At 30.6% G+C, this 71,077-nt stretch overlaps 7 protein-coding genes across 9 annotated transcripts; 5 read left to right on the top strand and 2 right to left on the bottom strand.

Moving 5' to 3' along the window:
* The first annotated feature begins 5,080 nt into the window (after positions 1–5,080).
* LOC137827134 (auxin transporter-like protein 1) lies at positions 5,081–10,091 on the top strand. Its single transcript, XM_068633353.1, has 9 exons — positions 5,081–5,960; positions 6,126–6,331; positions 6,437–6,622; positions 6,717–6,829; positions 7,044–7,227; positions 7,330–7,427; positions 8,237–8,444; positions 8,677–8,934; positions 9,566–10,091. The coding sequence occupies exons 2-9, from the start codon at positions 6,161–6,163 to the stop codon at positions 9,785–9,787; spliced, it is 1,440 nt and encodes a 479-aa protein (XP_068489454.1). The 5' UTR covers positions 5,081–5,960; positions 6,126–6,160; the 3' UTR covers positions 9,788–10,091.
* A 13,529-nt stretch (positions 10,092–23,620) lies between these two features.
* Positions 23,621–25,697, top strand: LOC137824361 (uncharacterized). The gene is made up of 5 exons (XM_068629990.1): positions 23,621–24,002; positions 24,183–24,284; positions 24,390–24,494; positions 24,602–24,749; positions 25,141–25,697. Exons 1-5 carry the CDS (start codon positions 23,973–23,975, stop codon positions 25,515–25,517), a joined length of 762 nt encoding a protein of 253 aa, XP_068486091.1. The 5' UTR covers positions 23,621–23,972; the 3' UTR covers positions 25,518–25,697.
* A 705-nt stretch (positions 25,698–26,402) lies between these two features.
* LOC137823397 (probable zinc metalloprotease EGY2, chloroplastic) lies at positions 26,403–32,689 on the top strand. The gene is made up of 13 exons (XM_068628511.1): positions 26,403–26,718; positions 26,817–26,880; positions 27,830–27,961; positions 28,460–28,510; positions 28,953–29,003; positions 29,096–29,206; positions 29,290–29,364; positions 29,463–29,568; positions 29,660–29,753; positions 30,659–30,812; positions 31,566–31,773; positions 31,978–32,138; positions 32,292–32,689. Exons 1-13 carry the CDS (start codon positions 26,555–26,557, stop codon positions 32,538–32,540), a joined length of 1,620 nt encoding a protein of 539 aa, XP_068484612.1. The 5' UTR covers positions 26,403–26,554; the 3' UTR covers positions 32,541–32,689.
* Positions 32,690–35,910: 3,221 nt separating this feature from the next.
* On the top strand, positions 35,911–39,328 carry LOC137826143 (probable LRR receptor-like serine/threonine-protein kinase At3g47570). The gene is made up of 2 exons (XM_068632009.1): positions 35,911–38,633; positions 38,834–39,328. The coding sequence occupies exons 1-2, from the start codon at positions 35,945–35,947 to the stop codon at positions 39,187–39,189; spliced, it is 3,045 nt and encodes a 1,014-aa protein (XP_068488110.1). The 5' UTR covers positions 35,911–35,944; the 3' UTR covers positions 39,190–39,328.
* A 7,257-nt stretch (positions 39,329–46,585) lies between these two features.
* On the top strand, positions 46,586–50,259 carry LOC137826145 (probable LRR receptor-like serine/threonine-protein kinase At3g47570). The gene is made up of 2 exons (XM_068632010.1): positions 46,586–49,317; positions 49,788–50,259. The coding sequence occupies exons 1-2, from the start codon at positions 46,629–46,631 to the stop codon at positions 50,126–50,128; spliced, it is 3,030 nt and encodes a 1,009-aa protein (XP_068488111.1). The 5' UTR covers positions 46,586–46,628; the 3' UTR covers positions 50,129–50,259.
* Positions 50,260–54,268: 4,009 nt separating this feature from the next.
* Positions 54,269–59,736, bottom strand: LOC137826142 (uncharacterized serine-rich protein C215.13-like). Its single transcript, XM_068632008.1, has 5 exons — positions 58,945–59,736; positions 58,674–58,791; positions 57,329–57,443; positions 55,098–56,279; positions 54,269–54,822 (listed from the first exon to the last, which is right to left on the bottom strand). The coding sequence occupies exons 1-5, from the start codon at positions 59,150–59,152 to the stop codon at positions 54,562–54,564; spliced, it is 1,884 nt and encodes a 627-aa protein (XP_068488109.1). The 5' UTR covers positions 59,153–59,736; the 3' UTR covers positions 54,269–54,561.
* A 522-nt stretch (positions 59,737–60,258) lies between these two features.
* LOC137826141 (protein yippee-like) lies at positions 60,259–63,040 on the bottom strand. Of its 3 annotated transcripts, none has more exons than XM_068632004.1 (6): positions 62,907–63,040; positions 62,587–62,802; positions 61,403–61,446; positions 60,767–60,875; positions 60,629–60,684; positions 60,259–60,544 (listed from the first exon to the last, which is right to left on the bottom strand). In XM_068632004.1, exons 2-6 carry the CDS (start codon positions 62,680–62,682, stop codon positions 60,463–60,465), a joined length of 387 nt encoding a protein of 128 aa, XP_068488105.1. In that variant the 5' UTR covers positions 62,683–62,802; positions 62,907–63,040; the 3' UTR covers positions 60,259–60,462. The 3 variants fall into 3 exon arrangements, with proteins under 3 accessions (XP_068488105.1, XP_068488107.1, XP_068488108.1); XM_068632006.1 differs by having other exon boundaries at positions 62,587–62,741; XM_068632007.1 differs by having other exon boundaries at positions 62,587–62,705.
* Between the last annotated feature and the right edge of the window lie 8,037 nt (positions 63,041–71,077).

Genomic DNA, 71,077 nt, shown 5'->3' with positions numbered 1-71,077 from the left:
GATACCAACATTTATATAATTCAAACTATCAGTAAATCTTGAATATTCTATCTATAAAACTTCGTAACTTTATGCTTATTCTATGAATGCACAAAATAACATTATCTTTTCAATAATTATTATCTTATACATAACATATTATTAATATTTATCTCACTTCTAAAACAACACATATGTTCTTAACACCTCACACTATACACTTTAAATGAATAAACATAACAATAATTATTGTCAAATTCCAACTAAATATTTATTCATCTCATGTACTAGCCCTTTTTCATAATTTTATTATCTTTTATTTTCTTATATATATATATATATAAACACATTTAATTGTGTAAATATTTTTTAGATATTTAATTAAATAATTAATGTTTAAATAAAAAAAATATTATCTTTGTATGTTAAATTATTTTTATATCATTAATAATTAGAACTTAATTTATAAATATTAATTATTTAAGTTACAATACTAATATTATTATATGTGTGTTAAATAATACACTACACAAAGTTAACTTTTAAATTTTGTTTATTTTTATTTTAAAAATTATATCCGGTTAATCTGTCCGTTCGTCAATCTATTCTATCTGTTTCAAGTTTGTTGGGTTGACGGATCGATTCTCTTTGTAACTCCTATTATGAATTGTTATTTGTTTTCATATGTTAATGATTGTGAGTTATACATTAATTTTATATTTTTTTAAAACATTTTAAAAATTATTTTAGAAAAAAATATTCTATTGTACTAAAACACAATCAATTATCTTGTGATACACCATATGTCATAACACAAAGTTAAAAAATAATTTATAAATATTAATTATTTAAGTTACAATACCAATACTATTATATATGTGTTAAATAATACGCTACACAAAGTTAACTTTTAAATTTTGTTTATTTTTATTTAAAAAATTATATCCGGTTAATCTGCCCGTTCGTCAATCTATTCTATCTGTTTCAAGTTTGTTGGGTTGACTGATCGATTCTCTTTGTAACTCCTATTATGAATTGTTATTTGTTTTCATATGTTAATGATTGTGAGTTATATATTAATTTTATATATTTTTAAAACATTTTAAAAATTATTTTAGAAAAAAATATTCTATTGTACTAAAACACAATCAATTATCTTGTGATACACCATATGTCATAACACAAAGTTAAAAAATAATTTATAAATATTAATTATTTAAGTTACAATACCAATACTATTATATATGTGTTAAATAATACGCTACACAAAGTTAACTTTTAAATTTTGTTTATTTTTATTTAAAAAATTATATCCGGTTAATCTGCCCGTTCGTCAATCTATTCTATCTGTTTCAAGTTTGTTGGGTTGACGGATCGATTCTCTTTGTAACTCCTATTATGAATTGTTATTTGTTTTCATATGTTAATGATTGTGAGTTATACATTAATTTTATATATTTTTAAAACATTTTAAAAATTATTTTAGAAAAAAATATTCTATTGTACTAAAACACAATCAATTATCTTGTGATACACCATATGTCATAACACAAAGTTAAAAAATAATTTATAAATATTAATTATTTATGTTACAATACCAATACTACTATATATGTGTTAAATAATACGCTACACAAAGTTAACTTTTAAATTTTGTTTATTTTTATTTAAAAAATTATATCCGGTCAATCTGCCCGTTCGTCAATCTATTCTATCTGTTTCAAGTTTGTTGGGTTGACGGATCGATTCTCTTTGTAACTCCTATTATGAATTGTTATTTGTTTTCATATGTTAATGATTGTGAGTTATACATTAATTTTATATTTTTTTAAAACATTTTAAAAATTATTTTAGAAAAAAATATTCTATTGTACTAAAACACAATCAATTATCTTGTGATACACCATATGTCATAACACAAAGTTAAATAATAATTTATAAATATTAATTATTTTAGTTACAATACTAATACTATTATATATGTGTTAAATAATACGCTACACAAAGTTAACTTTTAAATTTTGTTTATTTTGATTTAAAAAATTATATTCGGTCAATCTCTCCGTTCGTCAATCTATTCTATCTGTTTCAACTTTGTTGGGTTGACGGATCGATTCTCTTTGTAACTCCTATTATGAATTGTTATTTGTTTTCATATGTTAATGATTGTGAGTTATACATTAATTTTATATTTTTTTAAAACATTTTAAAAATTATTTTAGAAAAAAATATTCTATTGTACTAAAACACAATCAATTATCTTGTGATACACCATATGTCATAACACAAAGTTAAAAAATAATTTATAAATATTAATTATTTAAGTTACAATACCAATACTATTATATATGTGTTAAATAATACGCTACACAAAGTTAACTTTTAAATTTTGTTTATTTTTATTTAAAAAATTATATCCGGTTAATCTGCCCGTTCGTCAATCTATTCTATCTGTTTCAAGTTTGTTGGGTTGACTGATCGATTCTCTTTGTAACTCCTATTATGAATTGTTATTTGTTTTCATATGTTAATGATTGTGAGTTATATATTAATTTTATATATTTTTAAAACATTTTAAAAATTATTTTAGAATAAAATATTCTATTGTACTAAAACACAATCAATTATCTTGTGATACACCATATGTCATAACAGTACTAGAAAATTATTAGATAAAGATTAATTTTAGAAATAAAAAAGAATTAGTCACTATATTAACTAATTAGATATTATTTTAGATACTAAAATATTTATTTGTATCTAATATATTTTTTTATTAATAAATAGTTTATAAGTTGATATATAATTAATTATCAAAATTTTAGTTATCAACTTTAAAATTTATTAGTTATTAGTTAAAACTGAAATTTGATTGTTCATTGTGAAACAAGAAATTAAATAGAAAAATACTAAAAATTTATTGAAAAAAGAATAGAACATACATAGCATAAAAAAACAAAATTCCTTTAGGAACTTAAAGTAAAAATAATAAAAATAAAACATTACAAGAAAATCATGAAATAGAAATCAATCTTAAAAACAAAAAATAATTAGTTGCTATAGTGACTAAATTATAGAACATTTTAGGAACTAAATAAATTTTTAGTTTCTAAATTAGTTTCTATTATTGTTACATGGTTTCTAAATTGGTATATAATTAACAACAAAAGTTTTTGTTACCAAATTTATAATCTATATAATTAGTAGTTAAAACCTTTGTTACTAATTAGATATCAATCTATAAACTATCTAACAATAATATAAACTAATTTAGAAATCAATTTTTTTTAGTTTTTAAAATATTGTAATTAATTATTTTGGTATCTAAAAATTGGTTTTTATTTAATGTTTTTATTGTAGGGAAAACTTGTGTTGTAATCTTATGGTTGATTTTGAGTTCCTCAAGTAATAATGTCAGTAATTTTGACTTTGAAATTGATTCAAACTATAATTAATTACTTATACATTTAATAAATTAACATAATAAAGTCAAGAGACTAATTGTTTTTAAACGATAGATTAAAAAAAATGCTTGAAATTAGACTAGCTCAACAACAAAAGGAGAATAACAATTTAAAAACTAATCATAATGCTTTAACAATTATCTATAGAAGCTCCCTCTAATTGTGCATCTGACATCTTAATTTAATTCTCCGAATTATGAAATTTTCCATATATCAAAACAAAATTAAATTTACCCATTAAATTTAACATGTTGATGTTACTTAGATGATATGCCATCTTATTTACATTAATAAAGTTGTTAAATTATTAATGTTGATGGTATGGTAAGTTGTCATATAAATATATAGTGTAATCAGATATTAAAGTAAAAAAGAGTAATATATTTATAAAAAAGTAACATATACATTTTGCAACTAAAAACAAAAAAAGTAATATATTTGAAGAGGTCAAAATAAAAAAAGCATTTATAAAGATTAAAAGTAAAACAAAACACTTATAGATTAAGAAAGAAGTAACATATTTAAAGATTTGTTAAAAAGCCACATATTAAAAATAATATTAAATTATTTTTCTATAACGAATATCGAACAAACTAATGACAAATAATTTAAAATTATAATAGTGAGTCAAATTCACTATATCACTCTGTCTAACATAAATAAATACATAAATTAAGACAACTTATTTTTTTATTTAAAAAAAGCACATATTAATATATACATTTAAATTAAATATTATTATATTGATATTGATGGATATAAAGTGGTGATGGTTCATATCACTTAATAAAATTATATATAATTCAAATCAAGACGATGCTAGATTAATTTATCTTATTTTGTTTAAAAGAAAAAACTGACCATTAATATATTGTACTAATTGAGTTATCTGAAGTTATAAAAAAAATGTGCTAAAAGCTTTAAAAACAGAAACAACAAATATTTTTATATTCATTCTGAACTAGTAAACATTTTTTTAATTAGGAACTCAGTTTGATTGTGTGGGTTGTCATCTTCATGAAAGTGTGGCACTTTGTTGAATAAATAAATAAATAATAAATAAAGCTTCTCTACACAGACATGGTATACTACATTCAGTAACACAAAGTGTTATATATGGTGTTTCAATTTTGAATTAATAATTACAAAATAAAACAGTTAATTAAATTAGTCGTGTTTACATGAGGACAATAATGAAAATGATATTCATTTAATATGTTCATTATGATAATATTAATTTTGCTTTTATTAAATACATTAATGAAAAACGAAGTTTTTCATCGTTACTATATATTGAGTATTTTGACCGTTAGTGTTTTATGATTAAGAGAAAAACGTATTAGTGTTTATAATTTTTTTAATTTTTAAGAAAGTAATCAATTATTTATCTTTTTAATCCATGGTTATTCATCTGTTTTATATCAGTACATTAATCTTTTTTACAGGGAATTATTTTATATTTTCTCTTCTCTAAAAAAAAGTATCATTTTAGTTTTTTGTAAATTATACAACGGCAAAAAAACAAAAATCTTAAACAGCCAACAACATTATTAACATGTTTTCTGAAAAACTATCGACATGATTCGTTTTAAAAATAGCCAAATAAATATATATATTTTTCTCAGGACAGTGTATTTGTTTTCATTTTCCGCAAACACATTTATTCAAATACACGAAAAATATGAAGTAAAAGAAAATGATTTGTAATTTTTGTTTTTACCATGAGAGACAGTGATCCTCGTACAGAAACATGAGGCACCAACCAATCTTAATAGAGTGGAGACAGAAAGATACAGAGAAGAGAGAGAGATGAAGTAGAGACTATAAGAGAAGCGAAACCAACGTCTATGTATGTGATTGTGAAGAATAAACGAAAGAGTTATCATAGCAGTTCTTCCTTTCCTTTCCCTTCCCATTGCTCTCTTTTCATTTTTTTATTGTTTCTTTTAATCGAGTTCCAAGCAAGCACGCCTCCATCTTCCAAGTTTACTCTCTCAGGTGTACTTCCTTTTTGTCAGATCTCGATCCTCCAAACTCAACCCTCTTCATCACCAACCACTCATTCTTCCTCACTTGTTTCTTACCATCCCAACACAACCTTTACCCTTCTTGTCTCCATTTCTTGCTTGCTGGGTTAGTAATAGTATCTTCTGCATTGAAAATTGCCACCTTCTGCCAATTCCTTGTTCAGAACCCGCATTTAAGAGGTTGACTGACTCACCACCTTAACGCCACCAGGTAGTGCACAAACCCATATTTAAGGCCTGCCACTCTTGTAATTGGAGCCTTTTGTACAGAGTTTAAAGAGTTCAAAAATCAAAATCCTCTCAAATTATCAGCAAAACACCAACACCAACCCAATCAACACCTGTTACCGTCTCCTCTTTTCAACTAAAAAAAGTAAACTTCCCTGCCACTCACACACACACACTCATCTATATTACCAAAAACCCTCTGTTTCCTCTGTTTCCGTGCTATAAGAGAATACTCTCACCTTTCAACATTGACCAATATTAGGTGAGTATTGTTCTTTTCTTTTTCTTTTTCTATATGGTTTAGTTTCTTTCTATGGAGCAAAATCTCACTTTGTTTTCCATTGTCAATTTGTCTGACTTTCTTCCCTGGGTTTGGTAAATGTCTAGCTAACTCAGTGTTTGATTCACTGTATGTGATTGTTTTCAGGACTTTCTTTGTATTATTATAATAATCTTGGAACAATGTTACCCCAGAAGCAAGGTGAAGAAACCATGATGTCAAGCCTCAATGAAACTGTTGAGCGTGAAGAGAGAGAGGATGAGAAGGTGGGTGGTTCACATTCCAGTCTGAGAAGCTTTCTGTGGCATGGTGGATCTGTTTATGATGCATGGTTCAGCTGTGCTTCAAATCAGGTAACATAAAATATGAGTCCAAAGAGTGTCACTCTCTCATCATTGAAACTTGGACTCCTGCAAGAGAATCTGGCTTGATTATGTTTTTGGTTTTGTGCTTTGCAGGTTGCGCAGGTTCTGCTAACACTGCCATACTCTTTCGCTCAGCTGGGAATGCTTTCTGGCATCATATTCCAAGTCTTCTACGGAATAATGGGAAGTTGGACTGCTTATTTGATTAGCATTCTGTACATCGAGTACAGGAGCAGAAAAGAGAAAGAGAATGTCAGCTTCAAAAACCATGTCATTCAGGTTAGACCAAAAACTAAAATGAAAACAAACAAAAAAACTCACTACTTTTTTTTTTACTGTGGAAAACTTTGGCCTAATTTCATTTTTTTTGCAGTGGTTTGAAGTGCTGGAAGGTTTACTAGGTCCATACTGGAAAGCCATTGGCTTGGCCTTTAATTGCACTTTTCTCCTCTTTGGATCTGTCATCCAGCTTATAGCTTGTGCAAGGTATGAATTTCCTTTAGTAAAAGTAAACCAAAAAAACGGCCACAATTGTGGTGACAGAAAACTCAAAAAGCTTTGAAGTTGTAGCCAAAATAACAATGGAACTGATTTTGAAAACCTTGGTTATGGTCTTGATTTGATTAGATAATTGAAACTTTTGTGATTTTTTAAGAGGGTGTTTTGTGATTTGGGGTATGGTATATGAATATGTATGCAGTAACATATACTACATAAATGACCACTTGGACAAGAGGACCTGGACTTACATATTCGGAGCATGCTGCGCGACAACAGTGTTTGTACCTTCATTTCACAACTACAGGATTTGGTCTTTCCTTGGTCTTGGCATGACCACGTACACAGCCTGGTACTTAACCATAGCAGCCATCGTTCATGGCCAGGTAGGCAATACCAAGTACAACGGTGTTGATTTCTTCAGTGGGGCCTCTCTTATTAGAAGTCGTTTGATCATAATAACGGTCTCTTCCTCTTTAATATTGCAGGTTGAAAATGTGACTCACACGGGCCCCAAAAAAATGGTTTTGTATTTCACGGGAGCCACCAACATTCTCTACACTTTCGGCGGGCACGCCGTCACAGTGTAAGACCCCATGTTTTTTAATATTTTGCTTGCTGAGTTAGACAAAACAATGATGGTAGTTTTCTTTATTGTCTTAAGACAATGAAACATCAAGGAGAGTAGAAGTTTATTGCACGACCACTTTCTTCAATTGCAGCTTTTGCCTCCATTCTAATGGGGCCTTAGAAAATAAGACAAAACAGTAAATCTGGCACTTTTGAGCAACCATTAAACTCGTGTCTTGGTCTCCACTTCCAACTCCCTCTCAACTTTATCCATTCAATTCATCTATCCATCCTTACATTTTGCCATTCCTACAACTCCAATACCCAAGTACAATGAATAACCCCAGTAGTGACATTTTACCAAATCACATGTACCATGTAGAAGGACTGGACAATTATTTTACCAGCATTCAAAATATGCAATACAATAATCATGTATGTTTTTGTGTTATTATGCATATTGAATTTTATTCTTTTTCCATCATTCAAGATGAATTTCGAACAATGGAGCCATGAAAACAAGTGATCAGTACGGAAATGCACAGTTCTTTATATGTTTTTTATTTAAATATGCTCTCATGTACAACTTGTTTCCTTTTCTAATATAATTTCAATATTTTTGGGGTAGAAAACAATTCTGGTAAGGCATTTGGACATATCCCAGGACTGACAAACCGAATTTGATTTTGGACTTGGAGCATATTTTTAGAAATGGAAGGAATTTATTTGATATTGAGATGAGAGGATCTGGGTGATTTGGTTGGATGGATTTAAGTTGGTGTTGTTGCATTATGCACTAACGTGTGGACCCTATGACTATTACAGGGAAATCATGCATGCAATGTGGAAACCTCAAAAGTTCAAATATATCTATCTTTATGCGACTCTTTTTGTATTCACACTCACCCTACCATCTGCCATTGCCGTTTACTGGGCCTTTGGTGACCAACTCCTGGACCACTCCAATGCCTTCTCTCTTCTCCCCCGCTCTGGTTGGCGTGACACAGGTGTCATCTTAATGCTGATTCACCAGGTCCATGCACAATTTTTCCCTTCCCTCAAAATATCCAATGTTTAATTTAAAGACTTATGTTATTCATGCAAAAATTTATGTAACAATATTGGTTGTGTCTACAAACAACTTTTTTTTTTATAAAATTAAGATAAAAATACTTGTTCAATGTAAACAGCAGGAGAGAGAGTGAACAGAAGTAAAAGAAGTTTTATAAACTGATGAGTGTTTATTTATTACATGTGGATGGCAGTTTATCACTTTTGGATTTGCTTGCACACCATTGTATTTTGTGTGGGAGAAAGTGATAGGAATGCATGACACAAAGAGCATATGTTTGAGGGCACTTGCAAGGTTGCCTGTGGTGATACCAATATGGTTTTTGGCTATTATTTTCCCTTTCTTTGGCCCTATTAACTCTGCTGTGGGAGCTCTTTTGGTTACCTTCACCGTCTATATCATCCCTGCTTCTGCCCATATGCTCACTTACAGGTCTGCTTCTGCAAGACAGGTAAATAGTTCAATCTATTCATCTCATCTTTGTTTTCTACCTAATCCCTGTCTCTTCAAACTGGTTTTACTCAGCATATATTAAATTTCTATAAGTACACTCTCTGCACAACTTATACCTAACCTTTGTACCTAACTTATATAACAGTACGAAATATTTAATTAGCCATTCTGTTTTTCTTCCATATTGAAAGGCTAAACCTTTTTAAAGAAAGCTTAAAACATTGTATAATATAGTGTTTGAAGAGGATATGATTTCAGCTCCATGATTGAACTTGGAAGAAGAGACTTCCCAAGTCACTGGAAGTATTAACTCCACTTATTCTATTAATTATTCGAATTGAAAATTTATTAGACACTATGGGCTTGGTTCCATTTCTTTGTCATTAAGTTATATGCTAGAGTCATACTATACTACCAGCTGATACTATGCTAACCATTGTCCACATTTCAGCAACTTATTACAGTCAACTAACAGTAAGACTACTTTTTTGTCTTATTATAATGCTAGGAAACTCATTGAGAGTAGATTAATCATGACAAACTTGTATAACTATTAGTTTCGGGAAATTATGTCTGTGAAATCAAACACCAAGATACCATTGAACAATCTATTTGTGCTATGTTTTCAGAATGCTGCTGAGAAATTGCCCTTCTTCGTCCCAAGCTGGACGTTAATGTATGTGATCAATGCATTTGTGGTGGTGTGGGTTCTAGTGGTGGGATTTGGATTTGGAGGGTGGGCTAGCATGACAAACTTCATCAAACAGGTTGACACATTTGGACTCTTCGCCAAGTGCTACCAGTGTCCCCCGCACAAAACAGCAGCTTCCAACCAAACACTGCATCACTGAAAACTATATATGTTCTTTTGCATGATACATAGAGGGACACATCAGCATCTTCCCCCTTGTGTATTTTCCCTATATCTTGGTTTAATCTCCATATATATTATGCTAATGCTGATGTTTCCCTTGTGTAGCAAGGCAACACTGTTATATTTCTTGGTTTTTGAATCATTTTGGTTAATCGTAATCATGAACTATATTTAGCTTATCTAGGTACTTCTGTTTGGAAATTGGATTATAGCAACCTCAACTAAGCTTGCATGTTTCCAACTATATCTTCGGTTTCCAATATAATAATTTTTTCCTCCCATTTTTTTCATGTATGTTTAATTAATGATGGTCTTGTTCGCTTAAAGCCGTTATCATTATGGTTTTTCTTGGGGAGTTAAGTTGAGTTCCATGCGTGTTTGACTAGTCAAATTTGGAATTTGACGAGCAGAAAAGAAGGGAATCGTGAGGTGTATGTATGACTTGGAAAGTTTTATATTTCTGGTGGGCAATAATTGAGGGTTTTATAAAGGCTTATTTGAGTTTGGTGTTTGTACCTTTCACCTTTAGCTATATTCCTCGCATCTCAGCCATTGCTCATCTCCACCCCTCAAGTTCAACATTTTTTTTTAAAGTCTCAAGAGTCTTGTTTAGAAATATAGAATCTTCAATTGAGGAGGAACAGTAAAATTCTCCTCCAATTCTGTGGCAATGACATGAATTTGTTTCCATTGTTTTCATATTATTGGATAGAACTATCAAATGTCCTCACACTCATCAAATGCTATATATAACACTGTGCAGTTAAAATAAAAGTATAAATTTCATATGAACTAAATAAAAATATACTTTAAAATAAATATCCCAAAGTTAGATTTTTTCAATATATAACATATAATTGGAGTTATAACTTTCGTGTACAATGCAAATTTGTTAGAAAAATAATATTTTGATACTTCTTAAAAAAATTACAATTCACTTTAATAATATAATAATATAAATATATATAAATATATATAAATATATATATATATATATATATATTAAAATTTTAAATTAAAAAATAAAATAAATATTATTAAAATATTATTCTTTTGAATTATAAAATGAGTGACTTTTATTTGATGTATCACCACTCGAAACTTGTTTGATTGTAAAAGAAAATATCTCAACTTATCCATTTTCTGTAAACTTTCATTTAACAACTTCATATATTAATAAAAAATAAAATAAAATTATTTAATTAAAACATAAATTAAATTATTGAATAAAATATTAATAAAAGTGATGGTAAGATGAAAATATAAAGTTCTATATATGTATAATATCATGTCTTTTTTGTGAGAGTTTTGGAGAGTGTATTGGAGTGATGGGACAATGCAAAGAGTTATGTGAGTGTCTTGGAGTGGCTTAAACATGCAACTAAAAGTGCCCAAATCAATGTTTAAAACCTGATCCAAATAATCATTATAATAATTAAATAATACAGGAAATAGCTTAAAAAACACAGTTTTTGTAATATTAAAAACCAAAACCAAAATAACACAACGTATTTTAGTATTTTAGGTTATAATTTGTAAAAAAAGTTAAATTAGTATTGCATTAGATTATTTGTAATGATTGTGTTCAAACTGATTTAAACCAATTTTGTTTATTCTATTACTTACTAGTTTTTTCCATATTGATGATATAATTATACCAACATCTAAGTTTTTCTTTTTTAAAAAAAATTAAAAAAATTCAAATAAACTTAACTTTTTGTATGATTTAAAATTAGTTTATTGAAGTTGAAAATAAAATATTAGATAAGTTGTGAGAGAGCTTTTACAAGTTTACATATAAACTAATTTTATTTTATTAAAAAACTAACTTTAATTTTGTTTATAAGTTATTTTTTTGAAAAAATTAAGAAAAACTCATCCAATTATATTCTTGATTAATGATTTATTTGAACAGCAATCCAAAACAACCCAAAACGTAGGCAGCAGCACTTTCATGGGAGTCAATTTACTTAGATAATAATACTTATTTTCTGCACTTTTTTCATTATTTTGCCTTTTGTTTCGTTATTTGTTGTAAACAAAATATATATTCAATTAAGTTTTATGATAAAAAATAATTAAGATGAGAACGAAATCTAAAAGAAGCTATTTTTGAATAATTAATATTTTATAGTAATTGTTGTATGTGTTATCCTTATCAACGTATCTTCGTTTATAAAATAAAAATAACAATTTTCTGCATAAAAGAAAATTATACATATTACATTAGAATACATTTCATGCAAAGAGTGTGTTGGTGCTGTGGAAATATATGAAAATAGAAAGTATGATTTTTTGTGAAGTGTGATTTAAAATTAAACTAAAACGCAGCAAATCAATAATATAGTCAATAACTCCTAAAGCCAAAATGGAAAATTAAATAAATGTGAACAAGATGTGGGGAGAGACGAAAATGCACTATATATCATTGGACCCAATTTCAATTCAAAGGAGGAAAATGTTTTTAATGTATTATTTTTTATATTACAGATTTTTTTGGGCTTTTGATTTTTGTTTTCGGATTTTTATATCCAGAACACAAAAAAATCTTCTAGATATATTTTTTCGAAATGTATTATTTTCTATTTTGGATTTTTATTTTTGGAATAAAGATTATTTTTAGAATTTTTTAAATTATATTGGGTGCAGGTTAAAAATTGTTGGGTGTAGGAAGAATTTTTCAAACAAAAACTAAAGTAAAATAAATAAAGCCTAGACAGATGTGGGCTCACGAAGATTGGACCAAGTCTCACTAATGTATACTTGAAAGAAATATTATTAATAGTTATAAACAATCTATACATAATACAAATGGAGAGAACTCTCAGGATAAGTTTAAACACGTGTCCTCTCTAGAAAATTTTGAAAAAAAAACCAAAAAGATTTAATACCAAAAGTAGTAAAACTTCAACCAATCAACACAAGACACCTCCTGGGCAAACCAAAATGTGACACGTGCCACGTTTTAAAACTCACTTTCCCGTTTGGTTTCCCATTCTTCCTCATTTTGCTTTCTTTTTGTTCTCTTTCTTTAACACTCTTTTTCTCTTTCATCCTATTTTTCTCTAAAACCCTAAACTCCTCTTCATCTTTTGCCCCCTTCTCTCCTTTTTTTCTTTACTCTTTTCACCATTTCGGCAACTATAAAGTTGCTCTATTGGAAAGTAGTTTTGCCTAAAAACACCATTACCCATCTTCAGAAATGGCGCCTTCTTTTGAAATTTGAAATGGTAATGGCGATTTCTTTTTCACTATATATTGGGTTGTATCCAACGCTTTTTCTTTTCTGTTTCATTTTCTTCTCTTCATTCTCCATGGACCAGATAATGCTTTCTATATTTTTGTTAGTCTCATTATCACGTATATGTTCTGTTTTTAGGGTTTTGTGATTAAAAGATATTTCCTTTTTACGATTAATTTTTATTTTGCTGCAAATCCACCATATATTCATTCACCGATTGAAGGTTTTTTTTCCTTTTTTGCATTCTAGGATTTTCGATGGTTTAATCGTTAATGGCGTTGTTGTTTTTTCAGTATGTGGTTTTATGGTTGAAAACCTCAAGATTAACAAAGCACGTAAAAGGTAATGTTTTTGACCTCCTCTTTGGGTTTTTTGTTGCGTCCTCTTCTGATTCCATGGTTCATCAAAGGATATCTCCTTTTTACGGTTATTCAGTCACTGATTGAAGATTTGTCCTTTTTTCGATGTTAGGGTTTTCGAGGGTTTAATCTTAAAAGGTACTCAGTTTTTACCTCCTCTTTCAATGCTATTTTCATTTTTATTTTGTCCTCTTTCATATTGATGTTCATAAACATTTATTGGTAAACTCTAATATTTATGCCAAGACATTTTTTGTTTATTTGTTTCTAGGTTTCTCGGTTCAAAATTTCTACATTTGTTTCCTGCCATTCTGATTGCATTGTTAATTTAATTTATATTGATGTTCATTCTGATTTTCTTCTCTTTCATATTGATGTTGATATTGATTATGGTAAGAATGTTATATGCTTATGGGATGTGAATTTCTTTTTGCCTTCTCGATGCATTTAACTACTTTCACAGTCTTTGTTATCTGTTTCTTATTATTTTTTGAGTTTTGTTTATATGAAGGTTTCTTAGATAGGAGTTTTTCTTAGACATCTACAACATCGGCAGTTCTTCTTCTGTTTCACATTTCCCAGATATACACTGCCTTCAACATATTAATTTATTTTTTCAATGCTGTTTTTTAAAATATTTCTTGCAATAAGTAATCATTATGCGAACATTAAAGTAAAGAGATTCTGATAAATTTAATTTTTTTATATATTATTTAATACTAACACCGTTTGTATTCTTTCTTCTTTGTCAAGTAATCATTATCATATAGTATTATTATTATTAATTATATTCTGGATGCTTATCTTTTCTTTATAGTAATTTTTAATATATACTGTGCCCGTTTTGGTTTTCCCATATATTGTGACAGTACTGTGCTTTATACACTACTTTCAAGATCATAATATTTTCTTTCCAGATTTACTGCAGCAAGTAATCATGATATGTTATATTATATTATATATTGTAGCCTTTTTGTATTCTTTAAACCCTGATTAAAGCCATTCATTTATTATTCAGAGTCTTATTTTCTTTCCCACTTTCTTACTTTTGTTGTTCTATTATTCACTGCCATGGCGTCCACTGCTGAAGAAATTGTTAAACTTGACACACGAGGTCTTTTTTGTTCAATGAACATCCGCAGTGAAGTATGTATTTTTTGTCGGTATTTTCTTAACTTTTTACTTTTATACATTTTCTACAGTTGCTTAATTTATTTCTTTTTTTCAAAATTTCTAGCTTGGGTATGTTGATCGTGCATTTGCTATTGAGTTTCAAAAAGAACTTGGTGAAGAGTGGACCCTTGCAGATAGCGCAGGGAATGTACATATAGTATAATATAACCAAGATTTGTTATCGCCAGAAATCATGACAGGGTGGTGGACTTTGGTTGATTTTTATGGGTTTGAAGGGGATCACACTATCTTATTCCGTTATGTAGGCCAAAACGCTTTCCATATAACCGTTTATATGGAAGATGTCCCTGAAATTTATTTCAATAGTTATTTGGAAGAAGTTGAAGGGAGGAAACCGTTGACCATTGGTCCATTTCACCATTTTTCCATTAATTTGACTCTGGTAGACTTAAATGCAAGTTCTCTGGTGAGTTTATCATTGATTTTTTTTTTTCAAATGACTGCTATATAGTATTCTTTTTGTTTACTTACTATTTTGATTTTATTGAAGGGTATACTTCCTGGATTTTCTGAATATCTTCGCCAAGGTAGATTCAAAACAATTACGCTGCATGGACTATTGAAGGATGTTGAATGCAAGGTTTTAAAAGGAAGGTTTCCTTATAGAACCATCAAAATTGGTAACGGCTGGAAGAATTTTTGTCGTCGTCATTCTTTTCGTTCAGGCCAGAAAATTATCTCTGAATGCGATAGCAGGAACCCATCTTCTCATATCAGGGTTTTGCTGTTGATGACAAGTTTTGAGGACAATTTTTTATGTTAACAAGTCTTTTAAGTTTTTTGTTATGCTTTTAGGCTAAACCTTTCCAGTCGTTGTTTTTAAACGAAGACAAATATTTAATTTTATTTGTTAGTTGTTAAGTATTTAATAATTATTACTTAATTTTTGTTAATTTACTTTATTTTTCGTTGTATTCGTTCACTACAGGATGCATGTCTTAGATTGTTCATTCATTATCCCAAATTAATTATTTAACAAAGTTGAAAATAACAATATTCCATTTTTTAAATTAATGAAAATATTAAACTTGAAAATGAATTCAAATACAAAAGATATTTTTGTACTTTATTTAAAAAAATACAAATTGAAAAATGTTGAAAAGCATGAAATATTAATTTATCAATTTTGAAAATCGCAATATTCCATTTTTTTAATATTTAAAATAATGAAAAATGGAGTATAATAATATAATATTAATAATATATGAATAATATCAAATAATATCAACATAAAGAATATTAAACTTAAAAATGAATTCAAATTGAAAATTGTTTAATAGTATTAAATAATTAAATAATTATTTAACAAAGTTAAAAATAGCAATATTCCATTTTTTAAATTAATGAAAATATTAAACTTGAAAATCAATTCAAATAAAAAAACTAATATAATAATATTAATAATATATGAATAATATCAAATAATATCAACATAAAGAATATTAAACTTGAAAATGAATTCAAATAGAAAATATTGTAAAATAAGACAAATTGAAAATTGTTTAATAGTATTAAATAATTATTTAACAAAGTTAAAAATATCAATATTCCATTTTAATAATTAATGAAAATATTAAACTTGAAAATGAATTCAAATACAAAAATTAATATAATAATATTAATAATATATGAATAATATCAACATAAAGAATATTAAACTTGAAAATGAATTCAAATAGAAAATATTGTAAAATAAGACAAATTGAATATTGTTTAATAGTATTAAATAATTAAATAATTATTTAACAAAGTTAAAAATAGGAATATTCCATTTTTTAAATTAATGAAAATATTAAACTTGAAAAAATGAATTCAAATACAAAAAACTAATATAATAATATTAATAATATATGAATAATATCAAATAATATTAACATAAAGAATATTAATTGTAATGCTATTTAAACAAATGAAGGATTAAGTCTATAAAGTTAATGTCAAATCAAATTTGTCTAAAAGTCTATCAACAATCAAGTTTGTCCATCAACAATCAAGTTTGAGGAGGGAGGGATTGTTTTTGCTGTTTCTTTCCATGGTTTTGAGTGTGGGGGAGTGTTTCTTTCCATGGTTTTGAGTGTGGGGAGTGGATGAGGGAGAGGGTGTAGGGTTTTTTTTTCTTTCTTCTCAAAGGACCTATTTTTTTCATTTTTAAATTATTTTACACAGGTTCTATTATACTTTACACAGGTTCTATAATAAATTATTTTATAATAAATTCTTTAATAATATTTAAAAAATATTAATGAAATTTAAAGAATTGATTTTTATTGCAACTAATACAAGGATTTTCTTAAAAGATGCAATTACCTAAACTTACCGCCTCTCTTCCATTTTGTGTTATTTGTTCATTACATTTGCTCTGCCCCATCACATTTGCTCTGCCCCAGCCACCGCTACTTTGATAGGTTTTCCTTTTTTTTTCATGTTTGTGAATCTGAATCCACGGTATATGAACCCCAAGGTAAGATTTTTTCGTTCTTTTGTATGCATGGGAAATCAATACTGTATCATGAAATGAAATTGGTAAGAACTTCGTCCTTTCCTAAACCCCACGTTACCTTTTGTTGGAATTTTTACTCTGAATGTTTTGCTTAGCATAGTGATTTTTTCCCAAACTATGTTAAACCTTTTCATAAGGTTCCCTTTTTTTCCATGTTTGTGAAACTGATTGCACGTTATATGAACCCCCAGGTACGATTTTTTCGTTTTTTTGTTCGATTATGTATAGATTTATGACATTTTACCTTCTTCATGAAACTTACATTCTCAATCTTCGTAGTATCAATTTTGTAAGCTTTCAATCTGTGTTTTATAGATAGGTTTTCAAAGCAAGGGTTCCTTTTTTTTGTAAACCAGAAAAGGTCTTTTGCAAATATGCAAAGAAAAGCATGTGAAGTTTCTATTTTTGGAACATCTTTCTGTAAATGGACCAATTTTTGAACTTTGGTTTTCATCTGTTTTACATATTGCATGTACGTCAGTTTGTATAACGTCATTTTTTATAGATAGATGTCTGTGAAAGTCTCTTCGTAGCATTTTTCTCTTTCTAAAGTCAAACAACATTTTCATTAATGTTAATGCTTAAATTAGAATGATGTTCTTTTGAGTGGAAAAGCGATTTTGTTTCCAAGACCTAAAAGTTAAGAATTTTATCACAATGTTAACTTTATCGTATGTATTAGACCATTTTATGGTTTGATTATTTCAAAAATCTTTTCCTTTTCATGAAACATTGTATAAATCAATAATCATTCATTCTTTTTCTTACTATTCGTACTCATTTTGAAATCTATATTTTACTTATTTTTTACTTTTTCAAAATAATTAAGCACCAATCCTTCTGTATAAATAGATGCGTGGTATGTTATTTGAAATCTCATTTAGCACCAGCATTTGCAGTCTGCATTTTCCTTTTTCTTAAAAGGAATATCTTACAATGTCTTTGTTAAGACAAAATACAAATTCAATCAAAGATATCAATCCAAAGAATGAAAATTGGATTCTGATAGCAAAAGTGATTCGATTGTGGTTTGTGTCGGACTTCAAGAAAAGCAAGTTTCCATTCTCAATGGAAATGGTGATTCAAGATAAAGAGGTGATTTGTTTTATCATTTCCTTTCTTATTGGTTTGATCTAAATATTAATATCAATTATTCTAATCATGTTTAATCTTGATTCTTTTTTTCCAAGGTGATAGAATTCATGTTTCTGTTAGAAAAACACTAATTTATAAATTTCAAAATCATATTTTTGAGGATAAGGTTTATTCTTTCAATTTCTTTAGTGTGACAACTAATTCAGGATCTTATAGAACAACCCGTCACAAGTACAAGATTAATTTCCAGTTTGGAACGAAGGTAACCTGTGTAGGAAATGAACTGGTATCATGTGCAATACCTCAGTACACCCCAATGTCTGTGATAAGAGCCCCTGGTTTTGATACTGATTATTTAGTTGGTAAGTTTACTTATAATGGTTTTGGTTCAACATATTTGTTTCCATATGTGCTTACATAATTTTCTTCTTCCAGATGTTATTGGTTTACTGACTGGTGTAGGCACAGAGAAGGAGATTAATAGAACAGGCTCATCAACTAAGTTAAATGTGATTTCCATTGAAGCGGATGGGTAAGCTAAAATTTTGTAGTTCAACCATTCGAAAATTTGTTTTAAACAATTCAAATTTTTTTTACAACAGCTTGCACATGGAGTGTACATTATTTGGCAATTACGTTGATGAGCTGAACGCATTTTTGTCATCTGGAGAGTTGCAAAATGTGGTCATCAGTGTGCAGTTTGCTAAAGTCAAGATTTTCCAGGGTATGTTTACTCATGCAACTGTAACTTATTTTTTTATTATTCTACTTAAATTTATGTACTTATAACCTAATGTATTTTATTTTGATTGTAGACAAGGTTTGTCTACAAAACTGCTTGGATTGTACAAAATTAAAATATAACTTACAGTCTAAAGAAGCAAACGAACTTAAGAAAAGGTTACTTCAATACGTACTTTTGTCACTCATTACTTGAAAATTATGACACATTCTAACTACAAATTTAACATTTGTAGGATGATGGAAAATACAGATTCTCCTACTCAAGGACTCGGTCAGTTGTGTGATTCTGCAAAACAAAATGTTGATGATGAATTTATCCACTTCATTCCAAGAAAAACTATTCAAGGCCTGAAAGATTGCAAGGATGTATAATTATATTTTTTTAGCAAAATTTAATTAAATCAATTATGTATGCTTAACTGCATAACCTGTTCTTGTTTTCAGGAAAGCACTTTTGTTGTTTTAGCTACTATAAAACATATTGTAGCTAATGATGAATGGTGGTACACGGCTTGCTTATGCAATAAAGCCGTTTATCCGGATTCAAAGATTTTTTTTTGTGAAAAATGTAATAAACATGTTATGAAAGTGCAACCAAGGTATTCTTTGTAAACGCCATAATTTGCTTTTCATTACTTTCCAGATTAGTAAAATCTATTATATTATATTTCTTAACGTTTTTTTTATATTTTATATTTCAGGTATAAGCTGAAGGTGCGAGTAATGGATGAAACAAACTTCACCACTTTTGTTCTTTTTGACAGAGATGCAACCAACTACACTGATCAATAAATCTTGTGCGGAATTATTTGAAAGTAATGACAAGGTAATTTTCCAATAATGCTTATGTTATGTCTATTGATGAATATATGAAAATGTTATTGTATAAATTAATATAATAATATTTCTCTTCTTTTTAATTTCTGGAACTTTGACTCTGGTGTACTACCCAAAGAATTTGGTCTTTTGATAGACAAAGTTGTGTTGTTTAAAGTTGGTTGTGTTAAAGATCAATCTAACAGGTTTGATCAATCATTCCGTGTCAAAAAAATTTGAACTGATGACAATATTATCCAAATATTTTCTAATGGTGGTTCTGAAAGTGTGGTATGTATTTTTATTTTATTTTATATATTTTGTGTTGCATTTTATTTCTAAATTAATTATTTATATCTTTAACTTTAATTTTTATGTTGTAAAGGAACTTCAATCTCAGAAGAAAAGACTATGCAGTATTAAAGATGTCGAACAAGACGATTCCTTTGTAGAAGTTCCTCAAGTATTTTATATTTAAATAATTAGTTTAAAAATAGAAATCTTACTAATATTTGTACTTCATGTTGCAGGATTTGTTTAAAAAATTTGCCAATGAAGTTGTTGAATTGCATTATGAAACTGTTGACTTAGCGAGTGACAGTCAGTTAAGTGCTGAAGTCGTTCCTCCTGGACTTAAAAGAGATTTTGCTTCACCACCACACACAGTCGATGATGATGTTCCATTAAGGGTATTAAGGAAAAATATCAAGATCGAAAAGGAAGTTTTATGAATGATGATTTTTGATGTATTTCTATCACTGTTGGACATTTCTATGACTGTTTTTAATTTCTATTCAGAATATTTTATGATGTATCAGTACATTTTGAGTCTGTTTATTTAATATTGTTGATTTCATTATTCGACGTTATCCTTCTATTGCGTAATTACGTTACGTTATAGTTAAAAAATGTTAAACAATTTTTGTGTAATTACTATAATGGCTTATTTTTTGGAAGAATGTTGGGCACAAAACTTACAGGTTTGTGAATTATTTTATAAATTTATAATTATTCCAGATATTACTTATCAACTTCTATATCTGATATGTTCTTCTATTTTTTTTTTAAGCTTATTGCAATAATTTTTTGCTTTCAAAGGATGTATTATTACAGGTATGTATATTTTTTAACACCCTTTTATATATATATATATATATATATATATTTTAATAGTTTTATTGGGAGAAGTCATATCATTTTAGGTTTTTTAAACCATATAATATATTTCTCATTCTACTCACCTAAATTTGTTTAAACTAACTTATTTTTAATTAATAAGGTGCATTAAATAGCTGTAAGAATTGTGGTCTTTCATTATCCCTTATACACTCTTTACAATCTTTCTAGGTATTTCTCTTAGATATGGCAGCAATTTATTATTTCAATATAATATATAATATAATAATATATAATATATAATATATATAATATATAATATATGCAGGTAATCTTTTTATCTTCTATTCATGATTGAGTTTTTTTTTTTCCTTTCTAAATAATCAATTTTTTATTATTATTTAGTATTATTATTCATTATTAATTATTTATTCCTCTCTTTATTATTGAATATATTGTTTCAACTGAAACGTCATGTTGTTTGAGACAATAGATATAAAAGGGTCACGATTGGTTATAAATACGTAAGACACTTGGCTTTTGTTCACTCAGAATCCTACTCTTTTGTTCTTTCTACGTTCCTATCTTACTATTCCCTACTTCCTTCATTGTTCACTATCTATTATTCACTTCGATGGATTTTAGTGCTGAAAAAATTATGAAACTTGATACACGAAGTCTTTTTTCATCAATGTACATCCGCAGAAAAGTAAAAAATTTATTTCTTTTCTTCAATACCTACTTTTTTTATCAATGCATTTTATTGACTTTTATCAAATCTCCTCGCACTCATCAAATGTTATATATAACACTGTGCAGTTAAAATATAAATATAAATTTCATATAACTAAATAAAAATATACTTTAAAATAAATATCCCAAAGTTAGATTTTTTCAATATATTACATATAATTGGAGTTATAACTTTCGTGTACCACAATGCAAATTTGTTAGAAAAATAATATTTTGATACTTCTTAAAAAAAATTACAATTCACTTTAATAATATAATAATATATATATATTTATATATATTAAAATTTTAAATTAAAAAATAAAATAAATATTATTAAAATATTATTCTTTTGAATTATAAAATGAGTGATTTTTATTTGATGTATCACCACTCAAAACTTCCTCACGCGCGAGAGTTTTGGAGAGTGTATTGGAGTGATGGGACAATGCAAAGAGTTATGTGGGTGTCTTGGAGTGGCTTAAACATGCAACTAAAAGTGCCCAAATCAATATTTAAAACCTGATCCAAATAGTCATTATAATAATTAAATAATACAGGAAATAACATAAAAAAAACACGATTTTTGTAATATTAAAAACCAAAACCAAAATAACAAAACGTATTTTAGGTTAATTTAAAAAAAAGTTAAATTAGTATTGTGTTAGATGATTTGTAATGATTCTGTTCAAACTAATTTTTAACCAATTTTTTTTATTCTATTACTTACTAGTTTTTTTCATATTGATGATATAATTATACGAATATCTAAGTTTTTATTTAAAAAAAAAATAAAAAATTCAAATAAACTTAACTTTTTGTATGGTTTAAAATTAGTTTATTTAAGTTGAAAATAAAATATTAGATAAGTTGTGAGAGAGCTTTTACAAGTTTACATATAAACTAATTTTATTTTATACAAAAACTAAATTTGATTTTGTTTATAAGTTCCTTTTTTTGAAAAAATTAAGAAAAACTCATCAAATTATATTCTTAATTAATGATTTATTTGAACAGCAATCCAAAAAGTAGGCAGCACTTCCATGGGAGTCAATTTACTTAGATAACAATACTTTATTTCTGCACTTTTTTTTTCATTATTTTGCCTTTTGTTTTGTTATTTGTTGTAAACAAAATATATATTCAATTAAGTTTTATGATAAAAAATAATTAAGATGAGAACGAAATCTAAAAGAAACTATTTTTGAATAATTAATATTTTATAGTAATTGCTGTAAGTGTTATCCTTATCAACGTATCTTCGTTTATAAAATAAAAATAACAATTTTCTGCATAAAAGAAAATTATACATATTACATTAGAATACATTTCATGCAAAGAGTGTGTTGGTGCTGTGGAAATATATGAAAATAGAAAGTATGATTTTTCGTAAAGTGTGATTTAAAATTAAACTAAAATGCAACAAATCAATAATATAGTTAATAACTCCTAAAGCCAAAATGAAAAATTAAATAAATGTGAACAAGATGTGGGGAGAGAACTAAAACAAAAACTAAGTAGAATAAATAAAGCCCACACAGATGTGGGCTCACCAAGATTGGGCAAGTCTTGCTAATGTATACCTGAAAGAAATATTATTAATTGTTATAAACAATATAATATATAAAAGATTTATTAATTGAAATTTTAGCATTTATATATCATGATAATATTTCATAACCATTTGTTTATCAAAATATATTTATTTATTTTTCAAATTAATTATTTTTTTAGTTAAATTTAATTGAGTGCTAATGGATTGGTTGTCAAACTCTCTCAATAATATAACGTAAGTTTGGTTCAGGCAAAGGAACAGAAGAGAAAATTATGAGGAAAAAGGTTTTAGAAACACTACACTTAACATAACAAAATAAAATAATAACAAATAATTAATAATATAACTTTAAATTACATATTATAAAAATATTTTTTATTTTACACTTTCCATTTTTAATTTATTTTTCATTCTTTTTTTTTTTCTATTAAATCAACTTCTTCTACCACTCATATTCTGTCTTATTTTTTTCTCTCCCTCTTTCAATCCTCTGTTTATTTTCTCACAACCAATCGAAGTAAAAATGTAGTAAATGAAAGATGTTGGTTTGTTCACCTTTCTGAGTACTGTGCATATATAAGCTGTAATATTACAGTCTCATGAAACCTTTTGTTATGTAGAAGTGTGTCTCGTTGGTGGGTCGGGAGCAAGAAGAAAGTGAAGTTCGCAGAGAATACCGAACCAGTTACACATTTCAAATTCTAAGTGTTTTTCGCTTCCATTTTATCCACCGTGTTCCTTTCCCCACCAACTCAACCTCAAGGAAAGAAAGGGCTTTTTTTTTTTCCTGCGCTGAAAGGAGGCTTGGAAATGGCGTCAAGAGCACGACAACCCAGAAAGGTCCTTCATTTCATGCTTTCTAGTTCATTTTCCCCTATGTCTCATCCTCCTTATTTTTTTTCCTAATATTTCTGTATTTCTTTCGTGATATGTTTATCAAGTTTTGTTTTTTTCTTTTTCTATTGTTTAAATGTGTTTGCCAGTGTTCCCTCTCTTAATGGTATTTTCTTTTGTCTGCAGAGGATGACGGGTTTCACGCGCAAGGATGCTGCCCTGGACGCAATGCGCCAATTTGGATTTGGGATAAAACTAGTTCGAGAAACGGTTGACGAGCTTCTCGATGTTGGTTTTCTCTTCTCTTAAGATTCAAAGGAAAAAAGTGCTAAATGCTTCGTTTTTATAGTTATGGTTTTCTTTTAAGCTGTGGGGTTGGATGGGTTTCTTCAGGTGTATGGTGGACCTCAAGGATGGCCCTTTATTGAAGAGACCTCTTACAAGCTCTTAATCGAGACCTTGCTTAGCAAACAAGAAGATTCTGCAGGAAAAGATAAGGTAAGAAATTTAGCATCTACTGAATGTACAGTTAAATGAATTTTGCGAAAAATTTCTCGTCAATGTTACTTATTTTTTTAGTGAAAGTGATTGTACTTTATTTGTAGGATGGTGTTAATAATGTGACACCATCTGCTGGGATTTCTGATATTGGCTCTTCTGGTTCTGGAATGGTGTCTGAGGACACTGTAATGCATACTAGAGATGGTTTGGACTTATCTACTCAAGCCAGATATCAAGGCAATGCATTACCTGGTAATTTTATTACATCCTCTCAATTACACCCATTTGAAATATGTTAGCATAACTCTTCACTGCCATCAACAGTTTTAGCTTCCTGAACTTTCAATTCCTACATCAGGTTGGTAATTGGTATTATGGTATATCCCTTTGGATGACATCCATAAGTATTTTTCTTCACTAGACTTATTATCTGGTATTTATAATTTATTAAACTGAACTAAATGAGATACAAGTTGAAGTTTCTTCTGTAATTCAAAACAAAAGTTCTAAATTCAAACACAGAACAGTTTTGCTGCTTAACTGCATCACATTTGAAAAAAATGTCTAATTTCCGAGTAAGGGTAAAGAAAAACTTACTCTGACTTTTCTTCTGGTTATGCTAAATCTGCCAATTTGTCTCTAGATGTTGGGGATGTGGCCTTGCAAGCTGCTGGAGAAGGACCTGAACAAGGCATGAACGAGTCAAAAAATGAGCAAAAGCCTGCATATAATGGCAAAAGAATCAATGATAGCACCATTGTCAACAAAGTTAAGAGCACTTCTGACAAGGCTCCTATGATTCAATCTTCAAAAGCATTTAATCATCTTCCAAGTCACAGGCGTGAAGGTTACTATGGATGGATTGGTAATGGTAGTGACGAGGATAAGGAATATGTCCAGTTTCCAATTCCACAATTATCTGAACAAATTGAAAAGATGATTGGGCAGTATGAAGCTCCTGAAAGTAGCAGTAGTAGAAGGCGCCAGAGTAGATGGGATGAAAAGCCAGAATGCATGTAAATGAATCTCTTGGCCATTGTAAGTAAGCTAGGGTCATAAGTATCAACTTGTATTATTCATGAGACATTGAAGATGTCTCAATTGATTTATTTTTGTTACATTGTCTAATATTAACTTCAGTTCCTAAACAAAAGTGCAACTAAATAGTTCTCTCACTAATAGTTAAAATTTTCCGTGTTCTGTTCTGGGCAAATGAAGTTGAAATCTAAACTATGCAGTAGGACTTTAATCTAAATTATATTAAGAAAAATTCAACACAGTAGTCAATACATAGATGATTTTTAAGTATATTGACAAAAGTTTAATTTCTATGTTTTGTCAAAAGATGTAAAAGCAACTTTAGTGATCTATATGTTTTTATCGTTTAGTTTTATGATTATCTTCTAAAAAAACAATTATATTAATCTTAACAAGTTTTGAAGTTTTAAGGAAGATTACAATATTAAATATCTTGATTTATAAATAATAAATTATCATTCAAATCTCCAGAACAATATAGTTATTGTTAAATTTATACAAAATTTATTAGTTTTTTTTCCTATTTATATGAAATGAAAGTATATCAATTTGTTGAGATAGTATTTTTGTTGTGCTTCCCTGTTTTTTTTTTTTTTTATCGTAGTTGTTGTTCTTTTTAATAAAACATGGCTATTACAATAATTATATATATCTTTAGGATTGTATACGATAATAGGACAAAAAATTCTCAGGACAAACGCGTGCCCTGTCTATATTCCACATTGTAAATTCAAATAAAAAATAAATTGAATAAGAAAAACAAAAGGATTCTATCTAGTCGTTTAATCCGCTTAGGTGTCAAACGCTGATTGGCTTTCGGAACTTCGCCCGCTTCGTATTTGTCCCAGAAACTGCAGAAAATATCATGGCGCAGGTATTTAAGAAAAAATATAGCGGATAATTGGTTCCTCTTTGTTGCCACTGCTTCATCTTCTCCACCGATTTCTTCAATCTTCATTCGTTTCAATGGCGCTAGGGTTTCATCTCAATTAGAGGCACTGCTCGCTCCAAACGGAACCATGAGTCTCTCGCTAGCAGCTCCTTCAGCTTTTCGCGGGAATCTCCTCCTTCCTCTGTCGCGCTGTACCTCTTGCTTCGAATTTGATCTCCGTTTTCACCACTCCCGCGGCTTTCCTCATTCGCGTCGTCGGTTTACTTCGTTCAAGTTGTTTCGGAACCCGAGGTAGGTACGAGTTTTTTTTCTTTGTTGCGGGAATCGTTCCGTTTTCCGATTGTTACTGACTTGGCTTCAAATGCTGTTGCGGTTTTCAACTGGAATAGATCCAGCCGGAGGAGAGGGATAGCTTGTAGTGTTACTGAGCCACAGAACGGCAACGACGAGAAGGTTCTTTCCGTGTGCTACCTGTTTCTGCTTTTTTTAACTCCTTTTGTTGCTGAATTTATCTTCAGGAATCAGCATGTTCGTTTTAGCTCACATTAAGCTTCAGAAATTGAAGTGTGATATCATGAAGACTTTTGACTTGAATTCAATTTAACTTTCCATTATTGATATTTCTTGCATGGTTCTCTTTTTGGGGTCTGCTAAGGAATGATAATAAGACAATGCTTAAGTAGTATTTAATACTTTTAATATAGTGTCTGTGTTTTGTATATAATAAATATTTTTCGTTAAATATTTTATTTTAAATTTATTAGTCAATGTGCTGATGACACTCGTGAACATTTACTTGTCTTTATCAACTTAGCCAAAGGCTATAGGCTTACCGCATTTCAGCACAATTTGATGAGAGTCGGAACTCCCTAATGATATGTGATTGTGAAGGAGAAGTATGAGGATGAGTTATACTGCCCTTACGTTCCATTAATGGTCTATAATTTCAATTTATGAAAATACCAAGAGACGGATAAAATTGAAATACAGAATGAATAACTTTTGGTCCAAGAGCCAAGGAACTAGGTTTTCTTCAGCTATGGTAATCTGTTGAGTCTCGTAAATGAAAAAAAAAAATGTGTAAGGGATCTTTGCTTTACTTTAATGGGTCACATGGATAGATTCAGACAAAAATTTAATTCAAATGAACAAATTTCTTTCCTTAAGAACAACTCATGTTGAAATAGAGATAAAGGGGGTCAAAAAGGCAAAAATTGTCAATTGCAATATGGACCTTTCAGCAAATTTAAATTCAACATAATTTAATGGGTTATGTTTTTGTTATTTGGATAAAAATAAATATGATTTTTTTCCTTATATTGTTTGCACTTAAACACAATGTAGACATTTCTTTCCTCTTCATACTTTTACCTTGACAATATGCAATTTTTAATTGACCTAGGAGAACGAAGCATATAAAAATGGAGAAACACTACCTTCGGAAGATTCCTCTGAGCAAAGTATCTCTCCACCTGTAGATGGAGAACAACTAAATGAATTTAGTGATGCAAATAAGGATCAGAATGATGTGCAGGTGATGTTTAGCTTAGTTAACTTCCATTATAAGTTTGATCAGATACAGATATGTTGCCAAAGTTCGTTCAGTATACTCACACACGCACACCCTTTTCGTTGTTCATTATCTTCTTGTTGAAGACTGCTATAAAGGCTGTTACTCACGAACATAATGTTCTGAAGAATTTGTCGTACGCAATTGATTTCGTTTCTTATTTACTTACAATGTGTACTTTTTTTTAAAGCTATGATAAAATGTTTTTGATAAGTCGGCGTCTCTGCAATTTGTCAGAACTAAATCCTTAAAATGGGACCTAGTTTTTTACAGTCTGATTGTATCAATTTTGTATGCTGCTATAATCTCCTTAATAAATATTATAACTATTCCTTCATGGACTCAATTTTAGTTTGAGTACACAAAATGAGAAAAGATGAAAAAAAAAATTGTCATTTGAAGTTAGGAACATTATATGATAGTTTTCTTATCTCTCATTCTCTGGGCTTATGGTTAAAACAGAATGTGGATAGCGATGAAGTTGCCAGTGGATCACCTCTGCCAGGTGTGAAGGTGATTACTTTGTATTAAGTATTTCCTCCTTCAGAAGAGGCATTCTCCTTTTTTAATTTTTCCTTGTTTCTGTTCTTTATGTTTTCTAACAGCCTCAGCCTCTGAAGAATTTGTCGTACGCAATTGATTTCGTTTCTTATTTACTTATAATGTGTACGTTTTTTTAAAGCTATGATAAAATGTTTTTGATAAGTCGGCGTCTCTGCAATTTGTCAGAACTAAATCCTTAAAATGGGACCTAGTTTTTTACAGTCTGATTGTATCAATTTTGTATGCTGCTATAATCTCCTTAATAAATATTATAACTATTCCTTCATGGACTCAATTTTAGTTTGAGTACACAAAATGAGAAAAGATGAAAAAAAAAAATTGTCATTTGAAGTTAGGAACATTATATGATAGTTTTCTTATCTCTCATTCTCTGGGCTTATGGTTAAAACAGAATGTGGATAGCGATGAAGTTGCCAGTGGATCACCTCTGCCAGGTGTGAAGGTGATTACTTTGTATTAAGTATTTCCTCCTTCAGAAGAGGCATTCTCCTTTTTCAATTTTTCCTTGTTTCTGTTCTTTATGTTTTCTAACAGCCTCAGAAACTGGATGAAGCAATACAAATTCCCAAGGAAGCAATCGAAATTCTTAGGAACCAAGTTTTTGGCTTCGATACTTTTTTTGTAACAAGCCAAGATCCTTACGAGGTGTGAGCCTATCTTTCCTATATATGTATTTTTCCGTTTGTGAAGAGGTCTTGTATGAAGATTGGGTCCTTCTTTTCTGCCAGGGTGGAGTGTTGTTCAAAGGAAACTTGCGAGGGCAAGCTGCTAAAAGTTATGATAAAATCTCTAAGAGATTGAAAGTATGTAATATTTTCTGTTTCTTTGCTTAAGTGGTTTTGTGAGCGATTCCAGTTTAAATCAGTGTCTGAACTATATTTATGCATGATTATTATTGTAGGATAAATTTGGAGATGAGTACAAGCTTTTCCTTTTAGTAAATCCAGAGGATGATAAGCCAGTGGCTGTTGTAGTTCCAAGAACAACCTTACAACCAGAGACAACTGGTACTTGTCTTAGCTCTTGCAACATTGTGGATCAAAAATTCTTTTTTGTAAAGCTCATGATTTGTACTTCTGGTGTTACTTATAATGGCAGCTGTACCTGAGTGGTTTGCTGCTGGAGCTTTTGGACTGGTTACGGTTTTTACCTTACTTATTCGCAATGTTCCTGCTTTGCAATCCGATTTATTGTGAGCTGTTTCCTTATGCCTTAAATTGTCACTTCATACGCTGTTATCTCTTAGGCAAGAGTGTAGTGTCACACCGAACTGTTTCATGTGCTTTGTTTGCTATACTGATACAGTTCTGTATACTCCTTCGCTTGAGTAATAAGTTCAGGGAAGTATCACAAATACATTGTTTAGGTAAACAAATTTTTATCTTCCAGGCTGTATGATTCTTAAATAGGATGGTCTCATAAAATAAATTAATTATTGATGAATTGTTGTCTGCCTTTCATAGGAATAAATCTTTATTTCTTGTTGTCATTTCCCTGATTGATTGATTGTTTCATATTATAGATGCTTCAATTTCGTATGCACATATAACCATAAAGTGAATTTTAGATGTCATTTGGTTTAATAGAAGTTTTTTTTTCCTACTTTTAATTACAAAAAAAAAGTGGCATTTCCCACATCGTTTCTCGTTTTAAAATACTTTAACTAGTGATGAATTATTGTCCAGCTTTCATAGGAATAATTCATTAGTCTTGTTGTCATTATCCTGTTTGACTAGTTGTGTCATATCATAGATGCTTCAATTTGGTATGCATTTATAATTATTAAATGAAATTTAGAAATAGCTTGGTTTAGTTAAGGTGAAAATAAGTTTAATTTCTTGTAATTAAAAGTGAAAATATAAAAAAGGAAAACAGAAGTTTTTTTCGAACCAAATGGCAGTGTAAGTATTGTCCATATATTATAGGTTCTAATTACTGCAAAAGTTTAGATTGGTGTGCACAGGCTTAGCACTTGATTTCCATTTAAAGATTTATATTCTTAAATGTCTATGAATAACTATTCTACATATAAGAAATTTTTTGTTAGTTTACTTCACATTTTGATGTTTCACCAAATTACTAATTTTAATGTTCCAGATCCGCTTTTGACAATCTGAACTTGTTAAAGGATGGCCTATCTGGAGCCCTTGTTACCGCACTTATTCTGGGGGTACATGAACTTGGTCACTTTTTAGCTGCCAAAGACTGTGGAGTTAAACTTGGGGTCCCGTATTTTGTTCCTAGCTGGCAGGTTATAAGATAAAATTCTTTATCTTCTATCATTTTTTTGGTAAAAAGATATTTCTTCAATTTAATGACAATAATCGAGGGTATCATGTTTTTCATCTGGTATGTATTAGTAAGACCTTTTGGTACATTTTACAAAGTAGGAAAATAATCACTGACAGACGCAAAGTTGACTATGCTCATGGCAAACTTCCTCCCTTGATTAGAACCTCAGCTGTGATGCCACTATTGGTAATCACAACCGGAAAATAATCTCTTCTAGAAGAAGCACACCTTCTCATGCAATTTTTTTGAAAACAATTACAAATCCTTTTGTGAATTTCAAACCCTCTCATGATACATAACCATCCAAGTCCCCCATACACCTAAGAAATTTATTGAGTTGTGATGACAACTCTCAAATCAACTCTGTATTTTATTAGCAGTTTCTTATTTTTTCCTTCTTCATGTTATTCATGTAGGACTTTGATAAATACCTACTAACATTATCGGTGTCTGAAAATGGCGGCATTCATCTTAATTCTCCTAGATTGGTTAATATTGTGGAACTTTGGGGATGGAGTTATGTCTTTTCTTTGTATGTTTATTGCTAACTAATCTAATATGGTATAATTTGGTGTCAATATTCAAAACGGACAATTTGCTGATATGTACAATTAGATATTGGCAAATGGCCAAATTTTCTCTCGTTGATATGTAGAGTTTCTAGCATCTTAACAAAAGAAACAGAAATTCTGATGCGTAATTTGGTCGGCAGATAGGCTCCTTTGGTGCCATTACGAGGATAAGAAACATAGTACCCAATCGCGAAGATCTGCTCAAGGTTGCAGCTGCTGGACCAATAGCTGGCTATTGCTTGGGTCTTTTGCTTCTTCTTCTAGGTTTTGTCTTGCCTCCCAGTGATGGTATTGGTGTTGTTGTTGATGCTTCTGTGTTTCACGAGTCGTTTCTTGCCGGCGGTATTGGTAAGCTACTCACTCTAGTAAGCATAAAGAAATTTAGATAGAACTGTGTCTGCATTCCTTTTTGGGTTTATCAAAATAATTTCAAAGGAGCATTTATTTGCTATTGTTACTACTACAGAAGAGCAACAAATTAAATCCCGTGGCTGCCCGATGTACTTGATACTTTTATCAAGATGTGATAACAAAGTTTATTTACTTTTCTAGCAAAGCTGCTTCTTGGTAACGTTCTCAAGGAAGGAACTGCAATTTCTATCAACCCTCTTGTGATTTGGGCCTGGGCAGGACTCCTTATCAATGCCATCAACAGCATTCCTGCCGGAGAGCTTGATGGAGGGCGAATTTCTTTTGCCCTATGGGGAAGAAAGGTACAAGATTCAGTAATATTTTTGAACAAGGAAAACTCTTACAAGCAAAGCTTGATTTGTCAGTATCATGATAATATTTGACTAGTTTACATCACATAATTGCTTCCTTTGTTTCCTTTACATGAAGATACTGACTTTCAGTCTATTCCATAGGCTTCATTACGCATCACAGGAGTTTCAATTGCGTTGCTGGGACTCTCGTCACTGCTTAATGATGTTGCTTTCTACTGGGTAGTTCTCATATTCTTCTTGCAAAGAGGTCCAATTGCTCCACTCTCTGAGGAAATAACTGATCCTGGTGAGAAATATGTTGCCATTGGAATAATAGTTTTGCTATTAGGCTTGTTGGTATGCCTCCCATACCCTTTCCCATTTACCGACGAAACCCTCACAAGTTTCTAGACATAATGGCCTCATAAACTCTGGCAGTGTCGCTTTAAACTGCTAGAAAATTTTAAAACTGAGTAGAAGGTAGGATTTTTGGTGAATTATACTTTCAACGTTGGCTCATGCCGGGTGAATAATCAAACGTCAATTTTTTAGGCTGCAAACATCCTAGTTTAGTTATTCATGATTCATTAACAATGAACATTTTTTTTTAATTTTAAATTCCAGTTTCTCACAGCGTACAATGGATGGAAAATGGAAAAAATACTTTAAATTTTGAAAGCAAGATATTTATCATGTTATTTTTAAAGTTCAAGGATTACCCGCGTTTTACATTTTGTTTGGCAAAAGTTATATAAGTTAGTTTAAGGTTGAAAAGGTTAACTCTGTTTCGGATGTAGTTTTCTAGTTGAAAAAGGGAAAGTGGTTAAAAATGAGGTATTACATTTATCTATTTAAATAATAGATAAATGTTTTTATAAATCTTAATTTATTTTTTAGATAAAAACATTCTTGAGCAATTACAAGCTTAGTTTTTAAATTAATCTTAAAGTTTTATAATTTTTATTTATACTTAAAATTGTTGTAATTATTTTTTTGGTTTCATTTTTTTTATATTTCTCAATCTTATATTTTAAAGTATTTCAATTAAATTTAAAACGAAAATAACATGATAGACATTATAGATAAGCACAGTAATTTAAATACGTATTGCTTAAATGGTACTCTGACTGTATATTAATATCATAAATGTAGTGTTAAATAATAAATAAATACGTAAACAATGAATAGTTAAAATAAACTGTATAATACAAAAAATATGTAGACCAGATAACAAAAGCTAAACTTGAATAATAGAATTCCTCCTTGGGTAAAAATAGTAAAAATAATAAATATTTTAAGGATAGAAAATGATAATTCTGAAACTATAAGTTAAAATGTTATTTAAAGTAGCATCTTACAAAATACTACATAAAATGACAGTTATTTTTCTTCTAAAATAACACTCATAATTTCTTCTAAAATATATTTTACTCTAAAATTTAAGAAAAAATCATTTTTTATCAACTCTTATTGATATATCAGCTAATTACGTTTTGTTTATTAAAAGAAAGTTGGTATACTGTGTAATAATTTTATTAAACCTCTATTTTATCTTTAAAAAATTAAAATAATATGAAATAGGACGAATATTACGTTGTTGAAAACTAGGGCACGTATAAAGGGCACACGTGTAACTAAAGTAAATAAATTAAATATGAATTAAAATGTAAAGTTGTAAACTAAAATCGTAAAAGTTATCTCACTGGATTGATTGATCTTGAACCTAAAACTCTAATTATTTAAGGATATATGTTCCTCTACAAACAATAAACTTGCAAAATTATATTGATTGTACAACAAAATTAAACTTACAATTTAAAGTTAACTTAATAGTTAACTTTATCAAATATTTCTAAATCAATAATTTAATAAAATAACTATAAGTAAAAATCAGATTTTAGTTATTTACCTTTTAACAACTCCGTAATTACTTTTTGTGAAACATACCTTCAAAAGTTTCAAAATTTTGTTTAGTTTGCAAATAATTTTTTATTTAAGTCATAAAAAATTACAAAGCTTGTTCCATTTTATTTTTTTACTTTAAAATATTTGTATAAGAGATAGGTAAAAACATATTTTAATTGTTTTATGTATTATTATTTTTAGTTTAATTTAGATACACGGTTAATATATCAACAAAAATAACTATCTTAAACTTGAAATTCAAAATAATTATTATAAATTAAATATCTTATATTTTCTTGACATATTTTAAGTCTAAACATTGATATTGTAGATAGAGATAAAATGAAGGGTTTTATATTAGTTCTACTATACTTTTTTTAATCGTCACAGCATCTTTTTATGATTAAAAAATTTCATATGCAAAATAATAATTTCATATTATATAAATTTTTTATTCTACTCTATTATAATGATAAAATTAAAATTTGAAAAGAGTTCAATATCTCATACACAATAATTAAATATAATCACGAATAAGGTTGAACTTGTGAAAGAAGTTTGGGTGGACTTGTGTGCGTAAGCAGCAGACAGAAATTAAAGTTTGGGTGGACTTGTCTCAGTCACCTTTCGGAGAAAAACTGTGAAACTTTCCATACAATTAGCTTTTAATTGCCACCAACCAATGTTTTATAATGTCAAATTTGCCACTTCATTCCTATCTTTTAAAACAGTAATAAAATTAGCTTTTAATTCCATTTTCTTCATTATTTAATAATGCCTTTTTTTAAAAAAAAAACAGATTTTTTATTTAGTTTATATTCGTAATTTTTATTTTATTTTTCATTTTAATATCTAAAATTAAAAAATACAATTTTAATAAATTTTCCAGTCTTAAATATATATATATATATATATATATAATTAGTTAAATTATTCCTTTATAGAATAAATTGTATAAATGCGATAGGTCTAAGCTTTAATTAGATCAAAATAAATCTAAACAAAATTGGTAATTGAAATAAACATCAAAATTTAAAAACTTAGTAGTAAAAAACCAAAATTACTTATTAAAATAAAAATAAAATTAATATTTAACCATTTAAACATACAAATTACTCACCCAAATATATTTTGGGAATGGGGGCAAATAAGAAATCGGGACTTTAATCATTTCAACTCTAGTTCTTTTACCACTTCTTGAAACAAAACCAACGTGTATTTTTTTCATTTTGATTTGTTTTTTTAGGACGAAATATAAACCTAGTTATAGAATAAATTCATTGATATTATACATCCTCTCACATACATCAAAAAATTGAATCGTAATGTTTTTTTTTTTCATTATGAACACTATCTAAGCTTCATCGAACGCTATATATACATTTTTATTTTTGAAAGTTGTTTAAAATAATAATAATAATATTTTTTATGTATGTATATTCTGTTTTGCAGTTTTTGTGTATAGACAACTGTACATATATTAGTGGATTCTCATATCAAATTATGTTAGGCCAGGTGTCCTTTTTTTTGTTGTACAATTTTTATTCCAAACATTCTTCTATTTCTTCATACATTTCTCTCTACTTTTAAAGAAACATAATTTTGATGAAATCATATTGCTAATTAGAAGTTTCATTTAATTATTTTTCAATAAGCATAACGATCTCTAATTAGCTCACATCAATTTAATTTACTTGATAAACAAAGTCTGATATGTTTCATTTTAAAAACAAAATGAAATTATGAAAAATTAATAAATATATTTTTTTAAATAATCAAGTCAATGCAGTGGAGAAAAGTTTAGTCAACAATTAAGTTATGTAATAAATGACTTAAGGTCTATGCAAAAAATAAAATAAAAAAGTCTATAAAAGATACACATTTCATGTTTGCACACTCCATGCAAGACAATGGCTCTAACTGTAATAATGATTCTTCTGAGTGTTGTTTCACAAACCTTGGTGAACATGGCACCAGCTACGGTTGCTCTTGTTTTGAGTTCAGAGAATGATAAGGTGGCTTTACTTGCTTTGAAGAAGAAGCTTACCAATGGAGTGCCTAATTCTCTTCCATCATGGAATCACTCTTTGCATTTCTGTGAGTGGCAGGGTGTTACATGCGGACATCGCCACATGAGAGTCTCTGTCTTGCACTTGGAAAATCAGAACTGGAATGGTACTCTTGGACCATCCTTGGGAAATCTAACCTTCCTCAGAGGCCTCATTCTTTCCAAGATCAACTTGCATGGTGAAATTCCAACACAAATTGGTCGACTAAAGAGGTTGCAGGTTCTTGACTTGAGCCACAACAATCTAAATGGTCAGATTCCTATACACCTTACCAACTGCTCTAAACTTGAGGTGATTAACTTGTTGTACAACAAACTCTCTGGAAAAGTTCCCTCCTGGTTTGGACTTGGATCCATGACACGGCTTAATATGTTGCTTCTTGGTGCCAATGATCTAGTTGGTACTATTCCACCTTCCTTGGGGAATCTTTCATCCCTCCAAAATATCACGCTTGCAAGAAATCATTTGGTGGGAAGTATACCACATGTGTTGGGTCGGTTATCAAATTTGAAAGAGCTGTATCTTGGTTTAAATTATTTGTCAGGAGTAGTGCCTGATTCTCTTTATAATCTTTCCAATATTCAAGTCCTTGTTCTCGGGGAAAACCAGTTATCTGGTACTTTTCCATCAAAAATGCAACTTGCTTTTCCAAACCTTCGAGCATTCTTCGTTGCAGTGAACCAGTTCAGTGGAACTTTCCCGTCTTCAATATCCAACATCACCGGATTGCAAGCGTTTGATATTTCCTCAAATAGTTTTAGTGGGCCAATTCCTTCCACTTTTGGAAGCCTAAATAAACTTCAGTTGGTGGACATTAGTCGCAATAGTTTTGGAAGTGGCAGAGCTCGTGATTTGGATTTCCTTTCCTCTTTAACCAATTGTACTCAATTGAAGATACTTCTTTTGGATTGGAATGAATTTGGTGGTGTGTTGCCAGATCTCATCGGCAATTTTTCTACCCACCTCACTTCGCTTAGTATGGGGTTGAATCAAATATCTGGAATGATACCTGAAGGAATTGGACAGCTAATCGGTTTAACTGACTTCATCATGGAAGATAATTATCTAGAGGGAACTATTCCAGATTCAATTGGAAGGCTTAAAAATCTAGTAAGATTGGTTCTGCAAGAAAACAAATTTTCTGGTAATATTCCTACTGCCATTGGTAATCTTACTATGTTGTCTGAACTTTATCTGCACACAAATAGATTTGTTGGAGGCATTCCCTTAAGCCTCAAATACTGCACTCGAATGCAGTCATTTGGTGTTTCCACCAACAACTTGAGTGGGAATATCCCTACTCAAACATTTGGCAATCTAGAAGACTTGATAAATCTTGACTTATCCAACAACTCTTTCACTGGTTCCATTCCTTTAGAGTTTGGAAACTTGAAGCACCTTTCCCTATTACATCTATACGAAAACAAGTTGTCTGGTGAAATTCCCCAAGAACTTGGAGCTTGTTCCGCATTAACACAACTCGTGCTGAGATCAAACTTCTTTCGGGGAACCATACCTTCGTTTTTGGGCTCTTTAGGATCCCTGGAAATGCTAGACCTTTCTAACAACAGCTTCTCTGGCACAATCCCTGGTGAACTACAAAAGTTGAGTTATTTGAATACTCTGAACTTGTCTTTTAACCATCTTTATGGTGAGGTTCCTACAGGAGGTGTCTTTAATAATGTTACAGCAATTTCACTCATTGGAAATAAGGATCTCTGTGGGGGAATACCTCAACTGAAGCTTCCTGCATGCTCTAAGTTGCCCTCCGAGAAACACAAGTGGTCTTTTAGAAAGAAACTCATCCTCATCATTGCAATTGCCGTTGTTGTTGGTTTGGTTACTTTGACACTGTTTATCAGCTTCTATTTGTTCAGGAAAAGGACCAAAACTTCATTGACTTTATGGTCTCCGAAAAATAGGTACGTGAAGGTTTCTTATGGAGAGCTGCATAAAGCAACCAACGGATTTTCTTCATCCAATTTGGTAGGGTCCGGAAGCTTTGGTTCTGTATATTGTGGATCTCTTCTCCCTTACAAAAGACCCATTGCTGTCAAGGTATTGAATCTTGAAACAGGTGGGGCATCAAAGAGTTTCGTAGCTGAGTGCAAGGTTCTAGGAAGGATCATGCATCGGAACCTTCTCAACATCTTGACATGTTGTTCAAGTATTGATTATAATGGTAAAGATTTCAAGGCTATAGTTTTTGACTTCATGCCCAATGGCAGTCTAGAAAGTTTGCTGCACAACAACGAAGATCTCGAGTCTAGAAATTTCAGTCTCAACCTTGAACTTATGCTAAACATTGCTCTTGATGTTGCTAATGCATTGGATTATCTTCATCATGGATCTGAGCAAGCTGTAGTTCACTGTGATATTAAGCCAAGCAACGTTCTTCTTGATGATGACATTGTTGCTCACTTGGGAGATTTTGGGTTAGCAAGGCTCCTTCATGTGACCACGGGACATTCCAACAGAGATCAGGTTAGTTCCTCTGCAATTAGAGGAACCATTGGATATGTTCCACCAGGTAAAGTGTTTCTCTATCCTTTAAAATGTTACCTATCTTTTTGAATTACCTAGTGCCAACATCAACATAAATTATCTTATTGACTTTGTGTTTTGTTAAAGATAAATTATTTTCATTTGGGTATAGTTTATTACTGATTACTCTCTAATTTTGTTATATGTATTTAATTTGTTGCAATAAAAAAATGGTTGTGGAAACAGAGTACGGAACAGGGTGCAAAGTATCAGCAAAAGGAGATATCTACAGCTACGGAATTGTTGTGCTGGAGATGCTGACCAGAAGGAAACCTACTGATGCCATGTTTGGTGAAGCTCTAAGCCTACACAAATTCTGCCAAATGGCAATTCCAGAAGGAATCAGTGAGATAGTAGATCCACGTTTGCTTGTGCCAACTAATGAAGAAGGAAGAAGGGTGATGGAAAGCAAAATTAGGGAGTGTTTGGTGGGCTTTGCTAGGATTGGAGTTTTATGTTCTGCAGAATTACCTGATGAGCGAATGGACATAAAAGATGTGGTACTGGAGTTGCACACAATCAAACAGACACTGTGTCACTAAATCGGTAGTTACAATAGTTTAATTCTTAAATCCATCTCTAATGTGTTTTCTTTCACATGTTAATGTCCTTTCAACTCCTTCAATTCCTACTTAGTGCTGTAATTTGTTGCTCAATAATAAAATAAGGATTTGAAAACAAGGTAATTTTCAAAATTCGACCCGCTTAAAAACGGACTGAATATATATATTATATAATTATGAATTATATAAATCGACAATAAATATGTATGTGCATAAATATGTTTCAAATTTTTCTAAGAGCAGAATATGTTTTTCATGACTGGTTCAAAAGACTTTGTTCTTTATTTTTATAATCATAATAAAAATTTATATAATAAATTTGAGTTTTTTTAAAAAATATTGTATTTATCCTTTTTAAAATTGTTTTAGAAACGTGTTAGAATGGTCAGAAATCCAACAAATATTTTTTGAATTGAACACTTCACCAATAAAGTGTCGTACGAGTGTTGACACCAATACGTATGTCCGATATGGATACGCTATTTAAGAGAAGTGTATGAGTTCACCATATGAGTTTCATTTTCTTATCATAATTGTTTCAATTTTATATTACTAAAAAACATAATTTATTTAGTATTTTATTTTAAAATTTATATAATTATAATTTATTCATTGTGATTCCACATAATTTTTTTAATTTTTAATTTTTATTAATATATGTTTTCTTTATTTTAATTTTTAAATAGATATTTAATGAATATTTGAACAAATGAGAATAAGATATAAATTTCATCCTTCCAAGTACCGAAAATAAAAATAAATATAAAATTTATATTGGAAATAAAAGTAAGTATAATAAAATGTGCAAATTGTTTTATCTAATTGAAAGTGGAATAATATAATTATGTGAATATGAATGTAACTGGGTTAAGTAAGGAATACATAAGTAAATAGGGGACTCTTTTATGAATTAGGTTCATTTTTACATGATAATTAGTTACTAAAATTTAGGTGATTAATTTAGATATATATTTAAAAATTATTTTATAAATTTTTATTAATAATAGAAATAATTTTAAATATAAATAATTTTTTAATTTCTAAATTAGTTTTAGTTAATATAATAATTAATTATATTTTTTTTTTAAATTTAATTATTATTTAATAATTTTTTTTTAGTAGATTGAATATATGATGTAAATCTTGACCTATTTTTGAATAAGGTTTTATTTGATAAGACCAAATAGAGTATAAGAAAATGTTATTTTTTGAAGGACCATGACAAAAGATATAATGACGACCTTGCATTTAATGCAAGTGGGTGAAGTATATAGTATTTTATAAGAGAATGTAAATTTTCTCTAAGAATTCAAAATAAATTCTCTTGTGACATTGATAGAAAATATCCATCAAAGAAAGAAAAATATAAACTAATTGACTTAAATTATTTATGATGTATAAATAAACCAAATCAACACATTTAAGAAATATCGATTAATGTGAAACATAGAAGTGTTGGAAGTTAATTTTTCACGTTTGAACAAAATAATTGTTGTCAAAGATGAAGTATTGAAAGATGAATTTATAAACGTGTGATTAAATCAATTATAAGAAGAGGTTATTTACTGAAGGTTCAAGAAATTAATTGGAATGTCAATATAATTATATAAGAAAAATTAAGTGTTGAGAGAGGAGTGTTTGATAATTCAAAGAGAAAATTGCTTGTTTATTTTTTTTTATAAAAATATAAATTTTGATATAAAATCCAATCTAAATATTTAGATTTGAATTTTCAAATTGATTTTTATATAAAATATGGATTTAGATTATGAATTTTATTTGGATTTGGATATATATATTACCAGCCTTAATTAGTGGTCACCACTTTTATGGATTTCTTTCACAAGTTTTTTTATCCTTAATAATTCATCTTTATAGTCATTTATAACTTTAAGAATCATATTTAATTTTTGTAGTACGGATCTCGTTTCTTTCATCTTAAGAATCATATTTAGTTCTTTTAGTATTGATCTTGTTTCTTTCCATTTTTTCATGTTGATTTTTTTATTTATATTTCATTGTTTTAATTCTCAATTCTACTGTTTAATATTTAAATTCCTTTTACTGAACCTTATTTTACAATATTTAATAATTTTTTTTTGGTTTTTCATTTTCAAAACTGTAGTTTATTAGTTTAGTTTCTCTATTTTTTTTAATTGTGGTCTTTTTAATATAATATAATTAGTAAATTATTTTATGCATTTAAAGAATCAAATATTTGTATAAAAAATTAAAAGAATGTTTCTATACGAGTCTAGCACTATAAATGTTTTTGTCTTTGATATATGACTTTAAATTAATGCATTTAAATTGAAAATCATATTTGATCACTAAACCCTAACCTAAATAAAAGCCCCTAGAAATAATTTTATTTGTTTATTATACATCAATTATAAATATTTTCATTGAAAATAAAATGGTATATTAAAAATATTAATTATCGTAAACCTTAATTAACATAAACATATAGATTTAAATTTGACATTCCTAGAGCATTTTAACACCCCATTCCCCACGCAAAGGTGAAGAGTCTTAGTTGGTCCTTCCAATAAGGCAGAGCAATGGCAATATGAATGAGAAAGATTGATGCAATAGTTGTTAGAATAAATGCATGTTACATTAACAGCAGAAAATGCATCAAACAAATTTTGGTGTTAACTCATTAAGACGCAATCCACTTAGAACTTTTGAGTTTTCAATTATGCCTTTTCACACAACTAAAGTCAAAGTAAACTTGCCACATTTACTATTAAGTCATTGTGCAGTGGAGAAAAATTGAGTGAATAGGTGAGTCTACACGTTCAAGTTATGCAGTGACTGATGTGAACAGTGCGTTTGGAAACCGCGTTCATCTTTTGGAATATGCAGAAGCAATAGGGCCCTAGTAGCTTTCATCTATCATCTTACCATTACAAGTGCTTCAACATTCAATATCCACAATGGATTTCTTGTATTTTTTTAATTTAAAAATTGATTTGAGGAAGAAAAAAAAAGTTAGATTTGAAGGAGATTAAGAGTGAGATTATTTGGATTAACGGAAAAAGAATTAAATGCGAATGAAAATGAAGAAAAAATATATGAAAATTATTGAGTGTTGCGATAAGTATAATTAATAGTCTTTTTAATTGATAAAATTATAATTTTCTTTTTGTTAATAAAATATAATTTACTTATTCGTACATACGACTAGTATGTGATTAAAATATAGATCCTGTTATGTTTCAGAATTTAGTTTAAAAAACACAAATTATTTGACATTATGAATATATACAAAATTGTTAAGAATTGATTTTAAAATAAATAAATAATATTAGAATATTTATAATTGTAAAATATTTAAACGAAATATGTAAATGCAAAGAAACCTTAAAAAAAAAACTATGATCTAAGTATCAAAGTCTAATTAATATTGAACATAACATTGTAGCATACTATGATGAAACAAAAATAATTATATGATCGTAATTATCATTCGAGAGAATAATCAAATTTTTATTGTAATTGGTCAATTCTTTGATCAACTCTCTCAAAATATTTTTTCGCGTTAATGTCCAAAGTATTTAATGGTTGTTGCAACTTCTCAATACTATCCCAAATTTGTGAAAGCATTTGAGTATAATGGGGAATTGGGTTTCAAGGTGCAATGTCTGCAACATGATTGTCGAGTATTGGTTGGTTTTGCTCATCTTCTTCATCATCCTAGTTCACCCTACCATGTTGCTAAACACCGTTTACTTGAAAGATATTCAACTTGTCCAAGGTTTTTTTGTCCAAAATAGTGTGACTAGCCTAGCTTCACCTATACATCGATGGATAAGTTCACACCGTTGTGAGTCATGATTCGTGTAATAAAAATGTCATATGGAGAAACATGTTGTTGTCCCAATATTTGATCATGTGTTGCATAATAAGTGAATCCTGATAACACTCATAAGACACTTAAATCATTATAAAATAACAATATGAAATACGCATGACCATTATAAATACTAGCGGGAACACAGGCACTCACGTGCCTGTGTATCCGTATTTTTTATTTTTATATAATTATGTTTAATAGTAAAATTGAATAAATAATATTATTAAATTCAGAGCAAACATCATTCACCTTTTTCACCCTCTCTTTCAACATTACTGTTCCATTTAACTAAAAGTTTGGTCTTCTCATCTTCTTCATTATTTCCAATGGACAAATGCACACTCATCACCATGTGATTGTAAAATAATAATCCCAAAACACAAACGTCATCATCTAGAGTAAAGTGTCACCATTAATTGGTTTATGATTTTTCCACATTCCCATGAGTCTTTGTAACATGGATAGGAAAAGTTGACTCTGGGGAGATAAGAGAGTGAATACCAAAATCGCCCAAAATTTAAATTCAAAACTACCCTTTTTGTGTCTGCCGCGGTCATATGCTTCACCACCCTCATTCTTGATGATATTACATAAGAGGTTGACTTTTAATGTAACAAAACAAAATTATACATGTACCATCAATTTTCAATTTCAGTGGGATGAATGACTTACCTTCTTCTGCATTTAGATGCTTCCGTGTCGTGCAATTTGATAGTTTGAGTTCTTTGGCATTTTTATGAGGGATAGGTTGGAAACATGAAATGATGGGATGAGGGTTGTTATGAACATGAGGGTAGAAAGGTTTGTAAATCTCTTCCAATTCATTAAGCACCGTTTTGGTTTATGAGAATTTCCAAAAATCACAAAGTAGGTCATCTTGTTCAGCACAAAAACCTTGAGAAAGAATGAGATTCGGGTTGTCCATAGTGGTGGCTAGGGCAATGGTGCATCCCACAATAGCTTGCAAATCCCAAGCCATAACGCGTGAAAGTTCTTCAAACTGCAAATCGCATATAATAAAATTAAAAGAGATTAAGGAAGAAAAGAGATACAAAGAATAGAGAGAAAATAAGAGAGAGAAAATGTAATGAGATCAAAAGATTAATTTGAGAGAGTTATAAATGTTCACGAAACAAAAAAATGGAGAATCTTGTTAATGGAATGGTTTTGGTAATTATTATAAGAAACACAAAACAATAATTATATACATACTTACGAATTTGCAAGAGTCAACTGTGTAGAAGCCATTGAAAAACACTACTTACTGGTTGATTTGATTTCGTGGTTCTTGAAACAAAATTACGACTAATATTTTGAATAAGAAAATAGAAAACGAAAAAGATATTTGATGGGTTTATAAAGCCTTCAGTTTATATTTAAATTTTAAAATTTGAAAATTTAAAAAAATTTAAAATTCAAAATTTCGATCGAAATTTGAAAATTCTGAAATATGAAAATTTCGAAATTTTAAAATTTAAAGATTTTTTGGGTTTAAAAAATTTAAAATTTTTGAAAATTTAAGAATTTTTAAAATTTAAATTTTAAATTTTTTGAAGTGTTTTACTTTAGGGTTTGAAATTTTGAAAAATAGAAATTTTTTGAAATTTAAAAATTTCGCAAATTTAAAATTTAAAAATTTTGAAAATTTAAAATTTTGAAAAGTTTCAAATTTAAAAAGTTTGAAAAAATTTGAAACCTGAAGGATTTTATAGTGGCAACAGTTTCTAAATGGAATCATTGTAATTGAAAATCAACTACCATTATGAATCCACTCTCCCACAATTCTACACTGGTGGCCCATCGAACAACTCTCTCCTTGCCTATGTCTGCGGTCAGTCAATCAAAATCGCCGACTTCGTTATTACGGTCATCCGTTCCACACTCGACGTTGAGTCGGAATCCATTACCGCCATGGCACTCAACCTGACAATTGCACTTTCCCTTTCAATGTTTTATGTATTAGCACAATAAGAATAATATTATTATCAATAAATAAAAAATAAAAGTAAATTCATACATTGCAATTTCATCTTCTATTTGCAATTTCATCTTCTATTTTATAATTGAAAGACAACACTTACTGGGTTCCTGGGTTCATGGTCGTGGAAAGTAAGAATGACTTCTCATATTTTGAATATGAATTTGAATATAAAAACGAAAAGATCCTTTGATGAGAGAAAATAATGGGAGAAAATGATGGGAGAAAAAGATATATTTAATTTTGATTTTTAAAAATAATGTTATCTCTTCTGTTATATATTTTTGTTATACATTTAAAACTGTTAAAAAAATGAAATAATATATTTTTAAATTTTTAAAATAATGAAATAAAATATAAATCTAAGAATAAAATTGAAATAATATTATATGGCAGTTAGAAGAGGAATCCCCTTTATATATAGGTATAGATATAGATAATAAATATAGACAAAAAAATATTGTATGAATCATGATCCTGAGTGAGAAATAAGAAATATTATATTAAAAGAAACAATTTGAAAAAGAAATGGACAAATTGAATACATTATGATTCCAATATTCCAAGACCGAAACATTTGGTATTTACTATGAGATTAGGTAAAATTGTTCATATCTCCACAAGGTAATTCCTCCACATTACACTCTCCTCGTCCTTAAAGAAAAATAACCACTTTTAAAACACACCACAACTGCAACAAAGATCCTTCCATTGTAGGACATAATGCAAACATCAACAAAAATCTAATTCTCGAGTTCACACCTAACAAAGTTGCTTCCGTGAAATTAACCCCAATCTTGTCTTATTTGACGCCCATAGAAGTGGGAAATCTCTGCTGGCAAATGACCTTTGGTCGCTAGTGATGAACTTGAGGCGGATCCCGTGATTATTAAGGTATTGATAGAATGCAATACGAACAAGAATGTTAGAGAAGCCAATTATACAATTGTGAAAAAAAATTTGGATTCAAGAAACCTTATTTGGTTCAATCGCAGGGATGATCTTGCTTATGGGACCATTGTGGTTTGATTGAATTGCTCCCAATGATCAAGGAAAACATTGAACATGTTTAAACAAAGTGATTAGGATTGTCTTCTAAATTTCAAAATTTGAAATTTTAAAGTTTTAATTTATTAATTAATTTATTACTATATTTTTAATTTAGTTAAACAATTTTTTTTATAAATGTGATTGCAATTATTAATTAAATGGAAAGTGGTGTAAAAAAATAAGACTGGCTTTCAAATTTTTTTAATCCAAATATTAATATTAAAAGACATAATTAATAATAAATATAATGAATAGATATTATAAACAATATATTATATTAAAAAGAATAATTTCTATGATAATAAGTAGATATTAAATTAAAAAGAACAACTTAAAATTGAGTAGTGTAATTTGGAATCTTAATATTCCTATACCAGAACAGAAATTTAGAATCTCAATATTATCAGATCAGAACAAAAATAAAACACTTTCGAAACTAAAATCCTGAGTGTGCAAAGAAAGGGAAATTCATTGTTTTAAAAGGAAGCTAATTAAAGAACTCTGAGACCACTTCCTACTTTATGCAAAACAATGGCTATAATTCTATTCGTGTTTCTTCTCGGTGTTGTTTCTCAAAACTTAGTGTACATGATGCCAGGTACAATTGCTCTCGCTCTCAGTTCAGAGAGTGACAAGCTGGCTTTACTTGCTTTGAAGCATAAGCTTACCAATGGAGTGCCTAATGCTCTTTCATCATGGAACAGCTCTTTGCATTTCTGTCAGTGGCAGGGTGTCACATGCAGTCACCGCCACATGAGAGTCTCTGTCTTGCACTTGGAAAATCAGAACTGGGGTGGCACTCTTGGACCACCTTTGGCCAATTTAACCTTCCTCAGAGGCCTCATTCTTTCCAATATCAACTTGCATGGTGAAATTCCCACACAAATTGGTCGACTAAAGAGGTTGCAGGTTCTTGACTTGAGCCACAACAATCTAAATGGTCAGATTCCTATACACCTTACCAACTGCTCTAAACTTGAGGTGATTAACTTGTTGTACAACAAACTCTCGGGAAAAGTTCCCTCCTGGTTTGGACTTGGATCCATGACACGGCTTAATAAGTTGCTTCTCGGTGCCAATGATCTAGTTGGTACTATTCCACCTTCCTTGGGGAATCTTTCATCCCTCCAAAATATCACACTTGCAAGAAATCATTTGGTGGGAAGTATACCACATGTTTTGGGTCGGTTGTCAAATTTGAAAGAGCTGTATCTTGGTTTAAATTATTTGTCAGGAGTAGTGCCTGATTCTCTTTATAATCTTTCCAATATTCAAGTTCTTGTTCTCGGGGTAAACCAGTTATCTGGTAATTTTCCATCAAAAATGCAACTTGCTTTTCCAAACCTTCGAGCATTCTTCGTTGGAGGGAACCAGTTCAATGGAACTTTCCCGTCTTCAATATCCAACATCACCGGATTGCAAGCGTTTGACATCTCCTCAAATGGTTTTAGTGGGCCAATTCCTTCCACTTTGGGAAGATTAAACAAACTTAAGAAGTTTAGCATTTCAGATAATAGTTTTGGAAGTGGAAGAGCTCAAGATCTAGATTTCCTTTCCTCTTTAACCAATTGTACTCAATTGAGAATACTTCTTTTGGATTGGAATGAATTTGGTGGTGTGTTGCCAGATCTCATCGGCAATTTTTCTACCCACCTCACTTGGCTTAGTATGGGGTTGAATCAAATATCTGGAATGATACCTGAAGGAATTGGGCAGCTAATCGGTTTAACTGACTTCATCATGGAAGATAATTATCTAGAGGGAATTATTCCAGATTCAATTGGAAGGCTTAAAAATCTAGTAAGATTGGTCCTGCAAGAAAACAAATTGTCTGGTAATAGTCCTACTGCCATTGGCAATCTTACTATGTTGTCTGAACTTTATCTGCACACAAATAGATTTGTTGGAGGGATTCCCTTAAGCCTCAAATACTGCATTCGAATGCAGTCGTTTGGTGTTTCCACCAACAACTTGAGTGGGAATATCCCTAATCAAACATTTGGCAACCTAGAAGACTTGATAAATCTTGACTTATCCAACAACTCTTTCACTGGTTCCATTCCTTTAGAGTTTGGAAACTTGAAGCACCTTTCCATATTACATCTATACGAAAACAAGTTGTCTGGTGAAATTCCCCAAGAACTTGGAGCTTGTTCCGCATTAACAGAACTCGAGCTGGAGTCAAACTTCTTTCGGGGAACCATACCTTCGTTCTTGGGCTCTTTAGGATCCCTGGAAATCCTAGACCTTTCTAACAACAGCTTCTCAGGCACAATCCCTGGTGAACTACAAAATTTGAGTTATTTGAATACTCTGAAGTTGTCTTTTAACCATCTTTATGGTGAGGTTCCTACAGGAGGTGTCTTTAATAATGTTACAGCAATTTCACTCATTGGAAATAAGGATCTCTGTGGGGGGATACCTCAACTGAATCTCCCTGCATGCTCTAGGGTTCCCTCAAAGAAACACAGGTGGTCTTTTCGAAAGAAACTCATCCTCATCATTGTAATTGGAGTTGGAGGGGTTTTGATCAGTTCCATAATATCTATCAGCATCTACTATTTCAGGAAAAAGCCCAAATCATTTTGTTCGTCACGGTCTCTGCAAAATTTGTATTTGAAGGTTTCTTATGGAGAGCTTCATGAAGCAACCAATGGATTTTCTTCATCCAATTTAGTAGGCGCTGGAAGCTTTGGTTGTGTGTACCGAGGATCTCTTCTCCATTTTGAAAAACCTGTTGCTGTAAAGGTGTTGAATCTTGAAGCTTTGGGGGCGTCAAAGAGTTTCACATCTGAATGCAAGGCTCTAGAAAAGATGAAGCACCAGAATGTACTTAAGATCCTGACTTATTTTTCAGGTATTGATTATAATGGAGATGATTTCAAGGCTATAGTTTTTGAGTTGATGCTTAACGGGAGTCTAGAAAGTTTGCTGCACAGCGACGAAGAGCTCAAGTCAAGAAATCTCAATCCCAACCTTCAACTTTGGCTAAATATTGCTCTTGATGTTGCTAATGCATTGGATTATCTTCACCATGGTTCCGAGAAAACAGTAGTTCACTGTGATATTAAACCAAGCAACGTTCTTCTTGATGATGAGGTTGTTGCCCACTTAGGAGATTTTGGGTTAGCAAGGCTCCTTACTGTGGTCACGGGACATGCAAGTAGAGATCAGATGAGTTCGTTAGCAATCAAAGGAACCATTGGATATGTTCCCCCAGGTAAAGTGTTTTCTATCCTTCAAAATGTTTTACCTATATTTTTCAGTATTCCTTGTCGCAATAACAGCATAAGATATCTGGGTATGATCATTTGGTGATAGCTTATTACTTATTACAATGATGAGTAGTTGATGTTGATGAGACTCTCAGGCAGACACGGAGGAAACAAGATCATTAAGGGAAAATTGTATAATAAAACCATTGTTTAATCTCATCTACTTTCAATCTCATTGTTCTCAAACTTCAGTGTTCTCATTAAAACTCATTCTAATAAAACCATACTGTTACTTACTGCAAAGATTACACACTAATAGCTAATAGAAATCCTATTAATATGACTTTTAAACAATTTTATAGCAGTCAATAATTTTACCGACAATATATGATCATACTCACATTTTGAAACCGCTTATTTTGTACTTGATATATCCTTCATTTGTATCTACATTGTTGTTGTTGCAATGGAACAGAGTACGGGGCAGGTGGTCGAGTATCAGCACAAGGAGATATTTACAGCTATGGAATTCTCGTGTTGGAGATGCTGACGGGAAAGAAACCAACGAATGACATGTTTGGTGAGAGTCTAAGCCTACACAAATTCTGTGAGATGGCAATTCCTGAAGGAATCCTTGAGATAGTAGATTCACGTTTGCTTGTGCCATATGGGGTCATGGAAACCAACATCACAGAGTGTTTGGCTTCCTTTGCTAGGATTGGAGTTGCATGTTCTGCAGAATTGCCCATTCAGAGGTTGGGCATAAAAGATGTGATAATGGAGTTGAATGCAATCAAACAAAAGTTGTCTTACTAGGAATCTAAAAATTTAACTGGGTTTGTCAGTAAACTAGATAAGTCTCACATTCATCTTTCACATGTTACTGTTCCATCCTCTATATAATAATCTCTTGTGCTATAAATGGGAATGACTTGAATTTGTTCTAACCGAGGCTAAACTATAACGAGCTAATTAAAAGAATATTTGTTTAGCAAACTTGATTACACCCACGAAAATCAACGACTCTGTTCAGATAACTATTGCTGAAAGTCACAAGCAACATCGAAAAGATTGGTTTAATCCACAAAAACCCAGTTTGATAGCAATTCAAGAACATAAACAGAGTTTAAAGTGAAATAACCTTTTCTACATTTTGTCACATCACACTGATAAACTGCTGTTTTTTTAAAGTGTAGTTGTTAAAGTAATATTATTTAATAGATTATCTTCTTTATATGTAAAAAAAATCTCTATAGTTATAAATTATTATAAATATCAGTAGTAGAATATTTACGAATAAGTTTCAGATGCACTACACAATTACTAATACTAATATAGTATTCAGAGTAACTAACATGTTTTCTAGTAAAGATGCATAATTATAATTGTACCATTTAGGAATACTAGTACTTTCTTGTCACTATCTAAACAAACGACTAATTAGAAAATAATTACCTCTTATCTATAAATGTCACACTCAATTTTTAGTTAATGTAATTTTTTATTTTAATTATTGTAAATAACAGGATGACATAGCATATTATTATGCGAGTATCACTTGTATACGATAGTTTTACTCAAAGAAGCATGAGATCATGTCATTACCATTAACTAAAAAAGTGAAGTTAATAATAGGAGAGAAAAAAAAACTAAAAAACAATCAAAATCAGAAAAAGAAACTGCTTAAAAACCAAAACTTAAACACTTATATTTTCTATTTTGCATGGACTAAAAAAATATTTAAGCAACAGCACTAATAATAATAAAAAAAGGATGTGATTATTTTAATGGAGAATGTTAAAGGAAGCAAGTTAAAAATAAACTAAAAACCTTCTATACTTTGAGTTTTAACACGTAACGAGGACTCACTTTCTTTTTCTCTATGGTTTTTAACGCAGTGACTTCAAACAGTATTACTTGAAGAAGTTATGATTAATGGCAGGTTTTCTTACCCTCATAGGTATGCAGAGAATAATTTATGAAAGAAAGCATGCAAAGAATAAAGAATAAGAAGGAACTATATATTGCTTGAATTGTTTAGGAAGAAGTACTCTGCATCTCTTTTATCGAAGTGCAAAGCAAGAAAGAAAGACAGAAAGAAACTAGTCTGCATGGAAAATCATTTTTTTGAGAAGATTACGCTTCTTCTTTAGTCTGGCTTTAATCTCCATTATCCTCTTTTCAAATTCCGATACAGTTCGAAGATCATCGTAATCCCGGGGCTTCTTTCTCTCTTTCATGCACCGAAACATCTAAACAAAAATATATAAAAAGATTGATTCTTTCCATTAACTAGAAAAGATGGCAGACATTAATATTGTTGTTGATGATGATGATGATACGAAATCGAAGAAGAAAACTTACGCAATAAGAAAAATATGATCCAGGTGGAAATTGAAGATAGTGCTTTGTGGAAGTGGAAGCTTGGTTCTCTGAAGCGTAGAGATCCCAACTCCAAGGAGTAAGAAAGGAGGTATCTTCCTGAAGAAACGACGTTAGATTCGAATAACATATATTTTCCTCCATTTCCTTTTCCTTCATAGAAGAATATTGCTCTTCCATTTTCGGGAGTTTCGCTTTCTTGCTCCTTACCGCTATACTTCACTTCTTACTTATATGGGACTCTTTTATATATTAGTTAGGTTTAATCTTACGATCCTGATACTTAACACTCCATACAGAAGAAAACACTTTTAACAAATAAATTAATTAATATTTTAACTATTTTCATTTTAATTTTAATTTTTAATTCAAAATATTATAATATTATTATAAAGGGTTTGTTGACAAAACTTTTTCCTTAATCTTATACTTTTTCATCTTTTGTTATGCGTGTTTGGAAACACATGGAACAAAAAATAAGTCTTATAAGTAAACAAGCCAACACTTGGAGGGTCAATAATAAAAAAATGTTTTTAATAAATATTAAATTTCATATAAAATTGTTCCTACGGGCTGAGTGGGATTCTTCAGCATTGTAGGTCTTTTAGTAATTGGCCCGGTATGTCTTATGAGAATATGTGTATTAAAATTATTTGAGAATATTTTAAAATATATTTATATAAAATATGAAATAAATAATTTTAAAGATGTAAATTATAGCTATTAATATATTAGTTTTACCTTTCACAAAGAATCATCTTGAACTCATAATTGGAATATACATAAACTTGATTTTTTTTATGAAAATGTTTCCATTGGTTGTGTGTAAAAAATTTAATAAATAGGAATATTGAACAATCTTTTATGACTGTAGTAGTAAAGTATGTTTCATTAGTATGAAATCATAAACAATTTTTAAGCTAATTTATAATTAAATCAAACTAAAAAAAACACAAAGTCATTTGAATGAAAATGCAATCCTTTTGTTCTGGCCGGTTGACCGGAATCGTCTTTGCGCGTGGCTTGTCCTCGCGAGCTAGAGCACCTTCGTCTTGCTCCGTCTGTGAGTACCTGAAAGAAGTGAACAAAGGAGCGCCCTCGCGGTCGTTTGCACTCCGACGATCAAGTTAGCTAGCGAGAAACATCAAAAAAACTACATTGAATCACTGAAACTATTTAACTACAACTGTGTTGCCCTAATTGCCTTGTGCGTGCGCCGCAAAGACAACTAGGGTCTTTCTCTGTGTATCTCTGTGTCTATTAGGTTAAAAAATCGGTCCCTTTTCAAATGCCCCAAGGTCCCCTTTTATACACCTCTAATCTTTAAAGCGCGTTAAAGCGCACTGAAAGCGTATAAAAACATTCCTTGGAACATTCGAATCTTAACTGAATTAATGCGTACCTTGGCAAACTTTCACTGAAACCTTTAATGAGCACGTGTGTCTTGCCACGTGTCCCTTTGACTTGATCGTTTATTTTGTGTAGAGGGTCTCACAGCACCGTCACCCAACTTAGGGTTATTCTATCGTATGAGCCCTCTTTCCTGTGAAGTGCTTCTGGCTCGTGGGTTGATGTTCTGGGTGCCAACTCATGTGCCCCAATCACTGGTTACTTGCCCTGGGGTATATCTACCTGTCTCTCGTACCATGCACGTGGTTCTCCCTGGTTATGGCCCTCTCACGGGTCGTATCTGTTCCGGGGTCTCCCAACAGTGGCGTGGGTACTTCATGAGTTAGGATATCCCCTTCTGGTGCTAGACTTGCGGCCTTGAAGCCGTCTTTCTCTTCTCCTTACTACTGTTCTGGGCTGTCGAGGCCCGAAGCCTCTCCGGCGACGCCTCTCTCCCTCGGGCGATGCTTCTCTTTGGACGACACCTCACTTTGGGCGACACCTCACTTGGGCAACGCCTCCTATTGGCGATGACTCGAGCGGTCGACCTGCTGACTTCTCTTCTTTGGGCTCCTCGAGGGGCCCCCATTATGCGTTGACTCTGACCTTCGATCAACACCCGATGACGAGACGGTACACCTTTATAGTATTTAAAAGTGCAACAATAAGTTATAAAAGAAAAATACTACTAAAACGAAAAACTAGTGATATTTAATTATTCTGTCAAAAAAAAAGGTATACATTTCTACAATGAGGACTACAAATGGAAAGTAAAATACTTTTTTTTTAAAAAAAATAATTATATTTAAATAAAAGTATGATTTTTTTTAAATACTTTAGATAAAAAAATAAGTAATTCTTAAATACTATCATTATTCTGTATATTTATTTAATATTATTTAATAAAAACAATAACCCTAATATATATATATGTGTGTGTGTGTGTTGGGGGCAAATGCCACGATGTTATTTTATTTTCAAATAAAATGTATTAATGTATTAAATTAAAAGTTTTATTATGTGAGTCAATTAAGAAGTTTCTATAAAATTTTAAAACTACGTAATATTCATTAAATAAAATCATATTTTCGTATAATATACTCTGTTTTAAATGGTTGTGGATAAAAAAAAAAGACGTTTCAACCAGAGATGTCACCCAGAAATTTTAAAAAATGCTAAAAAAAGTGCCAAATCATACGCTGCTAGCATTTCTCAAAAAATACAATGGCACATACCATTTCTACAGTTTTCGCGTGATATAACACCACTTGAAAAAAAATGAGTATTACAATATCAGCATATAGGTGATCTATCTAAATTACAAATAGCTTCCCTTAATGTTTATATCACTTCCGGTAACTTTACATGAATTGAAGCATGGTTAGCTCCATATAAAAATCCAATATGGCTGAAACTCAGGATAAGAATGGTGGAACAATTAAACAGTAGGGAAGAGGATTCCTGAAAGTGAGAGCCGTTTACCTACCCCGCACACTGGCAGGAGATTGACCACTTCTCTCACTGCCAATATCATCGTCTATTTCACTATTATATAAACAAACACCATTTGGGTTTACACTCACTTCAGAACTAGCATTACTGCTAGTGGCATGAGGAGAACCCGAGATACTAACAGTTCGGCTACGCGGAGGCCCAGACCTCACACTATACATTGAAGATGCTGGAATGTTCGTCATCAATGATGACCGTAAATTGCCTGGAACCCTTCGCCTTATATCCTGTTCAAAGAGAAAGGAAATTATTAGCAAGAGAAAATACAATTTCATCAGTTCCGATTAATTTGATTTTAATAGTAGGTATGAAATGAGATCAACGCCCTAAATGACAAACTCTCAAATATCTAAATAACGTCAAGACATAATGCATCCACAAAGGGAAAAGGCCAACACAGCATTTAAAAGTTTCTCTAGATCCAGTGTTTCAGATGCAGGCGCGTTGCAAATTTATTCTCGACTGATAGAACAAATGCAGAAAATGTGAAGAAGATGCATACCATATGCCTAATTGCCATATCCAAGGATTTCTTCGAGAGTGATCTTCCAAAACCAGAGGTATCTGGAGAAGAAGATGACTTGCCAGAAAGATTATGGGAAGAGTTCTTGTCATCCAGCCTTGGTGGTGCCAATTTTCGCATATTTATTACCCTCTCAACCATTTTTGTGCCCATTACAACAGGACTGACATTGTCATTTGCTCTGGAGTACCCACGATTAACTGCTGGCATAGAGCTTCCAGTTGGATGAGAAATGCCGTTGGATGAACGTCCTCTTGAAGGAGAGTTTGATTGCCGCCTTGGTCTACCAATAGAAGCAGGCTCAACAGAAGAGGATCGTGCACCGGGTGCTCCAGGCCTACCCCTAGTTGTTGACAGCGGCCTTTCTGGAAGCGTTGTCCTCAAATTGGGTGGCGCATCAAGTGAAAAGCCAGGCATCTCAGATGGCTTCCATGGTCTTGGGCTTGGCTTCACATTTGGTGAAGTGCCAGGCGATGTTATTGGCTGCCTTGACATCACAGGAGCTGACTTGGAGATTGAAGAAGTCTTAACTGACAGAGAAGATACAGTAGATACATTAGATGGTGTTGTAGGCCGCCTAGTTGGGGTTGATGCCCTTGAAGTAGGCCTCGATGCAGATAAGGTAGTTCTGGTTGTAGGTGTTGAAGATCTTGTAGTAGATCTTGAAGGTGTAGTAGATCTTGACAAAGGTGTAGAGGATCTAGATGGAATTGTGGTTTTAGCTGCAGGTACTGTAGTAGTTCTAGCAACAGAAACTGCAGCCTTAGTAGCAGAAACCATGGGCTTGGCTGAGGAAACTGAGGTCTTGGTAGTTGCTACCATAGCCCTAGTTGATGGTATGGTTGTCCGAGAAGTCGGTGTTGAAGGTCTAGATGATTTTGAAACTGTGGTCAATGTAGGTCGTCCAGTAGGAGTTGCAGATCTAGATCCCAGATTCCCTGAGGATGAGGACCTCCTAGTTCCCCCAACTGAAGAAGTCAACCCCGGGGAAGAGGCTGGTAGTTTAGATACTAAGTTGCTTCTTCCAGCTAGTTCTGAAAGATTCCCCGCTGATGAGGGCCTTCTGATTCCACCACCTGAAGAGGTCAACCCAGGGGCGGAGGCGGGTTGTTTAGATACTAAGTTGCTCCTTCCAGTATGTTCTGACGGAGGATTTGCTAACTACAATCACAAGGAAACAAATACAAGAAAAATTATTTTCAGACCATTACCATGAAAGAAAAACAACAAAATCATACTATTATGAACCATATGTTAAAGCACAAATCATGGATTACTTTGGACTTTGGAACTAACAAATAAATGCAGAGTATTACATTTCTATGATTTTGCCAATGTAAAAAAGTATTATCAATTTACTCAGTGAAACCGACAAAGCTGTTTTTATGAAAGAAATTTATGTAGAGAGAAAAGGGGTAAGGAATCCTCCTAAACAAAGTAACAAAACAGAAAAACAAACAATGAAAAAGACAAAATCTAAGTAATAGATCTTCACTCCTCAACATTAACATATCTAATAGTGAAACCCCTTCAAAAAGGACCTGTGTTTCCTACCAAATGGACCGTGAAGCTTGGACACCTCTTGTTTGAAGTGTTACAATGTAGTCCACATTGCAAATTGCCACAAAATTTAGCCTCTTTACTTCTACCTAAATCATTAAAGTAATTAATCAATGTGGTCTAGGAACCTAGAACTAGGACACACCCAATATTCACCAAAAATGCCAAATATGGAATGCCATGAAGAAACTCCAAAAGGACAATGGAAAAAAGCAAGAGAGGATACTGAAAGCAACAATCATGTAATTAACAAATAAATTAACCAAAACATGTCATGGAAAGTTGGAAAACATCCAAAATAATGACATGCGGTTTGTAGTCCAGGTATGTCATTGCTACAGGGGACGGTGTATGAAAATTAGCTACTTATAATCAGGCACCAATAACTGAAATTATGCAATAACTCACAAAACATACTTAACCCATTCCTAAAACCATTTATTTCTGCTTAAGTTCATCTGGCATGATGAATAATAATGATATTGTTAACAAACGAACTTTCATCAAAACCAGGAGTTTACAAGGAAATGTACAATTTCATTGATGAATTACCATAAACCCTAAAACCAGATGTAAAAGACAAAATCTTCAAATTACCATAAAAAGATAAATTATTGACATGATCCAAAAAATCAAATAAAATTGCTTACTCTAGCTTTTAATGATGTGGGGCGTAAAGTTGGAGCCCCAAGCTGACTCATAACAGTTTTTGTTGATTCCATCTCCAAAGAAGGAAAAAGGGGAGTCCCAGGTGGGGTTAGAAGCCTGAAAAGGAAAAAAAATGCTAAGCCCCAATCTAAGCATTAATGTAAAGCTAAGTCTGGATTAGTGCATGTTAATTTATTTATTATTAGTTCATGCTTCAAACACACAAAGCATCGATGCAAGAACCTAGTTAAAGTCAGAAAACACCCAGAGCATCGATGCAAGACCCTAGTTACAGTCAGAAATCTCAGATTTGGATAAGGTTAATAACAAAAATAGCAACAGTGATACAGTCCTACTAATAATTTATGATTGAAAAAATTATTAGTATAAAGAAATATCAAAGAAAGGAACTACAAAGACAATATTTGGCAATATCAAAGAAATATTGCCAAATTAATTACAAGGCATTGTGAAGTTGTGCTTATTGCGAATGCAGATGAACCTGTGATTTCTAACAATTTGGCTTGTTTAAGCCTGGAAATAAGAGAAACTGGCCATCAGTTTTACAATAAATTAATTCGTTGTTATCTTCTAGACTTCAGTTATGGAAAATAGAACATGACACTTTATAAACCTAGTCAGTATCATAATGATGATATTAAAACAAGGGAAAAGCTATAAAGTGAGCATGTTTATTATACGAGGTCATGAAAAAATGTCAAAGACTCTGGTCACAGATGCCAAATTATCAAGAGTTAACGTTGTTTTTTATGCTCTCATAAAATTTTGCCAAGGGTATATATAGATTTTTGGTAAAGGAGCGGGTGAATTAACAAAGGCTTGTGAGAAAACACAATCAAGTAAGGGCATTCGTATTTACCATAATAAAAAGTGATTATGTTTATGTAATATGAGATGGAGCCTAGGCCACCATAAAAAAAGCAATTATAATCTCATCTGACTAACTAAACTCATTCTAGACAGTTTTCCCCACATTTTGGTTTTTTCCCACACAAATTTAACTCAATTGATCATTTCATATTAGTAATTGCAAAGGATAGTTATTGCTTCAAAGTTGAAGTGATATTCATTACAATTGCTTCCTCTGTGGGATTTGGATTGTAGAGCATATCAATTGCTCCATAATCAGAGCTGATATCATGTACGAAGAGTGGTTAACTTGTTAGTTTCACAAGAATATCCAGAAACTACATCTACAAGTTTTATCAAACAAAAAGAAGGAAGAAAAAAAAAACTACTCAAATGACATAGTTGCACTGAATAATTACAGTAAACACACAAAAGTTAAGCATTAAAAAGACGGTTAGAAAGATAAACAGGATATACCAGTCATAATCATTCTTATCATTCTCCGAATTGAGAAAATCATCAGCACCAGTCTTCCGCACCAGCGCCGCCATGGAAGACGGAACGTTAAACAAGGGAGAATTGCCTAGATTTGAGCCTGAAACACGAAACACATAGCGAGTGACAAAGGGAAACACAACATGTCACACCGTGCAAACGACACAACCGTCCGGCAGTTGTTGGCGCTAAAATTAACAAAACGACATCACAAAAAAAAAACAAGAAGTGTCGTCGTCGACGGTGTGCATACCCAACGCGGCTGCACCGTCAAAATCCTCTGCGGCGCGAAGCACGAGATCGCCACGCTCCTTCTCGCGGTTCCTCATTTCCAGGAACAACGCGAGTTCGTCGTCCCTGTCCTTGGCGCGCACAGAGGACCTGAGAGCCCCCAATTGCTGTTGCCTCTGCTTGAAGGCGTCTTGCATTTTGGATTCCGGCGCTATGAAGCTCCGATTCATCTCAGAAATGGCAACGACAATTAGGGATCGATGAAGCGAAGAAGAGAAAGAAGAGGGAAAGAGAAGAAGAAAAGCCCGAAACAAGAGAAGAACCTAACTGAGTTCCCTCGTTCACCTCAACAACCGCGCACCAACCGAATGCATCCTCGTGAACCAAAAATAGAAATTAAATCAATACTTAAAAAAGGTAAATTGAATAAAACGGGCTTTGGTTGGAAATAGTTGCGGAAATAACAAAGTGGAGCGCATTGGGATTCCAGAAACTTCGAATGAGAGTGATAGTGAAGAGAAGGGAGTGGCATTGAGATGTAATAAAAGGCAAGTTTGAAGATGGAGGGAGAGAAGAATAGATGCTGTGAAGCTGCTGCTGCTGCTACTGCTGTTCTTCTTTCTTTTTAATTTCTATCACTTAAAGCCTACGTTACACGGTTGATGGATTGGATGAGTTGGGTGAGTGATCACCGTTATGCCCTCTTTCTTTATTATTATAATATCTTCCTTTTTCAAGCTTTTGCCAACGTGACTTCGCAACTATGCACTCATCATTCATGTAACCTCTTTTCTCGGGGGACAAAATTTTAGTTACTAATTAACTAAATCATTTGCAGTTTCCAAAATAAGTTTCTTCTTACCATGTAAATTTAAGGCCTACGTTACATATAAGACGCCTATTCAACTCTGACACCCAAAAATCTTTTAGCATTTACTTCCTTCTCGTTAACGTCTTCAGTAGGTAACTTTTTTTCTGTTAAAGCAATAAAAGAAAAAACGCACAAAGGTAAAGTCTACCAAGAGAAAAAGAGAGCACCTAATTTAATAAATGTTATGAGAAATTTAGGCGCTTAGTTAGTTTGATGCTTTCCGTTGGTATCAATTACCCTTTGTTCTTGTTTCATTAAGCATTTCTATAAAAGCTTCTCTCATAAACACTGGCTGAAATTTATTTTAATAAATAACAAGATCAAATTTAGTAAAAGAACTTGTCATCGATCACATTCATAAGTTTAACTAAACACATTCCACTTTTAATTTGAGTATTTGCATGATTAGGAAAGAAAAAACTTCCAAATACCCCGAAAGATGGTAATAGCGAATGGAGATGAATATACAACAAGAAAAACATATGATTGATTAGAACTTAGAAGTTATAACATTAGTTTTTTTACATCATAATTAACAATCAAATGTATTTAAATTGTCTTATGGGCAAAATGCAGATTTTGCAAAACTGCCCAAATAAAATCCACATTCGTTGAACAACAGGGGATGAGGATTAAAGAATGTACAATTCAATTGTCAATGGCAGATGACTAAGCGTCATCTGCTTCACTTCCACCATGTGCTTCATGGCCAACCCAATAATTGCAGTTATCAGGACCTGACACCTTGTACCTGGCCAGAAGTAAAAACATGTTAAATCCACCATCTTCACGTATTAAGAGTGTTTTCTCAGTTCTCGAACAACACTTCTCTTACCGTTCAAGTACAGATTTTCCTTCCTTGTACTTCTGGCTTTCTTCATGAGCAGTCTCCTGAAAGAAACCAATGGTAACTACTAAATTCTACGTATAAATTGAAAAAATCGTACTCGTGAAGCACTGTTATAAATCGTACATATTTCCAACCCACAATTGATCCACACCCCACACAGAAAATGTCAGCCACAGTATGCATCCCAGTGAGCATCTGCCTGTCCTCGTTTTCTCCAGCAGAAACATTTACGCTGTAAAAGAAAAAAATATATTAACTGCATCCATGACCAGAACCAACTATAAAACATAACGTGGCTAGATCTTTAGACATTCAGAGGCAAGAAGCCATGAATAACAAATACATCTCTTCTGCATAATACTTTGGCTCCAAGCTACAAAATCACCTAAATGTCAGTTGACGAGAGTGGCAGGAATTATGAATTGTTCTTGCTATGTAGCTGTGATACACATATGATTTCTATTGCCAAGTCATAAGACAAGCATGACTGGATTCATGATGGGCATGCAAAAAACAAGGACTACAATAGCAATGTGTAATGTATATACTCAGACAAGTTCTAGGACAAACAATATGTCATTAAATTTCTCTTAATTTTTTGGTCTTGTTTTTAGACAATTTAAGTAGCATACAACTATATTTCATAGTTTTATCACTAATTGTCCAAATACATTCATACAAATACCAAAAGAGAACGTTTATCTTAGTTATTTTTACCAATCGCATAATGATAAGGTTCCAAGATCAAGGATGACTTACACCTTACTGAAGAGATAAGCTTTCCCATGTCTGCTGTGGAAAGACTGAATAAAACACCACAAGAAAAAATAGTAGTCAGAATATGTATTTTATGGAAGACCAATAAAGAATACCCAGGTGTGAATAAAGAAAAGTTGGCCAAAGCTCGAAGGCTACATTGAAGAAGGAAAATGAACACAATGGCATAACTACTTAACACAACAATTTTTCTGCAACAGAGATAATCGAGTGGGTTCAAATTCTATGTAAGAGGATGGGAGCACTTCTGCAAGTCAAGGGCCAGGGAGACCCAAAAATTCTGCCACTTATACTTTATTTGCACATCTTATATTCACAAAAGTATGAAGAATCAAAATCCGAATAGCTTGGCCAGCCATTTATTTAGAGAACACCTTCCTTGGTTTCTCCTCTGGGAACACCGACAACCAGACAATTATCTACTTTCACCCTCTCCTTTTAAGCAAAGTCAGTATCTATTATCCAAGAATACGCAGCAACGAGTTCATTATTCAGAGTTAAACCAGCAAAGAAATGTTACCTCCACAAGCACTCGTGTCCATTAACTGTTACAATTTATAAACAAAAATACAAACACAATAAATTGCACAACAAGTATCTTCATGAATTACAGGATCTTAGATAAAGTTCATTTGCAAAAAGAATTGGTAAACAGTGATGCAATCCAGTCCAGGATTAAACTGTTAATCGCTTGATCGCGGGGACAGTGATACCACAACAATAACCAACCCTCCTAAAAGCTTTAACTAATAGCCATTAGGTGAAGGCTCATAAGTGGTTTTACATCTATGCCATAGCCTTGGCACATGATGTTGCCACCACGCAATTGGGAAAAAGAATTAAAAAAATCTTAATTTGAGCCAAGGGAATACAATACAAGTAAACAATAACTAAAAGATGGATATCAAATCAATCACTAAAATTAACAATTTGCACTCTCGAAATTGTATGGACAGACTATTAGAGGAAAAGAACAAGAAATGCTTGACAGGAAGATAAAGTGACTATTCAAACCTACATTAGTGCACGAACTCATCATCCAACTGATAAAATTAACAAGGATGAGATAAAAAAAAACAAAAACCCAGAACGAAGTTAGAAAATCACAAAAAAAAAAAGTGAGTCATGAAAGTAGGTGAAAGAAAGAAAACAAATAAAAGGACAACCTTGGAAACGATGTCTTCATAGAGAGCAAGATGGGTACGGCAGTGTTTGCAGCTATAGACCTTCCCCTCGAGATGGACCACAAACAACCTCCCCATAGCTCAATTCGGAAAATTCTAGGCTGAAGATCAACGGGGATTTTCAGATGAAGGGTAAACTAAAGACAGGACTCAGTCAAAACGAAATCACGCAAAGGTCAAATTGAAGCGGCGATGAATCTAGACATAGCGTCAATCGAGGAAGGAGAGAAGAAGAAGAAGAAGATTATGATCGTAATGAAGAAGAAGAAGAAGGAAAAGGAGAAGGAATCGTTGAAAATTACCTGAGAAGAGAAGAGAAGAGAAGAGAAGGAGAGGAGTTGCAAGAAATGTGGAGAGAGAAACAATCAATCATCGCTTTTTTCTGAGAAAAGAGAACCCGACAAGACGTGTCTTCTTCCCGTGTAATTATTTATTTAATGTTGTATTACGCTTTTCTGCTTTTTATTTCATTTTTTGCTTAATACAATAATGAAATACTAATTAAAAGGGGAAATATTGTTCAAAGAGTAATATTTAATGTTAATTATTATGTTTATGGTCATTTCCAATGAAAAAATGTTTATAGTTTTCTTCGAATGTTATTGTAATGGAAGTGATTCAATTGGAAATAATCTTAAATGTTTTTAAAATAATCGCGATGAAATCAATGATCTTGTTAGAATATGCTTTAAATTGTGAAGTATAAAAAATATTGTTAGTATATTTTAAATCATTCTAATAATAATAGATTTTATTGTATCTTCAATTTTAATGCAAGGTTGCTTTGCTTGCTTGACTTAACTACTTGCAAGACAATTCTGTTCCAAGTTCTTTTCACTTTGATGAAATGTCACGGGATTATATTAAAACTTTAGATAGTAACTTAAGAGTCTATGACTTATTTTAAACTTTTTTTAACAGAGTTTAACTTTCTTTACTGAATAAAATAAAATAATTTTAAGACTGTTCCTCAATAGTTGTACCAACAATTAAAATATTTCTATGCTATACGGTCAATGGGTAGAGGACTCGTCCATATAGTTGATTAAGGTTTCCACGCATGGTTAAACACATTTTGGTCCTTTAAAGTATAGATTTAATAGTTATATTCACATTAATTAAATATAAAATTTCATAGATTTATCTTATTCTATAAATAGGTTTACCGAAATCAAGTCAAAGTATCTATTGGATAACATTTAATATCTTCAATTATTGAATATCGAAAAACTAATATACAATAAGCAAAAATAATCAATCATTTCATTTATACAAAAATTTGAGTTCGACTATCACTTATACAAAAACAAAAATTGCCTGTGGGATTACAAAAGGATTTTTTATACATAGGAGAAGGCTTGAGATTAGCCACAAAAATGGGGAAGTCGATCACATGAATTTTGGGTTCTTCATTCGGTCATTTACTGACCTTTTATCGGAGTTGTTTAAGCACCAACTTGAAATCTTAAGCATGTTGAGCCATTATGCCGGAAAAGCATAAAAAAAATTAGTGAAGTTAAAGTTGACACCAACCAAAGTAACAAGTATACATACTGGTGAGATCCACCCAACGATGAGGAGACATGTATATGGTGACAATCTTTCGGTCAACTTCCTCAACAATTTGATCTAAAACCCTAAAAACCTCAAGGTCATCGACACTTATGGATGATATACGCCAACTTTGATACCAGACAAGATCCCAAGTCCAATAAAAAGAAAACTTAGGCTCTCCATTGTCAAAGAAAAACCTATGACCCATTAGCTTAATAAATTTTTTGAAAAATCAAGCCTTAAAATTCTTGTACAAAGAGATAAAAGGAGCAAAAAGACATGACCCCGACTGACCGATTAGGTGATGTATATATTTTTTGCAGTTGAATGAGATGTGATTATGATCTGAATGATGTAAGGTGGTTACCAAGATGTAACTTAATCCAACCTAATATGTTATTAGTGTGAGTATTGTGTCATGAAATATGTTAATAAGATATTCAAGTTTTATTGGTAGTCTAAATCACAGGTAGTGAAAAAAACTTATGAAGGTTCATGTCATTTATTCAAGATGGATGGAAGGAATAATCAACTGATATTTTGTAGATCACTAAAAGAAAATCATGAAATAGAAACTAATTTTTAGAAACAAAAAATAATTAGTTGCTATAGTGACTAAATTAGAGACCATTTTAAAGACTAAAAAAATTTTGGTTTCTAAATTAGTTTCTATTATTGTTAAATGGTTTCTAAATTTGTGTCTAATTAGCAATCAAGGTTTTTGCTACCAATTATTTAGATTCTAAATTTGGTAGCAAAAACCTTGGTTGCTAATTAGACAAAAAAAATTAGTCTCTAAAATGGTCTCTAATTTAGTCACTATAACGACTAATTATTTTTTTTATCTAAAAATTAGTTTCTATTTCATGATTTTCTTGTAGTGGATGGACAAAAAGTTATTTTATCATAGTGTACTAATATATGGTATAGTTGTAGTTGAAAAATTAATTTATTTTCACATGGACAATTTTATGACTAAGATTTATGTGAATATAATAGGTGTCAATTTTCTCTTCAAATTTAATAAGATTTTCCGAAAATTTGTTTAACTATATAACTGTTTGTGCCATTTTTTTTTATACCCATGCTAGGTAATGAAAGTGTATGATATAGTTTCTTGAGTCAAACATTTGTTTCTTCACATCATTTTTCAATTTTATTGAAAGTGTGATATGTATTCCTTACTTGTGTTGTTAGATTACCTTATTCATTTGGATGTATTATGTAATTGTTATGACCTATATTACTTTTAGAACATACGACAATGCAATGTGCGGCAAACTAATAGTCAATAGCAAGAGTAAAATTATGTCGTTAATATTTGTTTTGAAAATAAATTTTAATTTTACTAACATCTTTAGTTGATATTAATATGCAGAATTAGATTACATGTACATCTACTTATTTCATGCTATTTAATTTCATTTCTATAATGATAGAGAAGTTCTTATTATAATAAGGGTTAAAACATTAATTTTATAATTTTTTATTTAAATTTTAATGAATATAACATTTTCAACTAAAATAAGTAAGACGAGGATTCTTTTCTTTAAAATATAAAATAAATTATTAAAAACATAGGAGAATAAATTATTTATTTAAAAACTAAAGAAAAATGTCAGCGTTGTTTGTGAATATATATTTTAAAATTAAATAATATATTATTGTTATTTAGTATAGAGAGTGTTATTTTCCTTATTTCAATTTTTGTATCAAAACAATCAACTATTATATTCGGCTAGAGTGTATGTGTGTTTTTCTTGAACCTGGTGCTTCGAATAATATGGCTGTGGCCCTTTAAGCGCATTGGGCCTAAGCTATATGCATGGCCCAATTTATACACGGGCCACTTTTATTATAGACAAACTTTAATTTATTTTCATTGTCAACATAAAGTATATTTAAATAAATACTTATATATAACTATTTAATTAGATTTATTTTATTCTCACATAATGAATAAATAAAATAATAATTTAAAATGATTAATATACTATCCATACCAAAAATCTATAACTTGAAATTACTTGAATAAACTAAATTGTTATCGGAGAAATCACCTATTATTTGATAACAATTTTATTGAATATTATTTTGTAAGTCCAAAATTTATAATTCAAAGAGTACTCACTTAATTATTATTCACTGATTTCATGTAGAAAGAAAAATGTAGAAAAGTGAAGTAAAAGAAAGTTCTTAGAAGTTTTGTGAAAGATACATGGAAGTAATAAAAAGCAATGGTGTGAAAGAAAGAGAAAGAGAAAGATGAAGATGAAGGTATGATGGGACGTGACGCAGCCCTTCCTTTTGTCACATGCAGTAGAGGTAGTATATGAACTGTTATGGCCCAGTAACATGTGTGCGATTTGGATGATGGGATATCATAAAAACTTCATCTGGGTCCAATTATTAAAGGTAAACCACTTTCCAAACCCATCATTACATTACTTTTTTTCTCAATAGACCTCCATAATAACCTACTAGCCTGTAAAGACTGTAACAACATTTCGCTGTTATCAAGTGTTTGATGTGAGAACTCAGAGAAAAACACCCATTATTAACACATGTTCATGTCGGACTATGTACCTTCAAATTCAAAAATGGAAAAAGCTTCGCATAAGACCTACACATTACCCGTCTTAACACCTTCTCTTAAGTAATGAATACACCATCATGGTCTAAGAATTTGTGTCTGTTAATCATGATTTTGTATTCTTAATTCTCATTTATTTAGCCTTGTTGCAAACCACATAGTTATCAACATTTGTAACAGATTCCCATGTCTATTTCAAATTGTTACCAGTTTTCTGTCATTAATGTTAATTTTTTTGTGCAATTCAATGTCGGGGTTTGATTGTTGTGATACTCTTCGCATAAATGGTAGTTAGAATGAAAAACAATATCTATCTGCTAAGGAGAGGTTTTTTTTTTACTTCGGGTAGGTTGTTAAGATTTTATTGTAATTTTTTTAATCTTTGTGCCACTTCTTCGGTTCTCAGTCTCGAATGAATGTCAAATGGAAAAGGTATCTGCAGAAGACAATCTGACGCTTAAGTCAGTAAAGAGGGTGTTCGACACTCGGATGTGTACAGTAACAATGACGTACCTTTTTTCTTGGAATGTGCGTTATTTATATTATTCTAATGAGCTTACCTTGTTGGGTCTGATTAGTGGAAATGATATTACATAATTCTTAATGGTAATTTGGCTTCACTGACCTTGGTTTGAATGTTAATGGTTAAATGTGTCGGTCGGCCATACTATCTATGGGATCTCAGTCATCTCAATCAGGAAGACCGGATCTTCGGTCTCATCCTATACCAACACACCATCTTTAAAATCGAAAATCTTGTGATTCCAAATTCATTGAAGATTTTTAAAAGGAATCGTCTTTAATTTTGATCTCTTGCACCAATTCTCGTAAAAGGAAAGAGATGGCGACCATGGATGATTCTTTATGAAACTAGCTAAAGCTTTAGCCTACCCATTTGTTTTTTGTTTTTGTTCCTTTAAACATGTGAGGATATCTAATAAAAGTGGAACCACGTTAAACTCTTTTTTTCCTTTTCAACTTTCGGTCACTTTCCATCAAGAGTTTGGAAAAGGAAAAATAGAGATTTCACTTCATTGATTCGACATAAGAAATGGTAAATAGCCGAGAGAATATGCTAGGAAGTGGAAGAACATTTGGTAAAATTGTAATGATATGTATAAGCTATATTTGCTAGAGAGAAAAGAAAGACCAAGAAAAAAATAATAGAAAAGAAAAAATTTAAAAGAGATAAATAAAACATGAAAAGAAATGTACATTATTTTATTTGAAAAATAAAGTATGAATTCATTTTATAAGATTGTTTAATTTATTACTAGTGTTTTTATAATAACTATTCTTTATTTTGTTATTGTAATAAAAAATAAACAATACAAACTTTTATAATTTATTATTAACACAATTTAATTGGAATTTTTTGATAAAAATGTATTCTATTATTAAGGTCTCAAAAAGATAACCTTCAAAATTATGGATGACAAAGTCGTTTTGACTTGATTGTTTTATTAAATTTATATTTATGTTATTTAGTTTATTTATATAATTACGCATTGATTTTTTTTATTAAATTTATAATTATGTATTTAATTTATCTTTAACAAGGTATCGATCATCTTTACTAAATTTACATTTATGTCATTTAATTTATTCCTAATTATATGTTAATCATCTTTACTAAAATTATAATTGTCATCTTATCTCCAACAATGCACCAATCTTCTTTATTAAATTTATAAATTTGTTATTTAATTAATATCTAGTTACATATTCGTCCTCTCTTTTTATTCAAATTTATGTGATTTAGTTTATCTTTAGTTACATATTGATCATCCTTATTAATTTATATTTTTGTTATTTTATTTACTTATGATATATTGCTCCATGTCTAAGTATTTATTTAAAGTTATTGCTTTGATTATTATATTATTTTAAACATCAACCTTTTATAATTCAAGGAAATATATATATATAAGTAAAAATAAATAATTTTAATGAATTTGGTTGGATAAAAGAAAGTTCCCTAAATACCTTCCACTGATGCATAAAAGCTTAAAAACGATGACTATTTTTACTGTAAAACGACGACCTTCTAGCCACCTTCGATGTACGTGTAGTCTTATGTCCAATAGAGAAGAAGACGGACTATTTAACCGCCTTCTTAGATTGAGACAAAAAGGGCGACTATGGTAAAAGTCGTCCTTATAAATTGTACGCATTCAAACAAAGAGGACGACTATTGTAAAAACCGTCATTTTACACCTCCCTTATGTAAAAGCATTTTGAAGCATATAAGAAGGCGCCTATTTACCATAGTCGTCCTTATAAAGCTTTGCACTGCATCTAAGAGGGTGACTATGGTAAATAGCCGCCCTTGTAGCTAGTAATTTTTTTTTAGTACATTCTGTTTAATGCTAATTCCCATATAAATTGACTTGTTCAATTATAACCCAGCCAAGACAAATACATGAATTCAAATAATCAAATAATATATACTGATAAAAATGTATTACAAACACTAACAACATATTTCTTTACCTATATTCCTAACTATCTATCTAATTCCTACATTATTAATTAGCTATCCTAGAGTTATAAAAATTTAGGAAATATGTGACCCAAGCATGTCTCACATATTCTATGGAGGTCAAAGGCATTGCTTGCTCATCCATAAAAAATTGCATTACAAAATAAGGTTCACATAAATTAGTGTTAAGATAAATATATGTTAAAGAATTATAAAAATAATTTACCATCATGTTACTTGTTCCCAATCACTTTTAAGGTCTAGTCTTACAATGATAACCATCTATTGCACAACATAATAGTCACACTCATAGTTTCTTAGTTGTCTATTATACTATAATTCAATAGAAATTAAAAGTTAATATTGATGAACAATAAAAAGGGAAAGACAAAAATTACAAACCTTTAGTTTGATTCACTCCATATTCTGATAATTTAAATTGGATCGACTTTTCAGATGTTATTGTTATTCTTTTTGTGTATTTCTTAGATATGTACTTGAGTTATGAGTAAAAGAGAATTTTTGTTCCAAAAATATTTTCTAAGATATTGATTTATGAACAACTTAATTATAATATATATATATATATATTTATATAATTTTCTATTATGATATAAAATTATTATTATTGCATAAAACTTATATATTTATAAAAAGTAAAAAAAAATATAAAAAATAAAATAAAAATATATATATATATATGAATGAATGAGATTACGCTATACTTAATAATTTTCTCAAAAAAATTAAATAGACAACAAAATTATTCTCAAATTTTAATTAAATAACTATTCTCAAATTTTAATTAAATAACAATTACTTATAATAATTGAGGTGTTACAAGTCTCATGAAGAAAAAATGAAAAACAAAATCAACAACAACAAAAAATCTCACAAACTTCATTTTAAAATTTTAAAGTTAAAAATTTAATAATATTTTATATAGATTTATCATGATGTCGAATTTTTTAGTGAATATCCTCAAACGACCAAACATTAACTTCTTTGTAATTTAAAGTTGGAAGTACAATAATTATTAGTATGTAATATTTAATTTATAACTAATAATAAAAATAAATTAGCGTGAGCATTTGTTAGAATATAATTATAATTACGACATAGAAAGTTTAAAAACTATTTGAAAGCTTTTTTAAAAAAAAATATAAAGTTTAAACAACGTATTATTAAAATATACTAAGATTTGTAGACTCACTTGTATGTTATCGTGCATTTATAATACTCTAACCACTCCACTAACATGTTTATAGACACATTTTGCCTTCTTAGCCTGAGAAAATTGAGAAATTAAATTATACTAGTGGATAGAATAATCAAAACAGCTATAGAAGAGCAGATGAAATATGTTTTGGAGATCTTGTAATAAATACAAATAAATTAAGGATAGAATAATAATCTGTAATTAAATTATATTTAAAAAATTAAAAATGAGTCTACGTCTTATAATAAATAAAAATAAAAAAGTCAAATGTTATATATTTATTTCTTATAAAATTATCATTTTAAAGTTTTGGATTAAAGGTGTTCTGGTTACGAAGATGAGACCTAAAGAACTATTAACTAACTTTGTCTCCTTCCTTCCATTGGGCAGGTGACTAGAGCTTTGTTGTGATTCTACTCGTATCGATATTACTCCTTGATCGTTCAGCCTCAGGTGAATGCCGAATGGAGGTACCTGCAAAAGACACTCCGACGCTCAAGTCAGTAAAGAGGGGATTCGACACTCGGAGGTGTACAGTGATAATGACGTACCTTGTTATTGGAATGTGCGCTATTTATATTATTTTAATGACCTTACCTTATTGGGTCAAATTAATAGATTGAAT

The sequence above is a fragment of the Phaseolus vulgaris genome, chromosome 8, assembly GCF_000499845.2.
Source record: "Phaseolus vulgaris cultivar G19833 chromosome 8, P. vulgaris v2.0, whole genome shotgun sequence".
Lineage (NCBI taxonomy): Eukaryota > Viridiplantae > Streptophyta > Magnoliopsida > Fabales > Fabaceae > Phaseolus > Phaseolus vulgaris.
Note: the sequence above shows the minus strand (reverse complement) of the source record. Positions and strands in the feature narration are given on the sequence as shown.

What these genes read in the sequence shown, in the direction of transcription:
- LOC137827134 (XM_068633353.1), top strand. Translation starts at nt 6,161, where the DNA reads ATGTTACCCCAGAAGCAAGGTGAAGAAACCATGATGTCAAGCCTCAAT. An exon ending in TCAGCTGTGCTTCAAATCAG is followed by an intron (nt 6,332 to 6,436) that starts GTAACATAAAAT and finishes TGTGCTTTGCAG; the next exon opens with GTTGCGCAGGTTCTGCTAAC. An exon ending in TCAAAAACCATGTCATTCAG is followed by an intron (nt 6,623 to 6,716) that starts GTTAGACCAAAA and finishes TTTTTTTTGCAG; the next exon opens with TGGTTTGAAGTGCTGGAAGG.
- LOC137824361 (XM_068629990.1), top strand. Translation starts at nt 23,973, where the DNA reads ATGGCGTCAAGAGCACGACAACCCAGAAAG. An exon ending in GAGCACGACAACCCAGAAAG is followed by an intron (nt 24,003 to 24,182) that starts GTCCTTCATTTC and finishes TTTTGTCTGCAG; the next exon opens with AGGATGACGGGTTTCACGCG. An exon ending in TCAAGGCAATGCATTACCTG is followed by an intron (nt 24,750 to 25,140) that starts GTAATTTTATTA and finishes ATTTGTCTCTAG; the next exon opens with ATGTTGGGGATGTGGCCTTG.
- LOC137823397 (XM_068628511.1), top strand. Translation starts at nt 26,555, where the DNA reads ATGAGTCTCTCGCTAGCAGCTCCTTCAGCTTTTCGCGGGAATCTCCTC. An exon ending in AGAACGGCAACGACGAGAAG is followed by an intron (nt 26,881 to 27,829) that starts GTTCTTTCCGTG and finishes TAATTGACCTAG; the next exon opens with GAGAACGAAGCATATAAAAA. An exon ending in GCTTTGCAATCCGATTTATT is followed by an intron (nt 29,754 to 30,658) that starts GTGAGCTGTTTC and finishes TTAATGTTCCAG; the next exon opens with ATCCGCTTTTGACAATCTGA.
- LOC137826143 (XM_068632009.1), top strand. Translation starts at nt 35,945, where the DNA reads ATGGCTCTAACTGTAATAATGATTCTTCTGAGTGTTGTTTCACAAACC. An exon ending in CATTGGATATGTTCCACCAG is followed by an intron (nt 38,634 to 38,833) that starts GTAAAGTGTTTC and finishes TTGTGGAAACAG; the next exon opens with AGTACGGAACAGGGTGCAAA.
- LOC137826145 (XM_068632010.1), top strand. Translation starts at nt 46,629, where the DNA reads ATGGCTATAATTCTATTCGTGTTTCTTCTCGGTGTTGTTTCTCAAAAC. An exon ending in CATTGGATATGTTCCCCCAG is followed by an intron (nt 49,318 to 49,787) that starts GTAAAGTGTTTT and finishes GCAATGGAACAG; the next exon opens with AGTACGGGGCAGGTGGTCGA.
- LOC137826142 (XM_068632008.1), bottom strand. Translation starts at nt 59,152, where the DNA reads ATGAATCGGAGCTTCATAGCGCCGGAATCCAAAATGCAAGACGCCTTC. An exon ending in CCACATCATTAAAAGCTAGA is followed by an intron (nt 56,280 to 57,328) that starts GTAAGCAATTTT and finishes TTGTGATTGTAG; the next exon opens with TTAGCAAATCCTCCGTCAGA. An exon ending in ATATGGCAATTAGGCATATG is followed by an intron (nt 54,823 to 55,097) that starts GTATGCATCTTC and finishes CTCTTTGAACAG; the next exon opens with GATATAAGGCGAAGGGTTCC.
- LOC137826141 (XM_068632004.1), bottom strand. Translation starts at nt 62,682, where the DNA reads ATGGGGAGGTTGTTTGTGGTCCATCTCGAGGGGAAGGTCTATAGCTGC. An exon ending in CAATTGTGGGTTGGAAATAT is followed by an intron (nt 60,685 to 60,766) that starts GTACGATTTATA and finishes GGTTTCTTTCAG; the next exon opens with GAGACTGCTCATGAAGAAAG. An exon ending in GGAAAATCTGTACTTGAACG is followed by an intron (nt 60,545 to 60,628) that starts GTAAGAGAAGTG and finishes ACTTCTGGCCAG; the next exon opens with GTACAAGGTGTCAGGTCCTG.